At 39.9% G+C, this 58372-nt stretch overlaps 2 protein-coding genes across 3 annotated transcripts in view; both read right to left on the bottom strand.

The window, feature by feature from the left end:
- fryb (furry homolog b (Drosophila)) overlaps window positions 1–2583 on the bottom strand; it is a 64849-nt gene extending 62266 nt beyond the window's left edge. For both annotated transcript variants that reach the window (XM_078286392.1, XM_078286393.1), the window contains exon 1: window positions 1591–2583. In XM_078286392.1, coding sequence (XP_078142518.1) covers window positions 1591–1837 — 247 coding nt within the window. In that variant the 5' untranslated portion in view covers window positions 1838–2583. The remainder of the gene's footprint in view (window positions 1–1590) is intronic.
- Window positions 2584–13813: 11230 nt separating this feature from the next.
- On the bottom strand, window positions 13814–54561 carry rxfp2a (relaxin family peptide receptor 2a). The gene is made up of 19 exons (XM_071911796.2): window positions 54420–54561; window positions 50502–50585; window positions 49903–50008; window positions 46089–46160; window positions 41065–41136; window positions 39527–39598; window positions 34986–35057; window positions 32364–32438; window positions 30085–30156; window positions 27869–27940; window positions 26471–26545; window positions 22971–23042; window positions 22258–22329; window positions 21833–22062; window positions 20365–20510; window positions 19670–19765; window positions 16891–17059; window positions 15218–15436; window positions 13814–14073 (listed from the first exon to the last, which is right to left on the bottom strand). The coding sequence occupies exons 1-19, from the start codon at window positions 54559–54561 to the stop codon at window positions 13814–13816; spliced, it is 2178 nt and encodes a 725-aa protein (XP_071767897.1).
- Between the last annotated feature and the right edge of the window lie 3811 nt (window positions 54562–58372).

Raw genomic sequence — 58372 nt, 5'->3', positions numbered from 1 at the left:
AATGTGAAAATGTACTGTAAATGTAACAGGTCCCTTTGATTTTGACATGGTATTGTCAGTGTGGTGGCTTTCCAAGAATAGATCATTGCAAAACAGATGACTGGACCTGTGTGTCTGCAGAGAGATCAACTGATATACTATTGTAATCAAACCAAAAGGTCACAAGTTCTTGCTAGGATATGTTATGACTAGGGATGACAGTAGTCTAATGTTATTTCCAGTCAGTTACGCAATAGGGGTAGGAGAAAAAATCGATACAGTATAATATTGCAATACTTTGCCTCACATAATAGTACTTTGTCTCACAATACTTTTAATGAAAAGTGTGTTATAGCCTAAATAAAATGCTTTATTTTTAATAATACTGTATCAGCATACTAATGCCAAATATTGGTATTATTGTACTTTAAGACTACTGATGAAAGACCACACAATCGTGCTCTATGAAATGTTGTTTTTGAAAGTGCAGTGCAGTCTGAAAGGATGTCAATTTCATCTTTTTACATTACTTTTTACTGTATAACATATGAGTTCACAATAACTTACACTGCACAGGCGTTTTAAAGGTTTTCAGCTAAGCATCCAGTAATTTAGTCTCTCGACTTCAGGCTCATGAAAACATATTGTCAGGTGGGGATCCACCGTGAGTAAGCCTGCAACCCACTTTGTGTCCCAAAACACGGTTTTAGAAACCAGGCCTGAATTAAGTATTATTTCAGGTTTTTTACTGCAGTCAATTGAAATAAATAAGGTATTGCTGTTGGTTTCTGGATCACTTCATCGAGGACCCCTTTGATTCTGTTTTCAAATGCAAGGCACATTATCCTGTAGTATCACGATTTTAACAAATCAATTCAATATGTAACAATTCATGTAACTGAACATTATTTTAATGTGAAGATAATCAGTAATCAGCAAGGAATCTAAGCATACCCCCGGTTTTTTTATACCTTGACTGACTCCTTAAGGTCTTAGCATTATCCCACAGTTGGGAGTGTTTGAACATGAAATTCCCAGAGGTTAAGGTAAGCTGAGAAAGAGTATGCGGTTTAGGCAAAAAATAGACTGCTCACATCTGAGGCCAGACCCACATAAGAATGTCTTTATCCCATTTTGTAGAGTGAGGATACAGTCAAGTAGTCCTGCGCTGTTTTCTCGAGACACAGAATGTCTCACTTTTCAAAGGGTCTGACAAACCACAACAAAGGTGCTTGTCCTCATGTCTGAGCAAAGGATAGAACCGCATTCTGGCACACATGGACAGACTGAGGTAGTCCAAACAGGCAGCAAGAGATCTAAAAACTGGTTGCATATCCCAGAGTGGATTAAATCCAGGCTGCATTCCACAGTTAAAGATCACTATCTCAATTGGACGTTGAACCAGCCCATCTACCATCTCCAGCATGAGAAACCCCAAGGGAATTTACATTTTCTACTTACAGTCAAACAAAGTGGTATAATTACGAAACAAATTATTTGCATGTCAAAGACTACTGTAGGAGGCTTATTGCTTTCTGCTCAGGGTTTGGGTTTATTCTTATATTGCCTCTTAAAAGCAGGAATGAGGATCCTGAGCTCGTCTGCACCTACCTCTGAAGATCCTCGTCCTCTTCCTGGACTTGGACTGGATCTTAGTAAACCTCCCCTTGAAGTCACTGGGGTCAAACATGTCCACTGACAGAGACGCAATACGCTCCAGAACAATCCCATCCTGCGCTTGGCTCTGGTTCTCCGGATCCTGGTCCTGACCTTGGCTCAGAGAGTGGCCCTCGCAGTGGTCCGAGGCGCCGCTCTCGGCCCCGAGGCTGCCAGTGCTTCTTACATCCTCCAGAGACATGTCTCCACTATCGGCTCCGGGAGCTACAGGAGCTACAGGAGCTCAACCCACTCCTGGTGGTCTACTCTCAAACCCCAGTCCTTCTCACAGGCAGCAAGGAGACTCTACTACATCATGGTTCGTCTCAGGAAAAAAACAAAAAACACTGGCCCCAAAAAGCCTTGTAGTAGAACCAGTGCAACTCAATACCTTGTTTAAAAAAATGATTAGAAATTATTTCATTTCCAGTTATTTTGAAGATTAGTTTCTTTCTTGCTAACAAAGTATAAGCCACTTGCTAGCTATATTTTCCTCTTTAGATGTTGTAACTTCTTTCTCTTCTTGTTTCTTCCTTCAACTTATTGTTCAGGAAGTCCTACAATCCTTATTTTGGCTTTCCTCATCTCTTTTATCTTCACATTTTGCGCTCCCGTTTCTTCTTCTTGTGAGGATTTCCCTCTCCTTTTGGGTAGAGAGATGTGTTCGTCCAGTCCGGTTAAACAGTTCGTCCAGTGTAGTGAGACAGTGAGCTTGTTGCTTTGTTGTTGTTACAGACACACACAACTCTCCTGAGAGTTCAGGTTCTCCTCTCCCGAGTCTCTTTCTCACTCTCTCTCTCTCGCTCAAGCTGAACAAATATCTCAGTTTCTCAACTTGTTTGTGTGCCGTTTGTATTTTTCGTCAAAGTGCAGACAGTTTAACAACTGTCTTCTCCCTCTCTGTGTCTGGGATTCCTCCTGTTTTCGCTCTCACCTGTTCTTTCTTTCTCTCTGTCTCTCTCTTCTGAGTCTCAGAGGCACAGCTGCGCTCCTCTGTTCTCAGGTGGTGAACAAGGGAGGGATCCAATTCCAAGAACGAAGCTTGATTGGGTGGTTTGGGAAGTTTGGGTGGTTCTCCTTCTCCCTCTCCTTCTGACTGTCTTTCTTTTTCTCTCTCCAGGGTTTTTTTCAGCTACCCCCCTCCCCTCACTAAGGACTGTTTGGCAATGAGATAATTATTTCCTCCTCCAGCCCTTTCTCACACACCTCTTTCCTTCTTCGTGGGTCTCTGTCTCTCCGTTTTTGTCTCACATATTAGTCAAGCAAGACAGAATGGCTTGAATCTGCCTTATTCAGACAGCCAACACATGACATGTGGGTGTGAGTAAGTGTATGAGAGCCCATGTAGTCACTGGTCGAGGCTGTTTAGCCAGTTACAGTAACCTCAGTGTGTTAATGGTGTAGGATTACTGAGGGCAGACACACCCCTTTACAGAGGGGGAAAACCTAAGCCAAACACAAACAGGAAGAACCTCAAATGCTGAGAGAGACAGAAAGTGTGTGTAGGTGAAAGTGGGCTGTAAGAATTGATCTAAATTGCAGATATATTTCAAAGATACATTTTAGGCAGTGTTTATCTGCAGTGAACTACAGGAGACACTGTTTAGGTCTAGTCCTAATTACTTGAAGTCTTTCGATTGGGCAAATTCCAATTGAAATAAGACAATTTTCACACCAAATACTAAGATAAGAGAAGTACCCGAACCCCCTAACACTTGAAACCGATTTTGCGAAGCAGAAAATCCGAGCTGTTGGCATCAGCTGTTGCGCAGAATGTTGCACTGCATTCCATCTTCTCCCAGTGAAAAAGCACATCATATTCACTGCCATCTATCTGTTCAAGACCTCACTTAGTCAAACTATTTTTAATAGAAGCATTTAGTCTCTCGAAGAAAGCACAGGAAAAAAAATTGCAAAGAGCTTGCCCTTGTTTATATTATCTACCTATTCATTATCTATGTTCTGCATTGGGCCACAAACCCCCAATTGGAGCATGCCTACTATTCACTCAATCACTTGCACTTCTTTTTCTTTTTTTTTTGAGAATCCTTCTATATACTATTTATTTTATCCTGTATCCTACTCTCTCTCTCTCTCTCTCTCTCTCTCTCTCTCTCTCTCTCAGGAGATACCTACCCCGAGGTGACTTCCTGCTGTTTATGCCACGATTGTCATGACATCAGCTCCCTGAAGCACCCCAGTTGAGAGCTCATGTGTACAGGCAAGAATAAAATCAGATTTGATAGCCTCGTTGCAAGGACCAACACACAGGTGTAAGTAAACATGAATAACTTGATAATATGCGTCTATGCGCAGATCTGTGATTGTCTCTCACAGTAATCTCAAAATTAAGCACTCAATTGTCACTGTTGTATGTTTCTTTTTTTTTTGTATGTGATCCCAAAATGAAGCACATTAATTAGTCACTATTGTAAGTTTAGTACACTTCCTCTACTTCTACTGCACTGGAAAAATTGTTAACACAACATTAAATCTTGTATTCAAGTGTTAAAATCGTATTTTTCTTAAAACAAGTGAAAAAATCTGGCAAGAGGATGATGTATTTTCACTTGCTTATAGTTTTTCATGTTTGAAAACTAGGCAGAAAATATCACTTGAGGAAATCCTTGAAACAAGTGAAACTATTGAAAATATGAAATTACCTCACATCACTGGCAGATTTTTTTTTCTTGTTTTAAGAAACCTACAATTTTAAGACTGAATACAATATTAAGTGACTTGTTGAAATGGACATTTTCAGCAGTGAGCATTTGTTCCTCAAAATGCATTTCACAGCCAACCAGGCAGAAGTTGTTTAAGCAGCAACACTGATGCTTATCTAGATCTGGCAGGCAAATGGTTAAGGGTGGCAAAAAAGGGGAGGGAGGCATAGTGCCAAAGTCAGTTAGAGAGGCGTGCCATCCCCTAGGGTAATACAACAGCAAAATATTCACACACACACACACACACACACACAAACAGGAAGGTGTTTTTGTCCTCCCAGTTACTGACAATTTCAGACAACCAATAAAAGAAAAGACAATGTGGTTAACCAATCATCTTTAGGAATGTGTTGGCAAACAAAAGTAGGGTGGTGGGGTGGGCGAGGGAGCTGGGGTGCAGTGTATGGGGTAGGTTGCAGAGGATGAAAGACAGTGAGCAAATCTACACATCAATCTGTGTTATAATAGCATGGTAGGTTGTTGTCACGCTGTCATCCTTATGGCAGCCTAATTACCATCTGCGTCTAGATTTTAATCTATATTTATCTGAAATATGCTAATGGAAAAACTTTGTTTTTGAGAGACAAATTAAGATAAGTGGGTATACACAAATGTGTATTTCAATCTTCAATCAGCAGCACAACTACCTCACCTCAACGTGAACAATAGTCTACTCACATTATTTTGAACCCACCTAAAAACACTCAAAAGACTCATTTACAAGACAGTAAGACAGAAAACATACATCATGAGGTGTTGAGAGCTAAGGGAAGAAGTGATGGGATTATCCTGGGTGTCGAAAGGTTGAGATCTGCAGTGTTCAGACAAACCGAAGATAAACACATCTGACTAATCAGGTCAAGCAAACAAGAGAGCAACAAACCTGAGTAGCCTGACAGTGGAAACCCCGCGGATTCCATTCATTGTCTGTCAACCGCTGCCGAACCAGTCAAAATAGCTTGGACGTGACACAATTTCAGATACACGGCATGTGTGTTTTTTCGCCTACTTTCATTGGTAAGTAAAGGGACGTTGCACATGAATCAGCTTGAATATGAATTATGAGCTTAGCATCACCCTCCACCCACTACACACATGATCCAGCTGACTGGGACTGCAACCAAATACACAGATACACACACGGACATGTAAACCACATGGTCATGCCTTGTCTTTAGCCTGAAATGCTTGGTAAACAACAAGATTTGCCCCCTGCCTCAACGCCCTACCAAGTCATGCATGTCCTCTTGTCTTTCTTGAGTGTACTTTGCCCTCTCTATTTAGTTCATCGCACGAACCCTCGCTCCTCCACTCATCCCATCAGTCACTTTTCAATCATTTCTGTCTGTCTCCTTCTTTCTGTCTTTCTCCATGACAGGGTTCCACTTTCCCTCCAAAGCCCTGCAAGCTTCTTCCCCTATCAACACTAAAACACCACGTCTATAGTACAGTGAGTGTGGGTGTGTGTACTGTAATCAGTAGCCTTTCAAAGACAAAAACATGTCACAATAAACAGCAATGTCCCCCTGACATACTGACACAGCTATTGGAGGTATGGAGGTGAGGCGTGGATGAAGATGAACAAAAGCAAAGTGGCGCCATTTAATCTCAGCGTCACGTATACAGTCTGAAACATTTGACTATTTCCTTTACCACACAAATAGAGTCAGAGCCAAAAAAAAACCCACAAGGGAATGTGCCACCATCATTCTTTTGGCACTTGTTATTATCATTAACATTCTCCTTTGATTCTTCACGTTCTCAATGGATCTTTTATTCTTCTTCATCATCTATCTCTCTACTCTTTTCTTGACCCTTGAATGGGAAAAGAGAAAAAGTTAATGTTGCCACAGGGTGTGATAAATGCGCAAATTGAATTTTCAACAACCTTTTCGGTCTATTTCACATCAAGCAGGTAAAACGTGTCTCTGTGAGTTCCTGGCATGACACCATCCTCTCTGCACGTGCTCAGTCCATCCCAACAGTACGTACTGCAAGTCAGACTGTGCTGTGTATACTGAAGCAAGCGTTACTGATCAGCAGGTACCGCAAAGCTTTTTCATGCGTCATGCGGCTTGTTCTTTCTTTTATCTTCCTTTTAACCCCCTATAATCAAACCACCCACCCATTCCTTCGTTCATTATCACCCTTTCACTAATCATCTTACTTTGCCACCTCTGAGACTTGTTCTACACCATGATAACCTATTTATCCTGTCACTCAAACCTGTTGTCATCTTGACTGTTGCCCCGACCGCACCAGATGCACGGCAACCCGGTCTAACAGGAGAACTGAGGGCATAAACAAGTTTACTTTTGGCTTACGCACTTCAGCAAGATCCGAGTTCATGCGTTCACTGAGATTAAGTGTGAAATTAATTAGACCAGTGCCAAACAACAAGACTTAATCCCTTTGTAACAAACAATGCAGTTGTGTATCAGCAAAGTTTTTGTAGCCACTTGCAGCCCTAGATACAGATTCACAGTACATAAGCATAACAGCATAAGCCTACATTTTGAGAACTTGTTCATGCCAAGAGATTAAATATTATTTTTCTTAATACTGGTGATATGGGCCGTGCTCTTTTACTGTTGCTACTTCTTTACATTAATCTAAGCAAATAGCATCCTCTTATTTAAAATTCCTAATCAGATATTATTAATCATTTATGTCTCATCAAACAACATTGCTCTAGTATTTGGTTTTGGTCTTTGTGATCTTGCATTGGTGTATTCCTAAAACGTGTTTTAACAGTCACAGTAATTGTTAGGGAAATGTTAATTTTACTTTGTGTGTTTGTACTAGCATTACAGTGATTGGCAATGCAAACAGCCTTTACTTTCACTTTTCCTTCACTTCTTTTTGCAGTGCTTTCTTTTGTTTTTTGGAATTGCCCTGTTAAATGTTGTGGAGCCTAGAGTAGCTATCCAAAGCATTGTGCCCAAGCTGAGGAGACTTCCATCATAATCGGCAGGTATGATGCCAGACAACAGCAAAACAAGAGTCTACGCTGAAATTAACTGCAATTATCCTTAAATGAGCACCCATAATACTTCTATGGAACTATGTGTTTTACAAATTATGTTTTATGTCTTTTAGCACTTTAGCACCTCATGAGAAATGTATCACGTTTATTTAATCACCATACAACTACTAATACTACTACTAGTATGACCACTACTACTACTGACAATAGTAGTTGTAGTAATAAAATTACTAAGGAACAATAGAAAAAACACAGGGTCAGATGACTGAACCACTAATAAAGCCAATTCATTGTTTTGGAGGAAAAAGGGATCGAAGCCAGTCAACTGTCTTCCTCCACCTTTGTTTTTCTCCCTGCTGCTTCAAACCCACAGACTCACACAGACCGGCTCTACAATGGTGCCCCCTTGAGCCCATGAGAGAAAAGTTAATGCTCCTCATGCAGTCAGTCACATTTCTCACTCTTTTTCAGGAAGTCACTTTCCTGGACACTTCCACACATTCCAGACATATTTTTTTGATACTCTATTGATCCTTTGTAAGGAAATTATTGTGAATTTTGTAAGGGAGGGAGAATTAGAGCTTGTGAATGTGTTTGTTTACAATAAGCATTACCATGTTCACTAATTCAGACACAAATATTATCCATGGATGACCATATATACACACACATGCCCGTGGGCTAGTTACACTGTGGGCCTTTCCATACTCATTGAGAGCTGTGTTATGTAATAGACTACCTCTGGGGTTTCTAATGTGTCAGCTAATGCATCAGCAAACAGCCTCAGAGCTTCATCAAACCTAACAGGAAGCAGAAGTACACAAATAGACACACATACGAATCACAGAGGTCAAATGAGTTTATTCTACATTATAACTCTGTGTAATTATAACAGCACTGGGCTCAAACAGGCTTGTCAAACCGAAAGTGAAAGGGTCTGAAGTGAAAGGGTATTCTGCTATTCTCATAGTGATATTCCGGGGAAGAGCTTGCCCATAAAATAAACATCAATCTCTAATGCAACACCACCTGAGGCAAAGTTAGATAGGAGTGGGGCGGTATGATGTGAGTGTGTGTGTGTGTGTGTGTGTGTGTACCCATGTCTATATCTGGATGTGTGTGTGCGCGGATGTGTGTGTGTGTCTGACAGAAGCACCAGGTTATGTAAGCCAGTGGGAGTGAGTTCTGGACCGGAGATGCCTGGTGGTATCTATGGAAACGATGAGAGCAGAGAAGGATAGATGGTTCCACGGCTGGTTCACCGGTTGATGGAGGTTCACCAGGAGTGTGGGAGGTCAAAAAAAGTTCTTCACTATTCCCAGATGAGGGATAAACCCCAATAAAGCCTTCCACTATCAGAGTGGATTGTACACATCAGTGAGCAACAGAGCAACTGCTAAAATAGTGTGCTGTGTTGCTGGGAACAAATGTACCCTAATGCAAAAGAGAGAGAACTTGAATAGTGACAGTAAATAATTTTTCATTCACAGATTGTTCTGTGTTTCATGTGTTTCAGAGTGGCATGGAGGCATCTGTCCAACTTAGTGCTAGAGTTTACGGTAGCTGCCATGTACAAATTTGCGTTCATTGTGAGAAGAAAAGAAAAGCAGGTTCCATGTGAGCTGCTGTTAGTGTGTCTGTCAACATTCAAGTTCCCTGCCTCTCGCATTTGGCAACATTGATTCCTAGTCATGTGACGCATTATTTTAGCAGCTCTGAAAAGTCCATATATTGTCTGTGGACCTACAATGAGAGCATGTTTGCCTACAACTCAAGCAGACATGATAGACATTGTGTAGCAGCTGTATGTAAGGCTGGGCGATACGGATAAAGTTAATATCACCACAATCATAAGAAATTATTTCAATATCCATCTGCTAACATATGAAAAATCACATGTTAAATAATCAAATTGATGATCATCACATTGACCTGCATGGTATGATAAATAGAATTTGTTTCAGATCTCAGATTCTAATTTGTATTTGCTTTTTACCATTAAATTAAACAACAGAATTGGCCATCACAATAACTGGATATCACTATTTCATCCCGACATGATTGTATTGAAAGACAATAACATTTTTGTATGGTATAAATATTGCACTACTTGGTATAAAAACATTTTATACAGTGTATTACAGGCCAGGCTCGTCACCAGGCCTAATACACCTCCCCACGCTAACCAACATACATTTGCTTGGCATGGCTTACTACGTCTATGTCCAGTAGAGAATCCTATTTCTTCTCATTTTCAAACCCCTATATTGCATTAAAATAGGGCTTTCATACCCCTATACAGTATATTTATTGGGGTATGAAAAGGGAGACACAGACAGAAGTGTATAGAAGGCAAAAGGTGTGGGAGGTACGTCAAAGACACACAGCATTGTCACACACGGCATTTTATGTGTGTGTGTCTGTGTGTGTTACTTGTAGCGTAAAAGTCCAGACACAGAACAATGGAGTTAACTGGGTCGCCGTTGTCGACTGGCTGTGCCAAACAGCTGGAGAGATGGAGAGGGAGCTTGACTGAGTCATGGGGGAGGAGAGGAAGAGGGGGGAGGAGGAGGAATAAGGAGGAGTGGGCTTAAAATAGGAGTATGAGTATAGCACAACCAAGTTGAGGTGGAGAACAGGGATGAGGGAGAGGGACGATTGTCCTATAGCATAATTCATAGTGGATTTCTACAGCAAACTCTGGTCATCATAGCGGTCTAATAATCAAAGGTAATGCCCATATAGAAAACCACTCTAGCTAGTAAAATTAACAAATAATGTCAAAATCATTACAAAAACCTAGATGTCAAATCCTTGTTTCTTAGAGGTAAAGAAATGAAGGAGCCTAAGTCTGTTGCCTGGTATCTGGCTGTACTTGAATATGAGTGATTCGGTTGTAAATAATACATGGTCAAATACTGGTTCACTCACAAAATATTCAACCTGAATCCTTAAGCATCTCAGCTGCTAGAATAACCAAGTGCACAGCTACTCAGGCGGGACGATGCGCGCCATTGGACCAGACTGAATTTGAAGTACCACAACTGGAAGGTCTATAGGTTTTAATGCTGCTAAACATAACTATTTATGCATCTAGACAAGAAGAAAGAAAATTTCGCAAGGGCATGTCGGGAAAAAAAGTAGTCAAAAAGCTCAAAATACAGTATCAGACAGACGCGTGAATGGCGAGACATTCATTTGTTATACAGTATGAACAATATTGTTAGTTACGGTCACAAACTGTATCGGTAGCAATTAGCTATGGTAACTTAACTGATGTATGATTCTTGTAAGCTAGCCGGTAGCTAGCGTGCAGTTTAGTTAGCACGTTATCATCCATCGCCATCACGAGTCTATTAAGTATAACGTTATTTACCATCAACGTCGTTGTTAACATAAGCTGTTGCTCAGCTAATGTGCTGCGTGGTTACAAAGCACCGCGGCATTGTTCATTGTATGAATGGTACCAAGGAGGCTCATAGCGTATAAGGTTACCGTTTGTCTAATAATGGGTATCGACCACTATAACCAGCTATGCCAGCAGCTAACTCAGTAGCCAACGAGCTAGTACAAGCCGCTGTGGTAGTTATATCGAGAAAAATACGATACATTACTGGTTTGCCTTTGTAGTCAACCCAGCACCAAGAAACATCACCGGACATCGCAGCAGTGTAACATTTAAATGCACAGTACCTTTTCCGCGTCGACCTTGGCGGTTACAAGATCATTTCCAGGCACGGATGCTTTGTTTATGTGGCTTTAGTGTCTTGTTTTCATCAACCCGTCTCGTCTCTCCTCCAGCAGTCGTGCCTCCCCGGCTGACAGCACTAGAGCTCGGGATGACATGGACCCGCCCTTAGCAACCAATCAGGTGTCGGTCTTCTGGAAACTGAGGCAAAGGACACGGCCGATTGGCTGGCGGTTCTGTCGATCAACCTGTCGCTAAGGGCGCACCTTGGTCCAAGGGTAGGACACCTGCCATGGAAGGATGCTGAGCGCCGCAGGTGTGAAGCCAAAGAAGTGATGAAAGAGCTGTAGGAAAACTGAAAAGACATTTGGTAACATGAGAGTAGGTAAGTTTACCACTGACGGCTGTAGAAACAAATGAGACAATGAAAGAAGTCAGCTACCCTTGGATAGACAAAGCTTTAATGTAAATGATTTATGTTTATGTTATGTTTAATGGCAGTTAATTAATATTAGTAATACATATATTCAAATCTGCACATTTTTGCACACACTGTAATGCAGTAATGCTGTAATTTCACATATTGCTTTTCTCCATACTCTCATTTTTCTTCTCATTTGTTACATATTGGAGATATGGATGTTTTATAACTTATTTAATATACACATATTTCATATCTTTGGTATATTCTCGTATCATACATGTTTTTTTCATCTCAATTAGTTCTACCACTACCACTGCTGCTATTTTGTACACCCTCTTAATGTGTTAATACATAGCTTTTCATACTTTCATTCATACATTTCTACTTAAAATGTTCTAGTGTTGACATTCTCATTTACTTATATTTATATACCGTATGTCCCTCTTTTGCTATGTTCCTGTATATATTATATTTTTCTTTGCTATATCCTGTTACTATTTGCTGCTGCAATGGCCCAGTTTCCCAACAAGGACCATTAAAGTTCCATTTTTAATCTAATTTTAAAAGCTGACCAAAAATTGGAACTAATTGTTAATTTAACTTAATCCCATTACTTCTAGGGTTACTTCATAATTTATTAACATATTTTTTCTAGCAAACCAGGCTCATTACAAATTTGAAATTGAAATGAAATATTGAAATAAGCTAGTTTTGTATTTTGCAGAATTCCGTTCCTGCTACATTTGTTCCAGGTGATGGATATTACAGCTTTTACTTCACACAACAGTGCAAAAAGTTTAAAAGGACTTCAAGCTTGGTTTTGTCTTTTTTTTATTGCACCATTCAAATAGGTCAGTCTTCAACAGAAGGGCAGTACCAAAACCAAGAAGCATAAAATTCATTGACATAATAGACTCCCAATGAACACAGTGATATACACAAAGGTGGTGCAAACAGATGGATCTCTAACATAAATCACAAACATATACAGAACGATGGCCCCAGTAACCTGTACCAAGTAGAATACAACAAAAATAAACCTCACAATTTACATTTGTACAGCATCATGGGAAATGATAGTCCTTATTTAATCAGTGGGGGTTCCACTGCTAGAATATGATATAGTTTACAGAAATTCATATGATCATCAAATCTTAAATGATCTTGTCCAATTCTCCACCCCTTCTCATCATCATTTTGTGACTGTTGTTGACTTGAAGCAACTATTAAAAGGCAGCAAAATTACAAAAAAAAACAAAGGCATATGTCACCCCATCAGATTATTACAGAGCAGTATAAAAAAGTATAAATAGAAACATAAAGTACCAACATTTGAACAATCCAGGTGCCATCCGACAAACACTGTAACATCAACAATGAATTAAATAAATCGTTCATGTGTTGATTGGTGAAGTCACATATAAATAAGGAGCTTTGAACAAAACGGTATGATTCAACAGTATTAAGATGTATACTGCAGCATATCGGTTCAGGTTCATAATTAGTCAGAGCACATACATGCACAAGAGACATGTTTCAGTGCTACAATCTATAAGACTCAGAGATACAGAAGACCAATTCCTTGTTTTGTTGCTCATATCCGGCTGAAGTTAGAGACTAAAAGGCGGGACCATTTCTTATCCTCTCACCCACTTCTTGGGTCTCAAGTGGCTCAATGTCAGATGAAATTTTCAAGTGTACGACAAGTTAGTTTCATCCTTCAGCCTCTCCTTAGAACAGCGAGACGAGAGAGAAATTTGGTTGCCGGGGTCATTACAGTTGTCACGTGTGGGAGATTATGGTGTGGAAAGCACTGTGAGTACTGGTCTTGCTTGACTTCCTCTTCCTCTTCAATCTCCTCCTCATCTCGTTCAAAAACCCAGTTGGTTTAGTTTATTTGGCAGTTTTCAAAATACATGGTATAAATGCATTTTAAAGTGCAGTGAGATGTTTAAGAACTGTGCTAGTATTTTTCCTTTCATCCATCACATCCTCTCCCACTCTTTGTCATTCCTATTTTCACCTCACCATCACTTGGAACGGTATCAAAATGTAAGCAAAAGTAAGCAGCACACAGGTAAGCTAAAGGGACGGCACTTTGTGTTCATCGCCCTCTTTGCGCCTGTCTTTTCTGTTTCGTTGTTGTTGTAGTTTTTTACAAAGGTGGCGTTTGGTGGGAGCGTGTTGGGAGGATGATGGGATAGCTCAGAGGTTGTTAAGCCTGTTCCACTCTGAACCCAGTCCATTAAAACACACTAGTGCGACTGTCGCGTGGGAACCCAAAAGAAATAGGCGTATAACCAGCTTTGGGCCCCCGACCCGTAGTTTAAGAAACAGCGGGAAAGCTCGCGCCTCCCTCAGCCGTAGCGAGGGTCCATGCCGGTCACTCGCGGGAGGTAGGCTGGCGGCTGGTAGCAAGGAGCCCGCGACGTCTCCATGAAGATCGTGGAGGAGGTGAGGCTTTTGCGGTCTTTTTTCAGCGTGTGTCTCCTCTGCCAGCGGCAGAGTAAGAGCTCCACCTGCTCTCTGAAGAAGCTGGTGGTCAGGGTGTAGAGGATGGGGTTCAGGGCGCTGTTGATGGGGAGGATGAAGATGACGACCCAGCTGGTGATGGTGCCTGAGGGAGAGCAGGAGGACGGAGATGTCAGTGACCGTGGAAAGGCCCAAAATGTAATAATTGACCATAACGTAATAACTGCCCATAATGAAATAAAGCCCATAACATAATAAAACATAATAAAATCTTGAACTTGTAACATAATACCTTTTTTGCCCATAATGTAATCACTTCTTACCTTATTGCTAGTTCATTACATTACAGGCCTGATAACAATATTTTTGCAAAAACCAGTAACATAATAATAGTCGAAAACATATTTTAATTTATTGTATTGTTCTTTTTGGTGTGTTTTGTGTTTGTTTCATGCATAATTTCCAGAATACCTTGTGATACTTTGAGAGGCTTTGTTGAATGCTTTGATTCTCTGTGCTACTCTCTGGGGCTAAGGAACACTTTATGATTCTTGTAACATGCTTTGTGGCTTTGTGATCATCTAAATCGTAAATGGTAAATGGACTGCATTTATATAGCGCTTTTCTAGTCTACCAACCACTCAAAGCGCTTTACAACAATGCCTACATTCACTCATTCACACACACATTCATACACCGATGGCGGCAAGCTACCACGCAGGGTGCTGGCACAACCATCGGGAGCAATTTGGGGTTCAGCATCTTGCCCAAGGACACTTTGACATGCGGACTGGAGGATCCGGGGATCGAACCACTGACCTTTTGATTAGTGGACGACCCGCTCTACCTCCTGAGCCACAGCCGCAATCTATCATCTATGGTAATGTAATAAATGGTCAATAAAGTTATTACATTATGGGCAAAAAAGCTACTACGTTACAGGTTCAATATTTTATCACGTTATTGGATTTTCATTGCATTATGGGCTTTATTAAATGTGATTTTTATTACATTATGGGCAGTTATTACGTTATAGTCAATTGTTATGTTTTGGGCCTTTACAGACCCTTTTCATGCAGTAGATGTGTGTGGATTTAAGATGCTATTTATGATGCTATTCTGTGTGTATTCAGTACAGAGACTGTTATGTAATTAGAATTTCACAAGCTCACTTTACGTTGCTCTGGAAAAGGGCGCTATTAAATATGTAAAATGTAAATGCACATGTATACAGTATATCTGCACACTACAGTAGGCCTAAAACCGTAGGGTGTTGTTTTGTTTCTCACCAGGTATCTCAACCTCCAACAGCGAGAGGACTTTGACCAAAAATATGGGAATCCAGCAGAGGGCGTCAGAGAACACGATGAAGAAAAACCTGTTGGCCACAGCCACGTCTCTGTGCAGTCTGCTCCTCAGGTCCGTGGCATTGATGCCGGTTTTGTAGATGGAGTAGAACATGCTGGAGTAGGAGAGGACGATCACCAGGAACGCCACCAGGTTCAGACCTAAAGAGACACACGTACTGTACATACATATAAATGCACATAAAATAGACACATGCAAGCAGGTAAATGCAGCTGCGCACCCTCAGACACACGCCCTCGGGCACGTGTATGCACTCTTTTTTTTTGCGCATTTATGCTCCAGTGACAATGTTAATTGCTTGAGACTTGACTTGATGCATGAAGAGAATATTTGAGACTTGACTTGGGTTCTGGTGACTTGGGACTTGATTTTGACTTGTACTTTGAAAAGGTTTCTAAAGTCTTGACAAAAGACCTTGTGTTGTGTGATGAGATTTGTTCCACCAGACGACTGAATTTAAATTCTGTTTTCTGAATTTGTATGGAATGACTGAATTTATTGAAGTTGAAACTGTTTATAGAAATCAAACTCATGATGCTCTTACCAAGTTTTTATCCTATTAAAACAATATTGCATTGAAAAGACCTAGATATTTAGTTTTCTTGAATATATTGGACTCTTGATTTGTTCTAACTTGTGTGGTGTTCTCCATTTAGACTTGAGACTTGACATTAATGACATGGACTTGACTTGGTGTTCTACATTTAGACTAGGGACTCTGACTTGGTCACACCTCTGGCATGTACACACACACACACACACACACACACACACACACACACACACACACACAAACTGTAGAAATTGAGTCAAATTGAGTCAAATTAAGTCATTAAAATGCAAAAACAAAGGCACCTCATGAATTGATTCCACATAATTCACATCATAAACTCCTAGTGATGTAAGTACTGGCAACCTTTGAGGAAGAATATTAAACTCATTCACAACAGTAATTTATTCATCGCTGCCGCCAGTCTGCCAATCTCCTGTTCCTCGGTGAGGACATGAAGTAATAAGCACCCGGACCTATCATGCATTGTTGATGGAACCCTGGTGTGTGCTAAGTAATTTTCTAATGTGCCATGCTACTGGCTGGCACACAATGGTGTTGTGTAACACTGCTACTAAAATTGGGATCAGATTACTCCTGGAGCTTTGGAAACTGAAACTATATGTGCTGCATCATATTCTGCGGTACACTCCTGAGTTTTGCATACATGTCATACAAGATTATTTTGATCCTTATGTAGTATAATATAGAAAGATCTGACCATAGACTTCATCCTCTCCCTCATGATTATAGAAGACCTGAAGCAGGTAAAGCTGAGCATTTCATCTCAGTGTGCAATGTTTGATCATGCTACAGTGTTTTCCATCTTCAAATCATGACTATTTCATCATATCATCACTACAAGAGGATTTCCCCTTCTCAGAACAGTCTCTCTATTTATATATATTTATAAATATAGACATGGCTGTACACTGATCCGTGGAGCTCATCCTGAATTTTGCATTCTGAGTGCGAACCAACTTCTAGGAACATTACTGAAATTACAGTGTCAATAATAAAGCAATACATTTCTTTTCAATTTACCCAAGAAAATTCCCGTGGAATATGCTTTGGCGGTGGGTTTCTCTTGCCTGTCGGAGTGCAGGGGAAAGCAGACCCCGTTGTGCCCGTAGTAGTTCCCAAACACGTCCTCGTTCATAAGGGGCACAGCAGCAATAATGAACCCCAGCAGCCAGATAGAGGCCAGCACCACCTTGGAGTGGGACAGCAAACACAAGCCTATGTTAGGGCTTCTAACAGCAGGCTCTTCAAACCCCACAAAGAAATATGATAATTTAAAGCAAAATGATGACAAAACACATCAGCTTGGACTAACTCTAGCTCATTCTGAACTGATAAAGCAAACAGTAGGTGGCAGAGCTTTCTCACAGATTGCTCTGTTTTGGAGCAGTCTGCCTGTCCCTTTCAGGAGCTGAATGTGCTGCTTATCCTACTATGAATGAGGAAAACTCTGTCCGTCTGTCTGCATCCATTTTGCTCCTCAATGGGTTGGCCAATCAATCTGAAACTGCACATGGCCATTGAGCATTGGCATAGGCAAGGACTGACGGAGCTGATTTTTCCATTTTCACAAATTTATGCTGTTTATGCACCTTTTTGGCAAGTCTGCACGTAGTTGTGGCGCGCGCATCCCCGGGTAGGGACTAGTATGACTGTCTAAAACACACTTTTTTGCTTTTATTCCAATATTCTTTTTTCTTGTCTTCTGTGTTTTTTTGCTTTCATTCACCTCATTGTATATAAATGTGCATGCATTTTTTAGCATGAATGGCTCCACTAGGAATCATTATCAAACCTCTAGCTGTCAGTTTTCGTGGCATTTTCTGTCCATTGAGCTACACAGGATCACACTATTTGCTTGTATTGTAGATAAGCAACCAAGACAAACAATATACTACAACACTTAAGATTGTGAGGTGAACCAAGGAGAGCTCTGATAGAAACTTTATTCCCTGAGGTGTAAAAGTTTCACTTCACACTCATTTGGCAATCTGATTTGATTATAAACTTGATTAATCTGTTAATCTTTTAATCTTGATTAAGACTTCCTTATTACAGGTCTTACTCACAGAGAGTGGGGAAATGTGTCAAACAACATTATGTTTCTGTGGCTGACTTTATCATGAAATTATCCAACTGTAATTTATTATGCAGAAGATATGACGAAGGGTGCAGTTATCTAAATAATAATGCATGAAACTGGAATTATGAACCCTCCCTGACCCAAAGCACAGAAGATAAGTTATACGTTCCTAAATTTAGCTACAGCAGAGCAAGTTCACACAGTATTTGATACATCTGAGTGCATCAGCCGATGGCATTAATTTCAAAGGATAAGACAACTACGCCAGAGCAAATTAACATCCCGCCAGCCAATCAGAATCGAGTGTTCAGAGCCATGGTTTAACAGCACCACAGACGGTCTGTGTACTGTGTTCCCTCTTGGTACTTTCAGATATAGCGATGGAAGGAGGATAATTAATTTTTCTTTAAAACCCTGGGAGCTGGAATCAAATACTCCACACTGTGCTCCCGACATCTGAAGGAGAGTTTGCCCTACATCTTTAAATCACATTAAGAAGTATTAATGTGACATGGCATAGGAATAACCTGTGTGTTGACAACTTTATTCTGATGGTAAGGGCAAAAGCAGATTTGTATTGTTCACGGCGGCCCAAATCAGGCCTGATTGTTAACTAAATTATTGAAACAGCTGGCCCTAATTGACCCTTTAATAAGGTTACACATCCAGTTACTTTGATTACTTTACACACCAAACAATTGAGAGAAACACCTGCCCTATATAAACTGCTACAACCCACCACAAATCTGACTAATTCAATGTGAAAAATGTGAAAACATGCATTAAATCTAACAGGGGGTGAATACTTTCACTGTATGTAGCTATATCAGGTAGAGGTACCACAGCAGGCTGTCTACAGTACAGTATTTCAAAGGAAAACTCAATCCTAAAACACAGCTATTGGTGATGTACCTTCCATTTCTGGGCCCATTTTGTTGCTTGGTGGTGTATTTTTCTTATTCTGGATAACTAGCCAAACGTAGATAACGGGATGTTATTTTCAGCACAGCTACTATGGAGTTTGATTGCAGAAAAATATCAGGTTTCGGTGTCTGAGTGCTTGGTGGTGTATTTTTCTTATTCAGGATAACTAGCCAAACGCAGATAACGGGATGTTATTTTCAGCACAGCTACTATGGAGTTTGATTGCAGAAAAATATCGGGTTTCGGTGTCAGCCTCTCAGAATCAAAGAGCGAGGGCTTCGGCTTCTTTCTAAACTTATCATTTTGTCAAAAGGCACTGAGAAATGTAGGAAATCACTAACTGAAGTGGAAGTAGACGAGGCAGATGGCAGAGGGAAAGTGGTTATCCCCAAAAAAGTAAATTACAAACACTTCATCACAAAACAACTCCGGGAACACACTGAACACCACAGACTCATGATACATAACAGTGTTAGAGTAGCTCCTGTATGACTGAGCGCCCTGGTGGAAATCTGGTACCAGTCACCGAAGGTCCATTCATTTTCTGTGACCAGAGAAACACTGGCCCCCTCATTACCTCCTTTGTTGGGGCAGAAAAGTTGGCTGCTCACTGAACTTTTGGGTGACATCATCCGTCAGCAGCCAATAATATACTAGCAGTGCTATATGTCCCACCAGCTAGCTTAAATTACCCACTGGACAGCAGCGTGGCAAAGTGGTTGCTAGTGATCTAAATACATTGTAGCCATCAGTGATAGAGGTTATTGTTAGTGGGTACTAAGTAGCATGGCTCACCACAGTCTGGAGTTTGCCTGGCCGCAGGTTGCTGAAGGGAAAGACAATGACCAGGAACTTCTCCAGAGTCAGGTAGGTCAGCAGGAGAACAGACACCTGAGGGACATCACCCACCATCAATCTTTATCAGGGTTCAGCTTGTTCAGCAGGATACTTGTTGCATCATTCTGATAAGGGATTCCACTGGTGTTTTTGTTTTGGTGTGTATAGGCATCCTCCAAAATCAACAGAAAATATATCAACTGCATTTTACAGACTAGATTAGTGTGTGAGCTGAACAATTAATTTGAACAAAAATCAAAATGGCAATATGAACTTCTGCAATTTCCAAATCGCAGAGGCTGCAATAAATTTCTTAAGGGAGAGGAGCGTCCACAATGGATTTAAATAAGGTGGTCATGAATCAAAAACTTTCATCATACTCAAACTTAGTAAATCCCGCACACTGGCATCTACTTTTTTTTTTTAACAAAATCATATTCCTTTTTTAAACAATTTTAAAGCTCTAAAAAACGTATGACAAGAAAAAGTTGTGATCATATGAGTTGCAGTTGCAATTGCAATATTCTGTCAAATAATCACAATTAGATTTTGTGTCAATAGCGTTAACATGCCTGCATGCCTATTTGTGTGTGTTTGTCTGTGTCTGTGTGTGTGTGTGTGTGTGTGTAGTACATAAATGTATATTGCATTACCTCTGAGGAGAGCATGGCAAGGAACCCGATAGTCCGACACTCCACGCTCTCCATCCAGAGCAGAGCGTTACGGTTGTACTGCCCGCGGAATTTCACATCAAACATTCCGACGAAGAAAAGATACACACCCATGAGGCAGTCTGCACCTGAGAGCCGTGAGATAGAGACACACATGAGTTACGGTCCATCTACAGAGAGGAACGGTCTGTGTGGGAATGCCGTAGGGGGGGCATTCCTCAGCTGGCGGCACTTGCTGTGGCAGCACCCGCAGTTTCTCACTTGAACACCCAGCACAGGCCTTTATTCCCACTTTCAGTGTCTAGCAGGAAAGAGCAATCACTTGTGTGGGGACACACACACACACACACACACACACACACACACACACACACACACATACACACCTATGCCAGGAAACAGACAATACCTCTAATCTGTTAGCAACACCACTTATTAAGATGACAAGTGGGTTTGGAGTAGATAGAGTTACCTGACATTTGTTTACAGTCTTGGATAACACCGTGACTACTGAGTGATGAGACGGACAGGTTTGGCACAGAGAACAGCAATATGATGTCATTTATTTTAATGCAATTGAAATGTAATTACTATTATAAATAGTCTTAATAAAAAAAATGTGTGGATATGTGATTCTGTGAGTAGCTATGTGGGTCAATCTTCATTATAAATAAAGCATTTTAATTAAGTGATTGTACATATTAAGACTTGATGAAGTACAAGCTTGTGTATTTAGTGAGTGAGTGATCTCTCATTTTGTCAATTTATTTTCATTATCTTGAGCGCACAATCTCATAATTCATGCCAACAAATTAATTAGTTACTTCATACTTAATTAGTTGAATTTACTTGATTGCATCAATTTATTTAGTTTATATCTGATATTTTGTTGAATAAATATATTTATTCAGGCTTTTGATATTGCAGATTCTTTAATCAAGTTTTACTTCAGGTAAAAAACTCAGATCAGTTATGAAGGCATTGCCTTGTAATAATGGTGCAATACAAGGCATTATTGTAGGTACGAAACAACTGAAAAGGATATTGCTATGTCAATATGCAGACTTGAGGGATGTTATGCTTTATAAAGAATTTGTATCGCTCAACACTTAGACCTCTGCAACACCACGTCTCTATTACCTTATTATTATGTTTTCGATTTTGCACGATTTGCACGCTCTTTATGTAAGTTAATGCTTCGTTACCACAAAACACATTTTTTTCCATACAGAACGGTTACTCCAACAGTCCACAGCTGGTCTATAAATGTCACTACAGGCTTTTCAGAATTGCACAGTATTTTTACTTTGAGGACCAGTGCCTTAGATGGTACAAGCGGTATTCTAGCAGTTCTATATTTGTACTTAATGTTACCTTTATTTTCTGAGAGTATATGGTGTGTAGAGGAGTATATGGTGTGTAGAGGAGTATATGGTGTGTACCAACTCACAGCAGAGGACTTTGATGCAGGCGGCATGCAGGTTGTTCTCAGCTCGTATCAGTGACCTCATGCCGATGACGAAGAGGTTTCCAAAGCAGGTAATGAAGGCCATGACCCAGACAGACACTCGCAGCACTATGTTCGCCAGCAGGTCCTCAAAGGAAGAGATCCCATCTGTGTTGGGCTTACAGGACCGGACATGGGGGGCGTAGGAGCAATACTGGAACTTCTTAAAGTAGCTGGAGGGGAGGAGGGAGCGAGGAGAAGGTAGAGGAGGAGAAGGTGGCAGCAGGAGAAACACGTGAGAGAGAGACAGAGTAGGAAAAAGATGAGGGAGTGGGGGAGATAAAAGGTAAAGAGAATCTTGTTTGCTTATTTAACGATGACAGATGCTTGTGAGGATTGCGATGACACTTGTGTAGATCTATACGTACATGTGGGAGAGGTTCTCCATAGGCAGAAACATCTTAGTCTGAATATCTGGGATCTCAATCCCCTCCAGCGCTCTGCAGAGAACACAGTTCATCAACAAAGAGGCTGCAGCAGGCAGACACACACACACATACACATACACACACACACACACACATTGGTACCCAGGCGAACAGATGATAGAGGTACAATCTGCACAATTTACATACAGACAATATGATGTTACAACACTGTATCCATGATTAATTTGTTTGTTTTAGGAAATGTGACACTTAGAGGGATGTCTGGTCGTTGCTAAAGAAACCGCAACACAGAAAGACAAATTACACTGCAGCTGAGCCTTTACAGCATCATGAAGAGGTCAAAGCCATCAGCTGTACAGTTCAGAAAATAGAAAAGAAGGAGAAGCGAGAAAACAGAGCAGATCTATGTCATCATGAACATTTTTATTCTGTTATACAGTGTTTCTGCCTTATAAAATCAAGATAAGTGGGAAGCTAGACTAGAGATTGCTGGCTAGCAAGTAGGACAATGTTGCAAGCCCGCCTGCCACCCAGCAGAAATTTATCTTAAAAACTTTAACCACGCATAGAATTTTTTCATCTTGTTTTTATTTCAAGATAAGTTCAGCCAAGTTTTCATATTTTCACAGTGATTTTGTGCTGTGGCGGGGTGGTGTGTGTGATACGTGTGTGTGATATGTGTGTGTACTCACAGAGACTGTAGATGGGTCAGGTGGCTAAAGTGGCCGGGGTGAATGTGAAGAAGGGGGTTGTGGGAAATATTTCTGCAACAAACAGGAAACAGATGATGGAAAATTGATGAAGCCCGGGTGAAATGTGGCAGAAGCAGTTTACTGTATGTGGATGCTCTTTGGCTCTTATTCAGACTTGAGATGAGCGCATGTGCAGTGGGGATTTATCCGCAACATTGTGCGGTTCGGCATTCACACTTCAGCCTCGTCCATCCACCGGAACTCTTTTTGAGCGTCCCCCAAAAAGAGGCGTTCCCCAACATCTCTGGGATCCTGACTTGCAATGTATTTTCTTTTCTACTATGCAATGTCTGCTCTGGAGAGAAGGTGGCGAAAGTACAGCAGCCACTGTGTGTTTTTGATTAGGCCTGCCTTCAATATCCAATACCATTCAATTCGGTGTTTCACTTGTTCAAACTGAAAGGTTTAATAAACATAAAGAAAGCAATTCACTTGACCACACATGAGCGACAGTACTAGTTTTTTATGCATTGTCAGAATCTGCTTTGTTTGCATTCGTTTATGTGCTAAAAGTGTGATTTTCAGACCAGTTTTTCCATCCAATGGCAGTGAATGGAAAGAGGTAAAAAACGCAATTCTCCAATCCCCTCTTCCGGAGCCCCGGAGCCCCGGAGCAAAAGATACCAGAGAATCAACGATTTTGGGGTTATATCACGGCCAGGAAGCTACACAACCCAAGGTACGACCAAAGTTCACCATCAGTTTAAAGGGAATCAGCTGCTCAGAGTGGCGATCCGGAAAAACAAGTATCTTGTCTCACACAGTTTTTGTCTTGGTTGAAGGACGCAGGTGCATGATTTATGTTCACACCAACTCTGAACCGAGGCCTTTGTCCTTAACAGGAAACAGCCTGTGATTAAGTTATTCGATCAACAAACAGGGGGTCCATGAAAGTTCAGTGACAAATCATTTCATAAAAAAATGAGTGAAAGGGTTGGCTGAGTTTTGAGCACTCCAGAGTTGGTCTCAATTTAGTACTTATATCCTCTATGGAAAAAAAATCTATATGTTTACTATCTACATAATCCTTCTGTATTATATTAGTTTATGATTGCAACAAGACATTGCAGGATCTATCTCTGTGCAATTTATGGCCTATTAAGACATTTTGGAAAAGTTTCATGTTTTTTTCCTCTATTTTTTAGATTCGTTTCTACATTAATTTACATCTGACTGGTTTAAATCCTGTACTATTGGTTGATAAGAAAGCATGTCAGGCAGCAGATATCCCCAAGGCTTTTATGCATGGATTTGTCCCACTAATTGGTTTGACTGTTTGATGACTTTGCATGTTTGGTTTAATGAAACTATTTGTTTTTCACTTTGGCCACAGATAAAAGATGCAGAAGGACATAACCCCCATTTGACAAATTAGATTATAGCAAACAGCACTTTACTAGGCAATATGAGAAGGCTGTTTGTTTTTGATGTTACTTTCGGGCACAAGGGACCTTCAAACCACACACTGCTTAAGTGCTTAACTGCTGATGCAGGCATCAAGTACACAGACTAAACAGCTTGATGTAAACAGTATATATGGAATTTATAACAGATCTACAGCAACGCCCTGCAAAATTGGCAAATCCTCACCTAATTTTGATCAACAGATATAGGACAAACAACATGAAGCATAGGCAAATAGACACTTATTCAATCGAACATTCTAATGATTGTATTCTACATTTTAACAACGATGTGTATGTTGACAACCTTACATTTCCAGTTTCCAGTCTACTTTCCCCTTTCTAGTAGCTACTAAGCATTGTTTAAAGCATGTTGGAGGTGTTGAAAGTTAAATAATATGGCAAGTGACAGCCCAAATAAAAATAGGTTGCAATAGGCCAGTCACTGGAAGATTGTTGGTTCGAATCCCTGGACCAGCATTCAACATGAACAGCTGTCCAGGACAAATGGAAAAAACAGTGGCATATATTTGTCACTTGCCCGAATGGACAAGTAAAAAAACTGACGTGACGGGTCACGAGCTTTGACAAGCCGCTCATCTGTGACAGAGAGTGAGAGGGAGGGAGAGAAAAAGGCTGAAAAAAATCAATGTCCTGCCCTAAACTATATGGTGTAAAGCCACTGGGATATGAGCAGACAGAGATGAAATGCCACCAGTGAAGAAATGCCACACAATCGCTTGGGGTAGATGCCACAACAGGTTTTGTTTACATGATACAAATAGTCTCTCCAGGAAATACTGAAGATGTATTAAATTGAAGATGCTGTAAAATAAATATTAACATTGTCTCATGATAGCTTGCAAGCTCATTGTCCTAATTTACTCTCGTTAAATTTTATGGTAGACTGAAACAGACTGCAGTGCAGTTGTTAATTATGGGCACCGTCTAACCACAAACATCCCACAAATCATTAGGCTGAATAGAAAAACACACACATAAAACAAGGCACCAGTAAACATGTTGTCCCCCACAATTGATGAAGTAACTGTAGCACTCTGTTGTAATTTTGAAAGCTGGACTGCAGCAGTGAGATGCATCACTTCCCCAAGTTTTGTCAGAATCAGATTAGTGGTGTCTGAAATATTGACAACTCAAGTGTGTCGTCATTTTTCTGCCCAAATATAGAATTCCGGATCATAGCCAAAATTCCCCATTCAAAAAACTCAGAGGGTTTTAAAAGATCGTCCCTATTGGACTCAGTGATTGACACATGCTTTTTCCCTTTGGACGTGTGTTTCTCAGTACAAATCCCTGTGTTGAGGACAGAGAAATCGGTTAGTTTAGCATTTCAGGAGGAACTTAAAATCATGTGCTATATACCAAATGCAATCTTTTTCCACATGCAAGGAATACTCCTTTCCCAGTTCTGATCACTGGGAAAAGAATTCTCCATTCAATTGTTCCATAGACAAACTTGTTTTATGATCCGGAAATTTGAATTTTTTTTTTTTTTTTATGACGAAAGCACTTGAGTGGTCTACTGCGTGTGACACATGGGTGAGCAAACTACTTATGTAGTGATCAGTGTAATTTTGAAAATGTGAGAATGCAGTGGTGAGAAACATCATTCGCTAATCCCCATTCCCTGAACAGAGCAATGACACATCATTCCTTTAAGTTTTGTGAAAATCGACGCAACAGATGGACAGATGGATGGACCGGGGGAGAAAAAGACAAAGACTGTGTGAAAAACAAACTCTTTATCTAATGTGTTCAGAAAATTATTCTCTGTGTGATAGCGATTTGGGAAGGGATTCAATTTTCCCAGTTTATTCGCTGCGGGAGACATTAACCTCCTCAGCTAAAGTCGTGTTCTCTGAATCCCACCTTAAACCTTGAGATCTCTGGGGTGTTATTATCCTGAACGTTCTCCATCTCACACCTCAAATGCCCTAATCCCGTCTCAGGTATCATAATCCTCACATAATGAAGTACCTACCTCCTCTCTCTGGGGCCGGACCTTCAGGTACTCACAGTTTGAGGAGGGACTTGGAGAGGCTCTGGAAGGTGTTTTTAGGCAGCTCCCTGATCCTGTTGCTGGATATGTCCCTAAGTGACAGGGAGAGAGAGAGAGAGAGAGAGAGAGAGAGAGAGAGAGAGAGAGAGAGAGATAATGTTGATTCTACAGACAAAAAGGAAGGCAACAAACCCGCAGGTTCACTTCCCTTCACAGTTCACTCATTCATCAAAAAGCATGGATAACTACAAAGTGTGTAAACCAAAGAAGCATAAAGATTTCTTTATCTCCTTACATACAATTAAAAAACACAGATTTCTTCATCTCCACACTTTCCATTAATAACTAGCTGTCGATAAAACTGTTGGCCATTAATGACAGGTGATGGGTTGTTGTTGCTAGAAAATATAATTTTAGAATTTTGTTAAAACTTCTGGTTTCTTTTGCAGGGCTTTAGCAATCACAAATGTCATGCATCTTGGTCTTCACTGTTTACATTAACAAATAAATTTTTTCAGGAACAATAATATTTTTTTATAACACCACATCCATTAAACCTCTATCTATTACCTTGACTCCACTATACAATGTACATGTCCAATTAAGGGACGTCTCTTGACTGGAGGCTGCAGGATACACAAAGAACAAGCTGCATCCCAAACTCATGCTAACTTGCGTGTTGGCAGAAATGTTTTCTCTGAAAAGAAAAACTGTTTCTTCATTGAACACAGCACCAGATTATCATTAACTGGCTACTGGGGGAACTGTCCGAGGATGAATGCAGTCGAACATCAACCTCAGCCAGCAACTAAACTCTATAAATGATCAAATTTGAAAATTAAGATAAAATTGTGAGTGTCATACAACATTCATTCATTCCTACAGCTAGGATTACAGAAAGATCATTTACATAATCCACCAATCCAGAGGTAATCTGATCATATTAACACAGAGCTCTAACTAACATTTTGTAGTGTACAGTAACTTTTATTAGATTTTACTAAGACTAAGAACTAAGTGACACAACAGTGATAAAGCAGTTTTGCTTATCATATTTTAAGTGAATTAGATGAAAACAAGCGTTTTTTCATGATTATCCCTTTAAATTGACATTATTGCTGACTCAGTACCACAGCAAGTTTATAGTGCAACTAATTTGAATTTGGTTGTGAAAAATGCTCAGTATCAGCGATGGGAAATGCAGGTCCCACCGCAAAAGACCATTTATTGTAAAAACAGACATTTCAATTTCCACTGCAATTCATTAAAGCAACTAAACAAACTGCCTCCAAAGGCTCTTATTAATGACTTTGCTTTCTGAGATTTAACTGGACAATTAAAACTTTTCCTAACTTAACTGAATTGATTATGTAAATAGAATGGGAGCGATACAATAAAAGTGGGTTGCGACTCACAGCTCAGCCAGTTTCCACAGAGACTGGAAGGTGTTTTCAGGGACACTTCTGATCCTGTTGTCCATCAGTAAACTAGACGGGACAGAGTTGGTGTCAGAAATGATGCACAGTGGCAGTTCAAACCCCTGTGTGTAGATACAGTTGGATTTAATCTCATTTGTCCCCCAACTTCAGTGTTTTACCCACCATTTGCAATGTCTCAATACAGTATACAGCTACCAATTCCCACAGTTCTCCTTCTGGTCACATTGACTCACACAGTATTTATCCTGGAACACCATGTCAGCTGATTAAAGTTATTATTAAAAAAATGAAAGTTATTAAAAAAATACAAGTTTCTATAAATGCGACTGCCACCGCTCAGTTTGCTTTGATGGATCGAGACGGCAGAATGACAAGGTTATCTGTAAATTGGATACCTGAGCAGAGCAAAGCAAAGCTGCTTTATTAAATATATGATGACACACTGCACAAATTTAACACCCGTCATGGTTCTGCAGCAGTAAAATGACAGAAATGAGCAGAAGGCTTAATAACACTGTCACTTCCCTCTGACTATCTATGTAACCAACTGATTGATCTGTGATTATATGATGACAAATGCCTGTAAAGAGGGAGATGAGACGGAGAAATGTCTGCCACAAAGAGACGTGACACATTTGTTTTGTTTGTAAATGAAACACATGCAGTTAAACAAAGACAAAGTCGCAGTGTGACAGGCAGCCAGGTCGACTGGCCATGTTCAGGTCAGTTAGTGTGTGTGTGACTCAGCCTCCTCCCTGCTCATACAGAGGGGGTAACAGAATACAGAATTAAATCGAAGTGACAAACCTTTGAAGGTTAATCTTACTCCTACTTTAAAGTAGGAAGTATAGAGATAAGGAGAGAATTTAAACTAGGCTGAAATGAAATTAAATAGCTCTGTGTGTGTTTGTCTATGTCAGAGAGAGAGAGAGAGTGAGAGAGAGAGAGAGAGAGAGAGAGAGGAGGTTAGATGAGGAATAAAAGTGAGAAAAATCTTACTATAAGGGATCCGCTTTAACCATTTTTTTTCAGCTAAAAAATTTCAGTTTTCTAACATATAATATCATTTAAATATACTTTTTGAAATTAAATGTAGTTTATTGTAATGCAAGAACCTTATTTACAGTATCCAGCAGCATGATGAAGGGAAGTGGATGAAAAGTGGGCCTGATTTCCACAGTTTCTTGTTTATTTTCGACTGGCCATGCGTTACTAAATTTGGTCCAGAAGAGAATAGGAACATCAAAACCACACAGATTGTTTGTGTATAGAATAAATCCTACAGAATGGGGTGTTTTGTCCGTGTCATCTTTTAGATAAGACCTGAAGGTTATTTAGATTGTTAATGATTTTGACTTCTTTTTCAATGTTCTTTCAACATGTATATTATATATTCAAAACTTTATTTATTTATTATTTCTAATAAACATGCACAAAGGAGTCTTTAAAGCAATATTCCACTTAGTTTTAACATGAGGGTTATTCAGCACTTGAAAACCAGAATATAAACTACTCACCAAGATCAGATGCAGCTGGACGAGTTTGTAGCGTTCGGATTTTTAATTCCCATTCATTTTAATGAGGCCACGAAAATAGCCTGGTCAAGTGGCGGTCAAGTGCCAATAACCCCCATGTTAAAACTAAGTGGAATATTGCTTTAAGAATCTGAAGGCACGCCAAAGATATGCTGAGCAAGCGATCCAGGACTTGTACACAACATAATTAAGCAAATTTTATTCACATGCTGTCTGAAATTCAATATTTGAATTGGTGTGGCTCCAAAAGCTAGCTTATAGGCCTCCAAGTGCCTAAATCTGTCATAGCTGCAATACTGAAGCTGGCACTACCAAGTTCTCCATGTAATTCTCAGTTTTGAAGAGTTATTACCATGTTTATCAGAGGCCAAAATCCAGGGAGTGTCCTTTAAGAAGTGTATAGCTGAGTGTTACAGCTGTGTTTCCATATATCTATACAAATTATGATGTATCAAATTATTACGGCTGAATGGAAATGGAAAATTTTGATAAAGATTTCTTCAATATCAGGTGGACCTTGAGGTGGAAAGGTTTTTTGTTGGTAAAGAAATTCTGAGATAAATAGTGACGGAAACACATTTGTTGAATACATGATGATTTAGTGTACAGATTCAATCACTGTTGTTTTTTTATGAGGTGTTTAAGCATCATACTCACAGAACTTCGAGCTTACTGCAGGTCTTCAAGATGGAGTAGTTGAGAGTTTGAATCTGGTTTCCCTCGAGATCTCTGAGAGAGAAAAGGGGGGGGGGGGGGGGGGGCAGTTAGCATGTACCACAAATCATAGTAACATGTGGTGTTTACAGGTGTGTGTGTGTGTGTGTGTGTGTATGTGTGTGTGCATGTGCATTTGTTTCAGTGAATGATCAGTGAAGTCTATCAAGTGTGTTTCAAACGCACTTAAAAACTGGGAATGAAAAGGAACAAACATACTTTACTGGTGTGTGTGAGAGAGAGAGAGAGAGAAAGAGAGAGAGAGACAGAATGAGAGGGGGAGAGAGAGAGAGAGAGAGAGAGAGAGAGAGAGAGAGAGAGAGAGAGAGGGAGAGAGGCTTTGACTGCTTTGGCATTACAGATAAGTGGAAGTGGAAATTAGCACTGATCAGGTGCATGCTAACGCAGAGCCATAAAAAGCAGCAGATGGCACTGGGGTTGTTGTCAGTCTGGAAGTCGTTCTCCAGTTTGGACTCGCCAGTGCTTAATTTGTAAATGTTGAGTTCCCGGAACACCAAGGGGTCGGTGTGTTCCCACGAGTCGGTCTGGAGGGAAAAGGTTCCGGAACATATCAAGACAACAAGCACATTGGAGGCACGATGGTGCTCAGTGCAGCCATACAGCTTACTGTAGACCTAACAGCCTAAACATTACTAAATGACCGACTGTATGACCTTAGAGCTCCGACTACTGCTGACCTATAACAATATTTGATTATTGCATAGGCTACATAATGCTCATTTTGTCCAAAACGATGGATTTTTACAAACCTGCCCTTCAAGTAGTGGACTAAAGTGGACTATAACTGCGCTGTGCACAACATAAAATGCCCACATACTTGGCTGTGAGATATCCTAATCATACATAAACACATCAAGGAAACTGCAATGGCTTCAACCATTTACCAGACAAATTCTGGTTCAAGTAGTAATAATATTCAATACAAATACTTTCATAGGATATCTATTTTGAACGTAGGAAACAATGTCAGTGAATAATGAAATGACAGAAATAAAATGCAGCTAGAAGTCGACCTAAATGTGCACACTCAGCTGGACCGCGCTGGTTTTGAAATGCCCACATTGATGTGAGGCTTACAGCCCTTCACTCAACCAATTATATTACCAATTATTTCTGGACACTCAACATAACATGTGCAATGTCCCACATATTTAACTGTGGGACTTACAGGTCCGCACTCCAAATAAGTTCTGTTTTCATCTATGCAAATATGAATTTAGATGTTATTGTCCCAGCAGAGAACAGTTTACAAACAAAAAAAACACGCTTACCTTGTCTAATTTTCCAAAAATAGTCCACACAGCGGACATATGGACAGCAAATTCAACTGTCTTTTAGCCATGACGATGTCTGAAGTTTACCATAACACACTCTGCAGAGCAGCTCACTCATGTGACGTGATTACTATGCGCTTGTTACTAATCACCTGTCTTCATATGGAAATGAGCCAATTCGGTTTTTGGAAGGCAGGGAAAAGGAAGAGTCAACTATTGGGATTATTACATGGCAGACAAAAAAAAAAAAAAAAAATGTCATGCCACCAGAGGTGCCGGGTCCATGCAAATAAATACCGGAATGCAAGTAGTCCAAAACTGCGAGGTGCCGGATCCTGTTCCGGCAGCATCTGGCACAAATTAAGCACTGGGACTCGCTGAACAGAAATAGCTGGTCAGGCTGACCGATCACTGTGACACCGGCTGAGGACACTTCACTCCTCATCTGCCCAGGAGGACCACTCATCTGATCCTCACATATTCAGCTCTGCAGCCATCTGCCACCTCCATCTATCAGCCTCACTCTTATTCTCTACTACACCACCAGCCAAAAGTATTTCACATTTTAGAATAATAGTAAAGACATCAAAACTATGAAATAACACAAATGGAATGGAATGACCAAAAAAGTGTTAAACAAATCAAAACTATCTTATATTTTAGATTCTTTAAAGTAGCCGCCCTTTGCCTTGATGGAGAGGCAAAGGCTTTGGAAAGAAATTCATACACAGGCATCAACTTCACTATTTATATTTGTCTAAGAAACAAATTTCAAGCAGTTAAGCATAAGCCTTTAGATCACAATGGCTTTAAGATAATAGTACATTCAATCAGGTGTGTCCAAACTTTTGACTGGTAGTGTATGTACACACACACACACACACACACACACACACACACACACACACTCTGTCAGAGTAGACTCACAGCCAGTCCAAAGCAGGCATGTGTTGACAGAAGCTGGGATGAGAAAGGTGCTGCAGCGAGGTGTCCACCATGGATCTGAGGAGAGAGAAAAGACTTATGAGGACAGACAGACAGACACACACACACACACACACACACACACACGTAAACAAGGAGAGAATGAGTGTGGGACGACAAGACAGCAAGACACAGACAGAGAGAGATAGAGTGAGAAATGTGCAGAGACTCCACTAGGTGACACATTGTGGTAAACACACTGCAAATCTGGAAGGCAAAAGAACTGACACTTGGGGAGGAACTTTACTTTACTGGGGAGGAACAAAGCTGACAAACGTCATCAGTTTATTAAGAAGGATAAACTGTATAGGTCAGCAGAGCAGTGACTAAACTACTAGACCAAATACTCATTCATGTGCAAATGGCTGATCTCTCTCCCTGAACGTCTTATGTTGGCGTTCCATTTAACTTCAAAAAGTACGACAGAAAATATAAATGTGAAAGACGAACAAACGAAAATGGTGCAGAGGGATCCCATATCCGAGGGCAGCCCCTTCCGTTTAAAAACTAAACTTTCTTTCCAGGCTTAACTAAATCGAGCTAAATCTCTCTAGGAGCAGAGAAGCCAGTTATAGTCTCAAACCTCCCGCTGTTTTCAGATAAAAGAACCGGAGGTAAACTTCATTATATCGGGTGGTAAAATAGATTTCAGGCAGATGTGAGGAGAGGGGAATGCACCAGAGACGAGGGATTCTCCCCCGATGCCGCAGATGAATGGAGAAACCCATTTGCGGCAAAGTGAGTGACACACGATCATTATCTAACGATTATTCCTGGAAGAGAGAAGCACACTTTTGAAGGAGCAGACAGAGAACGACGGTCCATTCACAAGGTATTTCTTTCCTTCTAAAGCACAAGCATGAGAAGGAAATATATTAGAAATGGATGCAGAAAGAAAGGCTTATTGTTATGGACAGAGTAAAAAAAACAAAATACAGAGAGGTTGAGTCGAGCAGAGAAAGAAAAACAGAGAAGAGCAGAGGGCAGGTAGGTGCGAATGAGACAGTGTCAAGGGACGTAAACAGAGATGTAAACAGAGACAAAGACTGGGAGAACAAAAGAGTGTAATCTTGTTATTGTATATATTTGAAGGTTGATCCCAAAGAAGGGCACTGAAGGAGAGATTGGAGAGAGGGAAGGAAAGTGAGAAAAGCAGCGATAGAGAGAGACAAAGACAGATGAAGACAGAGAGAGGATGGGGGCGGTGATACCAAGTGTGCATGTGAATCTTTTGAAGGGAAAAAAGGAAAGGAGTAAAAAGATGAAAGTTAAATGCATTATTCATGAGGTAAAGGAAGAACTTTGACTGGCGCCGATCCATTCTAATGTAAATAAGAAGACACGGTCCACTGCTTTAGGAGTTATTGGCCTGTGAAATGAAATGAAATTACATGGAATGAATGCACAAGATGACACTGACAGGCGGTCTAAACTCTCGACCCCAAATGATTCACTCCACTGACCTCCTCATCACCTGCTCATTACAACAGAAATGGTTGAGCATGAAACGAGGTACGAAGATTACAAATATTGATTATCCAGGGAGTAAAACGGGAAGAGATCAAGACATTTCATTCCTGTAAAATGTCTGAGTATGTGGAGGAAAATCTATGAGAGAAATTGGTGTGAAAAGTTCCAGTGTGCCTCACAGCTTGAAAGTCTTCAAACTTACTCGACACAAACACTGGCAAACCGATTTTTTGCTGCATTAAGCATAATGATACATAAAAGCAGATTAGAGGATTTTTTTTCATAATACTACTACTTGTGAAAGGGATTTCTACATATACGATATATGTTTAGTAAGTAAGTAAAGTTTATTTGTGTAGCACCTTTCACAGATACAGAATCACAAAGTGCTTTACAATATTAAAAAGTAGCAATAACAACAGACAGCACAGTGCCTACAAATTAAAATAACAGCAACAACAGACAAAAACAGGAACAAAGACACACATACAAGTACAGTATAAAGGACAAAAGTTCCAAATACAGACGAGGAAATAAAACCAATAAGAGCAAATAAAATCAAATGGAACTTAGAGAATAATTGGTTTATCATGTTTGTGAGTTTTAAGGTGGACAGCAACAAAACATTTTATGCCACGGAATTCATGTTTGAACTTTGTTTGAGGTCCTCATGTGTGTACAAATAAAAAAACAGGAACAAAAAGGGAGAGCTTAATTCCAAAATGCTATATCCATTTTTTCGACTTGAATTCCACCTCAGAAACCGAAAAATATTGATGATTCCATGTTTGCACTTTGTCTTCAGATCTCTTCAAGTAGATCAACTAAAATGTTTGCTTTTCTATAATGAGTTTTCCTTTGAAGTCAGCAATCATTTTGTAGGAGCATGTGTCACTTTCTTTCAAAGGGTGGATTGTTTTTTTTTTAATCAAAACTCTTCAAAGTTGAAAATGACAATCGGTGGCGCACTGCTGCAATCTCATAACTTCATTGAAATCGGCGAGGACAGATACTGTTGCACTCGCTTTGGCATAAGAAATCAGTGACAGCCAGCACTCTGTATAGTGGATTATGAAGGAAATAGTTTCTACTCACAGGTACATGAGGGACTGGAGCCCGATGAAGGTGTCATGAGACAAGCTCCTCAGCGGGTTATGATCCAACACCCTGCAAAAAAAGACTCTGTCTCACATTACAAACATCACATTGAACTTCACATCACATCATCTCGTTTGGGCCCAGTTGTCAAGGTGTTCGATGATTTTTTTTTCAGGTGATCAGCGTTTTTTAACGATTTTTTTAATGGATTGTTTCCTTAGAAATTAGAACCACATTCTCTGGTATCAGAACAATAATCTCAAATTGGTCTTCTTTCATACACACTACAGCTAAAGGTCAGTTTACATGATTGCATTTTTTTGCAGGGGGGCACTAATGTGGGAGAACTTGTACTTGGATAATTCAAACAAATAATAAAATCAAAGACTAGTAGTTGACTTGGAACATCTTTAATCCTTGACAGCCTTGTGAAGAAAATTTTACTTTAAATGCCTTGAATCACATATAATTTATTAGTTGTAAATCAGTGTCCCAATGTCTATTTGGTGTGCATACTCTAAGCAAGGTTAAGATTGATGATTGACTAAAATAGGTTATGAGAGATTGTAATTGACTCCTGGTAGAATTGTTACTCTGTTCTGTTCTTATTAAGGAGAGAAGCTGTTATTTCACTTATTTCACTAATATCTATCTACACTTAGATAGTGGGCGTTATTCCTTGACTGTCTTGATTTAGGCAGATAGCAGTTTTGCTTATTGAAACATCTTCTCAGGGCAGAATCTGTTATGATTGGTCCGATCAGGCGACCAATCATAACAGTTTCTGCCCTGAGAAGACGTTTCAATAAGCAAAACTGCTTGATTTAGTCTGGTTTGGATTTATCCCAAAAAACCTACAACATACATTAGTGGCAATATTGCATGACCTGGAATAAAACTAAACTTACATTTCTTCTCATTTAACTCTAATTTTAGATTGGAGATGGAGTTGAAACCTTGTTGTAGGTTTGTTTTGTGGCCAAGCCAGTGTTGTTAATATCATCTGGAAATTGCAGAGGAACTACAGTGTCACTGTGTCAGGCACTCTTGTATACTGAGAAAAAATGTCTGGAGCCTTTCCACCAATACACTTTGTGTCTTATCTTATGAAGCAGCTTAAAACACAGTAATAAAGTCCAATGACGGATAGTCCTTGAAGCAAAATAGCACAATCAAGTGCATCGAGGGCCTTTCACAGGTTTCTAAATAAGGCAGGGCAATGTTGTTGCTTTTTTGTTTTTGTTTTGTCAAGTGAATAATTTCTCTTTTACGATGCAGCGGAGACGATGCTATGACTAAACCAAAACCCAAAAGACCAAGAGTAATCTGGATAAAAAGGTCAGAGGATGTGAATTATTCAGGGATTTCAAGACTTTAGCTTAACTCTTGAACTGGGATGAACGTTATGGAGGCCGTTGGGTATTGCTCCCTTGTAAAGAGGAAGTGCATTGGCTGACTTCCATATCATCGGGGTTATTCTGGAGATACTGGTCAAACTGAAGATGAGTCAGTGGCTCAGCTTTCTGATGAGCAGATGGATTCAGAAGGGACAAAACAAACGTATCAGCAGATATCGACTGTTGTCCCCCACAGTGAAATTGGGGGGGACAATGGATCGGTTTCTGTTTCTCTGCTCATTTGTCAGGTAGTTTGTCCATTTATCCATCACACACATCATCTCAGTTTACGGCTGACTGGGTTTTCACCAAGCATGGGGGAATGATGCATCTGGCCACTGTGTTCTCGCATTTACAAAATTACACTGATTAGCTTACTGAGCTTTTTTAAATAATGGTCGTACATTTAGTTCTGAGCTGTCTGTAATGGAACAAATCAGGAGCTAAGACTTTAAATCTAGCCTTAGACTTTGCTGTGTGTGATTCTGAGTTCAAAGTTATACCAGGGGTTGTTTGTGTCCTTCACTGTCAGTAGTTTAAAAAGGAGCATGCTTATTCAGTACAGGTAAATAGAAATCTCTTGGGGATATACAATAGGAAACACCACCTGGTTTCATCTACAAAACAAGCTGAAAGGTATACGTATCACATTTCTTATGATTGCTTTTAAAAATGAAGCGAACCTGAGGTTTTGCCTTGGGTAATATAATATCTCTCAACACAAACAGTAATACTGTAAAGGAATATTATCAAGTGTGCAAAGTCTTTTCTATTAGGATGAGTTGGTCAGATTTAATACATTGAAAACTAATTTTAATTTACCAGATATTCGAGGCAATCAGATCACGTAATCAAGATCAAGTAATTTGAATGAGGAATAAAGGACAAAACTAATGTGATTCATAACACGAGTCACAGTTTGTTACCTAACATTTTAGTAGTCATGCTTATCCTGCAGCACGCACCTACTTCATTAGTTTATATCAACAGAGCAGACTAGAATGGGTAACTTTTTTCAAACAGAGGTGTTCAGGATTACCATGACCTACATGCCCAGTGAACAAGTCTAAAGTACAAGTAAAAAGTTAAAGTAAAAACCTGACCTTCGATACTCTAACATATCATCTCATATCATACTCTATATCATCAATCTGTGATGTTCAATACATCCCAGGTGTTATTTTGAGATTAAGTGTTGCAATTTTCCAACTTTCCCTCAACCTGCGTCGTCTACCTCTACTTCAATTAGTGGTTTCCTATGTTTCCCATAATGCCTTTCAGCAACCCACAGAGAACAGGTGTGAACTTGTTGCATTTAGTTGTGGGTTGTACATGACGACATTAAAGTTAACTTGATATTGAGTGTTGACTATTCTGTGGATATATTTTTTCAAATATTGAAACCAGTGGTTGTAAATTGTTCTTCTTCTTCCAGTAGTCACAAATATATCCTTCCATGTGCTTTTACTTGTTTGCTTTACAAGTTATTGAAGGTGGAAAAATAAATATCCACCGAATATCCAATATCAAGCTACCTTTTCTCTGTTTTTTTACGTGTGGGTGGAGAGAGCAACAGTGACAGCCATAACTGTTGTTGCCAGTTGCAAAAAAGTGAGCGTCGCTCCCCTTACACAAAATGCAACAAAATGCTTCTCCTACAATGGATTTCTCCCTGGTTGAACGTCGGTGCACAATGGTGAGTTTAGAAAGAAGCCTTTGCTCTTTGACTGAAATTTTTCTCCTATTAAACTCCATTGTAGCTGCTCTGGAAATATCTTGTTGTGACGTTATTTCATTTATCTTTGCCAATTATCCACGAGAAAAAGAAAAATACACCACCAAACCACAAAATGGACCCAGAAATCCAAGGAATTCATTCAGTAGAATTGAGAGCTTGATGTCACCAGCCCCCTGCTCGCTTCAGGGTATCCCAACTAACTCTGACAACAAGTGTCTTCTTCTGTCTTCTTTTGAACATAGAACAGCTATAGGCGTTCTATGTTCAGAAGAAGACAGGTTGTTGTCAGAGTTAGTTGGGATACCGAGTTAGTACCGAGTTAGTTGGGATACTGAGTTAGTTGGGATACCGAGTTAGTACCGAGTTAGTTGGGATACTGAGTTAGTTGGGATACCGAGTTAGTACCGAGTTAGTTGGGATACTAACTCTAACAACAAGCTGTCTTCTTCTGAACATAGAACAGCTATAGGTGTTCTATGTTCAGAAGAAGACACTTGTTGTCAGAGTTAGTTGGGATACCCTGAAGCGGGCAGGGGCTGGTGACATCAAGCTCTCAATTCTACTGAATGAATTCCTTACATTGGAGAGACATGCTGAGCTCTTAGCTTCCATAAAACTGTCAATAAAAGTGACGTCAACAGCACTGCAGAAGGCCTTTAGTTTGCTACTGGGTTAATGTAAAAATCTGGACCTATCATAAAATCCACTTCCCCAAGCTTGCTTTTGCTCCAATTAGATCATCCGTTTTTGGTTTTATGGTACTCCTGAGTCAAATGTGATTTCAGCTCACATGGAAACTAAGAGTCACCCCAGGAAGCTGACTCTAATTTATGATTCATTATGGTTAAATTTAAATACAGCTCCCCTCCCCTGCTCCCAACCTATTAGATTTTAAGTCTACCTAGGGGTTTATTTTCGGGAGTGAGCACGCTCCCTTTTGAAGAGGAAATCCACAAGGAATTTCAACAAGCCTACAAGGAATTTCTAAAATAGGCATGTACGTATATCTTGTAGACAGCAAAATAAAAAAACTATATTAAAAGAAAACAGACCGACTGCCCCATACAGATACATCATGACTACCAGAAACATTTATCAGCCTCTATTCTGTGAACAGTGGGCTCAAAACACACAGAATTAGGATTACAAATGTGTGTAGAGAGAGAGAGAGAGGGGGGGGGGGGGGAGAGAGAGAGAGAGAGAGAGAGAGAGGGTGCATGTCTATTTACACAGTCAAGCAGTGTTTCTCCATGTATGTTCCTATATGACCAATGTAATTATATTGTTACCACAATCATTTGTGATTTGCACACATACTCTCGTATATTGGCACGATATAAGAGTGTATTGATGTATGTATGTGTGTGTGTGTGTGTGTGTGTGTGTGTGTGTGTGCTACTCACAACCACTGTAATTGATGGAGATCCCTGAACACACCAGGACTAAGGCAGGATATCAAGTTCTTACTGAGAAACCTGGGAGGATGAGCGACAGGGAGAGAAAGGGGGGAAGGTTGAAGATGCATCTAATTTCTAATCTAGTTTCTCTAACTCTCAAAGACCCAACTGAGAGCTGGATGAGAAACTGACACAACTAATCCTTTTGCAGTCAGTTCTAGCCTTCCCTTCGCTAACAGTAAAACAAAAAACGTAGCATTTTGTTCTCTTTGCTAAATCTCTTAATGCAAACATTCATAGTGCGCAATGTGGTTATCTCAACTTCATAAGGAACATGCTCATTTATAGATATACAGAACACAAGTACACTACATGTCAGTACTTGATCTCCTGTTTGACAGCAGCAAACTGGCTAAAGCACCAACAGACAATCATATGAACCAGAGGGATAGCTGTGGTTTTTTGTTTTGTTTTTGTCAACTGCTTAGTGAAGAAATTAATGAAGAGTGGAGTGATGCGTGTATGCTTTTATAAGATAATTAAGCTGAGTATTGTTCAATAGAGCAGTACCATAATCCACAGTACAGTATATACAGTGCAAGGTTTTAAAGTACTGTACAAAGAGACAGTTATAGACAGCCAAATCTAGAATCATCTCACTCTGTGGCAAAGTCCTGTACAACTTAGTGATTATATTTACAGTATTATATCTATAAGTCTTATATCTTATATTTCATATAGTCTTGGGTCGACACTTGTAAACAACATAACTTGGTTAGAGAAACCCAGATAAGATCAACCGCGGTTAAGATGTCTCACTTACTCTGATATTAGATGGGTTACTGTGGCATGTAAACATCTTACTATTTTCACTTTTGGTTTTCACTATCTGTGCAATCTGACTCGCACGCCGTTATGGGGATATTTTATATATATGTAATGTCAACAAAAAACATGTCAGTAAGCAGTACTTACTATTACTATTATGATCATAATTTCTTTCTCCTGTATCAAAACTAACCAACTATTGCTCAGTCAAAGAGGGAGAGGGAAGCTGCCGGCTGCACCTTTTCTTACTTTTTTGCTACTGTTTTTTTTTGTTCCAGCTGTGGGCGCCAGCGGGACGTCACAGGTGGAATATTCTGCTAATTGGTTTATTCATAGTAACAAGGTATCAAAAATTCCATGTATATAGCTTAAGACTCACATATAGTCAATGACTGTGGCATTATCACTGCCAGCGTTAAGGGTTTCATTCCTGCTGGGGATTTTATATCTTGCTATCAGTCTCAGTAGTGTTATGACGGCTGTCAGATCCTCGTTTTAAATCTCTCTGTCTTTTGTATAGGACGTGCTTTATAAATTAATAAATAGGATTGATTGATTGCTCTCTGTCCATTCTCCATTCCAGGCAGCCAGAGAGAGAAAGCGTGTCAGACATCGATGTGAAAGTAAGAATAAAGTGAACTGAAGGAAAAATATGCATATAGCTTTTAAAACAGGGACCACTACCACTTCATTGCTGAGGTAAGCAGGGTACTCACAACCTGTTTAGCTTGTACAGGCCACTGAAGGCATGTCTGGATATGGTCTGGAGGCTGTTGTTCTGCAGGAACCTGAGAACAGCAAAAAAACAACAAATACAAAACAGGAATTTATAATAAGGAATATGATAAATTGCTCTTTCATTTGCAACTCTACCCCTCTATCCTTTGACACTCTCTCTCTCTCTCTCTCTCTCTCTCTAATAATAGGCTGTCATTTCATCATCCACTACCTGGCCTTTTCTTTCTCTTTTTCCACTCCACTAAGAAAGACAAGATAATACTCATCAGCATATTCTCCCCATCTAGACACAAATAAGACTCCTCCTGCAGGGTACAACCAATTGTTAAGATGCAAATTATGACAGTTAAAAACACATTATTAACAAATGACCATTGACCCGTTGTGCTGGTGCGGATAGTTGTGTGAACTTTAAAACTTTCCATCAACTTTAGGACTGCGAGGCTGTGTTTGTGAATATGTATGTGTCCCCTATTATCGTTTCCACAGTGAAAGCCATTTTATAAAAATGACTTGTCATTGTCCATGTTTTTGTTTTGTCCCAGCACCTGTTGCACGCCCAGCCGTCACAGTGGAGGATTCCTCACTGAACTGGAACACCCAAGGTTTCTGCCATTTTTTTTTTTCCTAATTAGTTTTCTTAGGAGTTTTTCCTTGTCTTCACTGAGGGTCTAAGGCTGGTGGTGCCGGGTATTCTAGGCTAGATCGGCCTGTTGATTTTGTGTCTTGTGCTTTGTTTTGTTTCCTTGTGTTTTATTTTGTATGCATACTGTGTTGCATCATTGTTTTGTGATTGATTGTTAATTAGTTAAATCTATGTAGACTCGTTCTCTGTAAAGTCCTTTGAGACATGCTTTGTGAAAATATGAGTATCACTTGTAACTCAGTAGACGTTTTAGTGGCACATTATAGTCACTTGATAGGAAGTTGAGTATTAACATTGGACTAACCCAAAGTCTCATGAGACTCCACAAAGAACCACTTGACACACAGCAGAGGGTGATCACCTCGAATTGATTTTGTTTCTAAAGGGAGCCGCATCCCGCAGCTAAAACCAACCGCTTGTCTCTCCCCGCCCTGCGGCAACCTGCATCACTCCAGCTGGCCTCAAATCCCCCTATTCTACTGTTGCACTCATTGTAAGTCACTCTGGATAAGAGCATCACCTAAAGTGCAATGTGTGTGTGTGTGTGCCAGAATGTGTAGATTGGGTAGCCAGAAAATGTACGGCTATCCAATGTTTTGTTGCCAGGAGAGCGGAGAGCAGTTAAGCTATGAAATCACCATAATTTGACACCTCTGTAGCCTGAACAATTCACCCTCTATACGTTTTATGGTGTATTTCCCATATGGCTGCAAGACCTTATTAACATAAACTGATGATCCATTTGAAGTAGTTAATTAGTTAATCACACTGCAGGTTGTGTATATTCCTAAACAAACTCAGGTTTCATATACAATGCCATTTTTACCAGGCTTTGCAGACAACATGCCACATTGAGTCAATTTTTTCAGAAGCAAGTCTCATAAATCATCAAATCAAACAAAAGTACAAATCACACTCCTCAGCTCAGCATACAAAAGAAAAGAAAACAAAACAAAACATGACCTGCATTTTCAATACAATTTCTTTCTTCCTCTGATGTAGCATCTTCCCTGTTTCTAGAGCTAATAGTAATTAAATTCTACTAGTCTAAGCTCCCAAAGGCAAGTTTGTTCCAAAGCCTGGAAACCTGTCATGTAACATCAATCGGTGATGTTCAATGCATCCCAGGAGTTATTTCATGATGAAGTGTTTATCATGTAGTGTTTTGGGGCACCCACTTCCCCTCAACTTGCCTCATTTTCTTCTACTTCAGTTAGTGATTTCCCAAAATGCCTATTGACAAACCCAGGAGAAGGGGCATGAGCTTCTTGCATCCAGCTGTTGGATTTATGCTTGGTATGGAGATTTGAGAAAGTTGGATCCATATCTTAGGTTTAATCCGTCAAGCAAATGGACCAAGTTTTCATTGATAAAAAACTACAAACACTGCCTATAGATTTGGTGAAGCTTTTAGGTGAAGTGGATTCAAGGCTATAGATGCCATGGTAATAACAGAATGACCAAGGATAGTCTGGAGATCTTGTAATCGCTGTGTCACAGGTGACACATGCATTTTACTTATGATGCTTTTAACACCTCAAGCGGAAATACAGGAGAGATGGACAACAAGCGCACCAGCAGGCTGACATCACTGTTATCAAGTTATAAGAGTTTGCCAAACTGCTGGAGTCCCACAAAACTAAAAATATATTTATTTTGTTCGGCAAAAGGCTGAAATTTTTTTCGTAGCTTTCATAATCATGCAATTTTGGGTGGTCAAAATTAGTTACGCTTTTTTGGATCTGCAACCAAACCATCTGAGAGCAGATCTCCCCTACCAAACCCAGTACAAGCAAAGATTTATTATTTATTCTGAAACCCATGAAGTCAAGTCATAGATGCTGAAATACGCATGCTATAAACAAAATAATAGATGCCTAATGTAAGCACAATATGAATAAATTTGGCACCAAAAGATTCCTTTGATGTGGGAGTGCTACATTGTTTGCTTTGCATACAGTGTGAAGGAAAAGGGAAAATGCCTCCTTAACAACAAGCTTTGTCATTTTGTCCTTTTTATCAAGCAAAAAGAACAAAAAGTCAGCCAAGATAGCTTTGTGTGGGAAAGTAACCGCCTGTGATTCAGAAACCTGTGGATCCCCACTGACAGCAATTGGTTTTGAATTCAGCCTGGCATCACATCTTCATCAGTGATGGTTGAGGGCCTCCTGCCTCATCAACATGTGCATTTGTTGTCTAATATGTTGTATTGATGTCCAACCAAACAACTCTACTTTTGTGTTATCTGCCCAGAGGTCAATGTTCCAGAGGTGTCATGCCTGACTCTGCTGTTGTTTTTCAAAACTAAGCCATGTGGCAATACACTTTTGGGGGAAACTGTATTTTCTCTTGGCCACACAGCAAATTTTCTAGGGTTAAGAACTGTTGATTTTAGAGCGACAGTTAATAGGAGTTGACAAGTGTTGATTGGAGAGTTGTTTGTTAACTCATAGAGCTGATATAACTCTTCACAGCTGATAAAGCTGTTCAAAGCTATAATAAAAGCTATAATAAAACATAAACATAAACACATCACGCATCATAAATGAGTTGAATTGACTGATGATACTGCTGTGGACCCTTCCAAGAAACCCATCTTTCCAACATTTTATTGTTGTTGTCGCAGAAAAAAACCTAACTGCAATTTTTATGTTTCTCTTTTACATAATTAAACACTTGCATAGTCATTTGTGTCTTGACTGACTTTCACGACCCTTGGTGCCTGCATTATTTAACAGCATCCAACAGATTTAGAAGTAGTAGTTTGTGGGGACTTAAATCCAAATGCACGCACTCTCATTCATATGTAGCCTACACAAATCTACAATGTTTGTTATTTATAACCAGAAACAAGTGTACTGGCGGTGCATGCAACAGCTTTTAAATCAAGGAAAAAACGTCACCATAAGCATTTGTTGATCTCTCTGTATACACAGCTTTGTATGCAGTATTGTAGCATGGTGTTCCCACTGATCAACAATCAACCATAGAACAGAATGATATCGGACAGACATCAGGAAGAGCAAGCCACACAAAAACAGATTAAACAGACATAACAGCCTTCTTTTATATAATGGTTACCAATGCATGTGTACTGTCTGAAAATTATCCTTCAAGGTAGCGCACATACATAAGAATAAAAACTGGAGATGCCAGAATGTTTGGTCATTTGCTCCCTGGTTACATCATTTAACATCATTAAAGTTTTGATAAGACTTATCAGCATGGTTAGAACGTGTCTTTGACCAATCAGATGCTTTGCTTAAACTACAGTGTCCGTTACATAAACATCTCCTGATACACAAGAAAAACAGACACACACACACTCATAAAAAATGTTTCCAAGCGCACAAGCTTCTGTCCGACGGAGAGAGTTACCACATCAAAGTGAAATCATGTCTCCTTCGAAGACAGAAGAAGAGAAACATTCATCCTGGCAGCAGCACAGTCCTCAGTCAGCAGTTATTATTATCTTCAGTGAGTTATGAGACAGAATTACAGGAATTGCGATCCCAGCGATAAAAAAAAAGAGGTACAGGCGAAATAGGAAATCCTTCCACTCCTTTACTGGACATTTCAAAAACAATCAAGAATGAAAGCTAGGATATGGTGATGTGGAAGCACATACTGTAATACATTTTAAGCCTGAATCTTATTTTGCATTTGATTTCAGTGACTGGAAAACAAATCATTTTTTTTTTTTAAATTCCTGGATGAATCTATCTATCTTCCTGGATAACTAGACTGGATATAAGAACAACTTTTAATAGCAATACATTTGAATTTGAGTGTGAATTTAAAGTGAGCATCCAGTAATTCATCTATATTCATTAATTTCATCTATCTAGCTGGCTGTCTTTCTAGCCATTTTGCGTACTTGCTTATTTGTTTATTTACGCATTCATTAATTCATTCATCATGTTTGTTTGTTTACTGTTGTATTACTGTTGTCTCCTTAGGTCACCGTACATGAAATCCCCCTCTAGCTCTAACGGAGTGACCCTGTCAGACAAACTGGGAGTCACGGCCTTTCAATGTACAGGAAGAAGGCATCGATTTAATTCCCACCGATCAGTACGAGTTCGGGAAACACCCCTGTAAACAGCCTCCAGAGGCCAGTTTGAAATGCAAGTCTGCTCCAGTTTCCTTAATAAGCTCCACTAAATTCTAATCATGTGGACAAGTGGTGCCGTAAATGTCAAGTCTTGAGTACTGCTGAGCCTCACACAGTTCCTTGGACACTCCATTTTTCAGAGCATTTACTGAATGATGACAATGGGTTGGCTAGACCGATGCAACCGAATGTGTACTGTATGCTGTAAGTGTGCGGAAAGCAGCTCCACAGATATTACTCACAGTCTCTCTAGGGCAGAGTATTCTGAGAAGACACTGTCGGACAAGACTCGGATCTCATTGCTCCTCAGGGACCTGCAACAGAAACCATGGAATGAAAAAAACACGCCACACATTTCTGCTAAACCGACAGAGCGCACATACACTCAGAGGTACAGACAGACAGATGCAGAGAGAGAGAGAGAGAGAGAGAAGTCTGATGCATTATGCTCAAAAACAGACTTGTAAAACAGTTCACATTTCACGACCGCTTCCTGGTGTCACTGCACTAGATACTATTACGGCACCATCTGTCAGGGAAGGGATCAGAACAGACTTGAACTCCCCAAAGGTCCTTCTGTCCCAGGCTCTGGAAAGGTTACAGCACAGGAAGATAATAAAGGCGTAGCATAAACTTATAACCACACACACACACACACACACACAGACACACACACAGACACAGACCCAAAGGGATCAGTCAAAGCAAAATGTAAAATTTTCCTCAGATCCAAAGATCAATTTGCAGGCATCACAGCACACGCATGCATAAACACTGGCAAAAGACTTTAGGTCTTGTCTAAAACAGATTTTACGAGAAGAAAACATAGGGTGGGAGCAGAGAAAGAGGCAGACGAGACGAGAAATAAAACAACGCACACAAACCTGCACAGATGAGGTAACAGGGAGGTAATGAGCAATAAAACAAAAGTGATGATAAAACTTAAAGCACATTCCATCAGGCAAGTACAAATAAAGACAGCAGTAAATCTCCAGCAAACAGACACCAACTGTCACCAACTGTCATTGAAAGTTAAACATAAAAATACAACAGTTCTTTAACAAGATTGTAAAAACTAACCCTTCCATCTGCAAATGGCATTCGGATACAGACAACTACATGGAATAATAAATTCCATTTAAATACGGATTTACAAGGGATAAAACCACACAAGGAGAGAAGAAAAAACAACAATGCCTAAAGGCCCTGACACACCAAACCGACGTCAACGACGATCAACTGTCGCAGATATCTAGATCTCCTCAAGAGCTCTTACTTGATATCTAATTTCTGCCCAAAATGCCAGTTATGCCCCTCTGGCTCCAAGCCCTTGATATGATTTCTACTGCTGTAAAACTTTTCAGTAAAAAATAACATGAGCACAGCACCATTTATTTAGGACAGAGCATTTACGACACTGATTATGGTCTGGGATTATGGGATCAAACTGGAGATATATTTTTTCTCTTGAATTCTTAATGTTGTCCTGTAGCATCAAGTCCTTCATATTGCTCTTGTAGAGTGAAAACCTTGTATCTACAAAATGTTAACTTTTCAGGAACTAAGTAAATCAGCCTTGTTTTCAGCTTGAAGCCCATTCATTTCTTCAGTTTATCCAATTGGTTTCATAAACCCAAGAGGCTGTAGAACTTTCCAAACCCATGCAGGGCCATGAAATTGCTCAATTAAAGTTTTTATATGAAAAACACCAAAATTGGAGTCACAAGGTTTTCAGCCCACAGTGACAATATGCTTTTAGGGATCATGTGAGGTGCTAGACTTTCCATTGCATTCAGTTGTTTCTGCAATCGCTCTTCATGTTGTTGATCGTTTATTCAGGATTTAACTCCTGTTTTTGTTTTCTCTTCACTTTAACAGGCACCATAATGTCCAAGGTGTCCATGCAAACCATGCATCACTTGACTTATAAAATAATTAGCCTACATGTGAATCTGAATGATTGTCTATATTAAAGGAGAAAAAAAAAATATTTGCAGTATTTGTAATAGCCGTAACTCCACTGGTGGTTTTCATGTTTTAACTTCACACCCCATTGGATAAACTCATAAATACATGGTGGTCAAGCTAAAAACAAGGCTGTTTCTCTTAGTTCCTGAAAAGTTTACAGCTTGGCGATACAAGGTTTTCACCTGATGCCGACAGTGACGATATGCAAATGTCAGAAACGCCCAAATCTTAATGCCACCCAGGAACAATATGTAATATTATATAAAGGTCAAATGTGTGTCTATGATTATGTGTAGGACCTTTGGCGGACTGCACAAGATTAAATGCCTCACTGAAGTCCAGGGATTCTTGTGCTAGGCAGCAGATGTGATTATTCAAGTCACCATGAATTTGAACAACTTGAACAACTTTGCCGTATTTAACCACAGACTAAGAGAGGAGGCTGGACATTTCAATAATGTCCTCTTTGGGTGCAGGGTGATTAATCAATACAAAGAGAATAGGAAGCTGCTTACTGAAAGTTAAGATAAAACATTCAAAGGATGAGAGCTCTCTAACACATACAGCGCTACACCTACAGGTGATTTTATAGATAACCACTCCTCCACTACAGTCATTTAGTCATTTAGGCTTCATTAAGTGAGGCATAATCATTAGGGTACTGTATAAGCAATTTTCAGTCAACTTGAGGAAATCAATGGACCAAGAGATCATTACAGATAAATGACTTGTTGCAACAGAGCAATCAATAGTTTGAACTTCCCTACTGAGATAGGCCAAAATGGAAGGGAATGGATACTAGCTTGTTCATATTCATGCTATAAGGCAGTGATTCTCAACCCTTTTCATATCAAGGACCTAATTTAGTCCAAATTAGAGCCACAGACCCCCATTTAAAATTAAATGCATTAAATTAAATAATTGATTATTATAGATTATTATAGATAATTGAGTTGATGAGATTTGTCTCTCGGACCCAAATCTGAGAATATTTTTATTAGATATGATATGATATAGATATGATTTTGTCCAAAATTCCAAGACTATCTGTATTGTAGGTATAGAGATAACAGTGAAACTAGGATCAAAAGTCTTTTCTAATTGTGTTAACTTCTTGTAAATTAAATAATGCTGAAGTTTAACAATTCATCAGTTTGCTGCGGACCCCCTGGAACCCCCTCAAAGACCCCTGGTGGTCCCTGGACCCCACGCTGAGAACCACTGCTATAAGGCGTCAAACTAGACGCACAGAGGTGGAGGAGCTAATGGGTCTGAATGGTAAAAATGGGAAAGGGAAACACACAAAGGGGGGACAGTGGGACACGATGAATCAGGAGAAGAGGTACAACACTAGTCACGAGTCCTGGGGAGGGAGAGTCAACGGCACAAGGCTGAACAGTGTAGGTGAGTTGGGCCTTGTAATAAGTGGGAGATAAGTCAGCAGCTGAAACACCACAACCCATGTTCCAGTCTGAGGGAGAGAGTGCCACTGTAGCCGGGGTAAAAAACATCTCTGTTCAGGAGATGGCAGACGACCAGCTGTATTGCAAAAAAAAAATTCCTTCTATTTCTCTCTTTTAGTTGAATTATTTTGCTATGTTTTGAAAATGTTTGATAAATCCAAGGGTCGTAGAATTTTCTCAACCCATTGAGCAACCATGAAATCCTTACACATAAAACAAAACTCACGCAACAATATCCCACATACAGTATGACATTTCTTATTTGTTTTTCCTTGGCTGTTATTTCTAGAATTGTCTGAGAATTTTCCTGAGAAACTCATCTGGAAGGTGATCACATATGTTAGGGTACGGCTTGATTAGAAGATCTGGAAGACAGATTTATGTTAGGCAAAATCTAGGTTTCGTTTTGGTTTTTGTTTCAACTGATGCATATTAGGGATAGAAATTTCAACAAATTTTGCTGTTGATGAAATGATGTCACCTGCTAACCCACTAGCTGGCTACTCTGTACCTTTGGAGAACACACTGGCATGCATCAATACACACAAACATACACACACACACACACACACACACCCACACACACACACACACACACACACACTCAAAAGACGGTGGCACTTACAGCCAGGTAACATTGGGAGAGAGTTGAGGAACGTCCTGCAGGTTGACCGCCACACACTCCACCTCTGTCTGTATACAGCCACAACTCTCTGGATACTCCTGCAATACTACACATGTGCACATGGGTTAGGGTTATACACATACACACAAATTAATATATAACCTTCAAATGGCATTTATGGATTTTTACAATAGAGGCTTATCACAAAATGTTTAGAGTAGTTCCCAGTCGTTATGTGGGACACTCCACCATCCCACCAAAAGCAGAAATCGGAACGTTATCACCTCTTCCTCCATGACAAAACAAAGAAAATGCCTTATATCACAGCGGCAGCGGCTTATTATACTGTACAGTAAGTTATTAAAACAGGGGAAAAAATCAGAGCGGAAGAGGTGATGATGTTACAATCTTTCCTTTTATCGTCACTCGTCCAGCATGGAGGTGTGTCCCTCATCAGTGGGAAACACTCACAAAATATTCTGTAACAAGCCTGTACTGATAAAGCTGTGGACACACAGACACACACACACACACACACACAGGACAAAACTGCCTACTGACACACATACAAACATATAGACACACACATGCACACTTACAACACACATTCAGGAAGGGCAGGTCCACAGGATTGGCTTTCTGAAATGTTCGACCAAATAAGTCCGCCCATCCGATGTTGTCCCCTGCAAAACCAAACAAGGGAGAATTATCTGCACATCCTGCTAGATAAAATGCATTTGGAAGAACACCCAGTTACAGTAGATGCTGTTGATTCTACTTATCAGCTTTAAACAGGGAAATGTGTAATACAAGACAATCTTGATAAACTGTATTTGAAATCTCTAAACTATTATCCCCAGCATTGGGGCATTTCGGGGGTACATTGTTCCAAAATACAGTGCTCTCTCTCATTAATCATTGCACACAAAAGCATTGTTGGAAGCAATGTCTTTGCAACTTGATATACTTGTATAATTTATACCCTCAGCCAGATTTTGGACTGGCCCCCTCAGAGGTCAAATTTTAATTAAAAAAGAAACATGGCTCACAGGAGACTACAGAAGAGAAGCTGAAAACACAATTTCTCTGATTAGCTGAGCTGCTGCTGGACCAAGCCGGACCGAAGCAGCCCCACTATACATGGTGCAATAGTCTCCCATCTGTCTTTTCACTGCTAAGATGACAAAAGTGTTTGCTCTCAACAACATAACCAAACATCGAATTGAATTAAATTAAATTAAAGGACTTATTGCTAGTGCCACATTGTGCTACATTGCTTGACTTTGCTTTTTAAACAAATTTATTCATTCAAAAATGAATGAATAAATGGACTTGAATTAATGAAAGCAGCCTGTGTGTTAAATAAAAGGTACACGCTGAGCGCCATTACATTAAACTGTTGCTTTTCTAAACATAACACAAAATGAATGGGTATTTCTTGAGAATAATAAGCTAAATTAACTTCTGAAACATTAACTTTTGTCAGTGTCAGACATTTTCCTCAGACAGTTAGAGCTACTCACACTCAATGTGAGCACTGCTGTTGCTGCCTGTTAACAGCATGATCAATGCGTGGTGATATCTTTGACAAGGCAAACGCTGTGTCATCCTCAATTCCCACTCTTGCTATGATTTAGTTTTCAGGGCTGTCGCGGCTGAGACGGCAGCTTCACATAAATATGAAGTGCTGAATGGTGTGACGCTATTTTTACTCAGATCAGAATGTTTCCAGTGTGGAATCAAACAGTCTATGAGCTCTTCCAAGAGTTTGGATGAGTTAGTGGCTGGAAGCTGTCTTGGAAGCTTAAATGTCCTCAGAAGAACTTGCTAATCCACTGATAAGAAGCCTGCTCCTGTGAGACTGGAGGAGAGTGACTGTTCAACCTCTGCAGCATCTTTGACAGGTGCACAGTTAACATGTCAGCGACTCCAGATGAGCCACGTGTTTTCTGCAGTTTGTTTTCTTTTGAACGCCTCGATCCGTTCACGCTGGGTAATGCTGTTTGTGTTTCCACCCTGCATTGTTCCGCTGACCTTGTTTGTTTCACTGAATATGTCTGCAGAGCTAAGTTGAGCGAGCCACTTCAAAAAGTCTGCAAGATCAGGTGTCTTTTCTGACAGAAAGCTACTGTTCACAGCGATTATCCAAAACTTCATCTAGGCTTCGTTCCATGTCCTTTGCAGCAAGTTCACCTCCGTGCAGAAAGAAGTCCATAAAAGTCGCACGCAGAGCGACCTTTTTCATCCTTTGAACTACCCCAGAGTGTCTGCCCTTCATGGTCGCGGCTCCGTCTGAATGCAGTTAGTCCAGTTCATTCTATTGGATTTCATAAAATCATCCAGTGCTTCAAACAGATCTTTTGCAGGTGCTGTTTCCTTTCCTTAGTTCTTTTCAAAACAAAAAAGATCCTCCTCCTTCATTTCCTTTTCCCATTCATTGTGAATGTATCCCAGTAAATGTGACACTTTTGACAAGTCGTTGAATTGATTGATTTGGATGGCTGCCACAAAGCCGCTCAGTCAGCACTTCTGTCCTCAGACTCATCTGAGACGTGGCAACTCACAGTGTCGTCTGATCTCGGACTTTTTGATAATTGCTTGGATGTCTCTTCTCCAAACAATTCTCCCACTGTCTCAGTTGCCCATGGCATAATCAACTCTTCCCCAATAGTATGAGTCTTTTTGTGCACAGCTGTTTTCTGGGCCAAAGTATTGGATATTTTAAGAAGTTTTTATTCACTGCAGTAGATGCCTTTATCTCAGATTTTGTGCTACTCAGTTCTCTTATGTTTTGTTCAAAAAATTACCTGGGTTTGTCTTTTTACATGCCATGTTTTGTCTGTAAATGTCTGATCTACTTGGAGGGTGTCATAAGGCCTCAGCAATTGAGAGCAGATGACACTTTGTGGCTGAGCTGAGCCTCTGCTCCCGGGAAACCATAACAATCATCATATTTTCAACATTTTGTCTCTCCAGCTGAGCATTTCTGCCTTTTGTTGCTGACTGTGGCCTCAGCACTGTGCGTTGGCCCAGGGACTGCTGCATTCTCATTCTTTGTTAAAGCGCTAACTGAAGATGTTGTTGGCTGATCTCTGTGTGTTTCTGGATTAGCAGACACTTGTTTGGATGGTCGAGTTAAAAACTTGTCCACTCTGTGTATCGTGGAGGAGCAACATTGCCAAATGTAGCCAGCTTTGCGCATGAGACGTGGAAATTAGGCTGTTGATGAATTAAAATACTGGTGGGATTAATGGTCACTGCATTAGACTAATTCATATCATTATATGTACATTTGGGCTGATGTGTGCTAATTATCTGGTCTCATTTTTTCTGACTTGATGTTTGATGTTACAACTGTTTTTGGGGGCGTTGATAGCAGCCGATGACAAGACCCACCAGCTGTACAGCAAGTGGCAAGAAATGTGTTGGGCATTTTTTGGGGAAAAAATAAAAACTAATGAATGTTCATCATCTATTTTACCACATTATATGTAGATTTGGACTGCTGTGTGTTCATTATTGGGTAAAAAATAATTTCTGATTTGATGTTTTGAGAATGGGGATTTATTATTGCTGTCTTTTCGATATTTTTCCATCACCTACGGCCCCCCGTTGAGAAACACTGCTCTAGCTAATGTCATTGACTTAAACACAAGAGATGAGCACATTTGATGGTGGTGGAGGCCAAAAAACATTGTAGCATGTGTGTGTGTGTGTGTATGAGCCAACTCTACTCTGAAACCCACAGATGAACTCAAATCATACATGGCATAATAACACTATAACAATACTGTAATAAACAGACAAACAACTACCTTTGCGACAATATGCATAAATTTAGTTCTAAAAGATCAGGGAGATCTGGGAGTTTCATATCGTCTGTATTACAGCTGTCACCTGTCACCTTTTTTTTCAGTGGATATCCCATTTGGGAATGAAATTCATCACTCTTTCTTTAAAGCAGGAGTTGGTAAGTTTTCAAGAAATCACTGTTTGTTTGGACATCTTTCCCACATTGTTGCAGGCTACTGATCCTACCAGTATTTGCAGTAAACTATTTGCAGCTCAAAGATATGTAAAAGTGAATATCTGTATTCCATGTTAAACAGTTTACAGTGGCACAATGGTGCATGCATTCTTAACCAAGCTACAAATAAGCTGTGTGATAATGATTAGTCCCAATGGCCCAAAAAGTTAAAAGCTTCAAGCTGCATTTTTTGTGTCTGCAGGTGGGCATGTGGCCTGAATGATCTCTCTCAATAAATTATGATGTTTTAGAGAATCTTAAAATATTACAAACTGCAGCTTAGATTAAATTATTATAATTTAGAACAAAATGACAGCCTTACCCTTTATTATTCCAATCAGCAGTACAAATGAGTTTCAATTGCAAAACAACCTCAAACAAATTCACATTCACTATGCATCACCATACATTTGCACTTGCACAGACACACACACACACACACACACACACACACACACACACACACACACACACACACACACACACTTACCACAGTGCTGCTCATCAGCTTCGTTGGGACAGTCTTTGTGTCCATTACACTGCAGAGCCTGAGGGAGGCACACACTGATGTTCCCACAGGGGAACTGTCCCAGGGGGCAATCAGCCTCTACCTCCGCCCTGCTGGCCACCATCGCTGCTGCTACAGGGAGAGAGGGAAGAGAAATGGAAGGAGAGAGGAAAGAGAGAAGAAAGGTAAGAGAGTGGGAGCTAATTAGATTGTGAAGAGATAGAGAAAGAAGCACCATCTCCTTAGAGTTCAATAGCACTGAATTTCAGTACTCAAACGTTTCTTCCAGTCAGAAATATGTGGAAAGAAGGTGATGTGACACCAAATCATACAAATATACAGTTCAACCAAGACATACAAAAGGTGAATATAAACTATCAACTTAGAGGCATTTTCAGGGGATGTGGGTACATTTCTTCCATCCAAATCAGTTATGACTGCTTTAAAATGAGGCTCATTTGTGTGCAAAACACAGTCAGACACAAAGCTCTTCAGCTGGCCCAAAGAGCTATTTTGTGCTGTGTAGTCATTTCAGCCTGCTGTCTCTCTGGACCTCGACTGGCTTGCAACACAAACCAAAATCCCTATTCACATCTGCAAAGGGGGGTGGGGGGGGGGGGCATGCTGCCTTCTCTTCTCTTTATTGCCTTCTTTCTACTGACAGGCCATATAGACTTCGAGAAGCTCTTTCTCGTATACTTGGTAATTTTCTTGTCGAGCTAATTAACGCTGTGTCTTCCATGACATTTTGAAGTCAAAACTGTTGTGAGGCACAAAAGCACTGAGAGTAAGAACATGGAAGATATAGGGAAGTGTGAGTGGGGAAGAGTATATGTATAGGTTTTGCTTTGTGAGCGCCTGTGTACGTGTGTGCGTGCATGTACAGGTATATGTGACTGACATGACAACAGAGCCCAAGAGCCTAGTGCGTTTACATGCAAACAGTATCCCAGATAATAACTAACATCTCCAATATCATATCCAGCATATTGATATTTATATACGTCTTCATAGACTGATCGAGAAGATTCCTCTATAGTTTAATAGTTCTTTCTTTAATAGATTAGAGTTCTTTCATTGACTCGATCTTGAGGCCCTGGGAAGACAAAGGACCTCAAAGCAATCCACACTCAACTGGATATAATAAGCTTAGAGAAATCTCACTACTGAAGGACTCATGTACAATGTGAAGAACAGTTGCAAGAATTGAAAATTGTTGCTACCTTTTCCCAATAATTTGCCATTTTTCTTTTCTTAAAGTTATTCTCTTACATTACCTTCTAACAAAACCCTCAACTTAATCATCTTAACTGGTCTGACCTTAAATGAGGATACCACTGAATACTGGCTTTGAAAAAATAATAATAATAATAAAAAAGTTTTGTCCAAGACTAACAGAGAAAAAAAAGAGAAGAATTTGTCAAATTCCTCCTATTCGTTGTCAGTGAGAAGCTCTAGTGTGGTGCTTGGCTCTCTGGTTTCCAGGAGAGAGTTGTTGACTATAAGAATGGCATGTACTGGTCTTGAAATGGCTTAAACTGGGTAATAATCCCCTTTGAACTGAACTGTTTCCTTTATATTAATTTAGCTGCAGTGGCTGCTCACAACTGGAAAACTGTTAGAAAAATGTAAATACAAAGACAATTCAGAAAATAAATATATATAAACAATTACAATTTCAACCACTATTGTCTTTATATCAAGAAAGAGATATCCAAATAAGTGCCATTCTTTAACTGCAATATCTATTGAAACTGATCATGAAACGGATCTAAGAGTGAACCTGGGTCTCAGAACAGAAAATACCCCCGTCACCCACATCTACAAAAAACTACAGGAACACTGATCTAACCTCAGCTAACAAGTCGTTTTGACTTACCTATACGCTTAAAGACATTTTGCATAATTTTCATATGAATATATATTTCTGTCAAATTTTGATTGGGTAACGTACCTATTATAAGCAAATGAGAGCATTAGTAGAAACAAATACAGAATCTGTACAGTCCCATGTGTATATAGACCGACTTAATTAGCACTTTATGTGAATATGATCTCATCTCTCTGGGTCCCTAGTTGATCAGCTGCCTTCATCTCTTCTGTTAGGAATACAGTAACCTTAGGCTACTTGACTTCCTAGTTAATGTTAGCATTGTACATACATATATAAAAGTACTGCTGATACAATAAAGTACTGCTTATACAACAATGTGCTTATTAAGTGAAATGCCAGAGGATGCTATATCTATATCGCCATACATCAGTGTATCACAGCAATTCATGAAGGACCCAGAAGTATCTTTTCCCAAAGTGTGACATCATTTAAATTAATTCGCATACAAGAAGAGGATTATGGGATTTGTGTGAAAAATTGATGCTAAAATGCTAAAATGTATAGTTAAAAGTTACATTTTCACACTAATAAAACATCCTTTTATTAATTTGGTACTGCTAAAAGAAGAACAGTCTTGATTCATAGGAAATTATTTTTTACCAAACTGTGACAAAGTTTGATAATGCCCAATGAAATGTCAAACCCTGATTGGCCTCAGTTTGGATCTTAAAGAGCCACAGTGCTGCAGTGCCAAGGTAAATAGTAACATCTTTGTAATTCAGAATGAAATGTCTTCAATTTGTTAATACCACACAAGAAGTGCCATCATAAAAATCCAAGAGAAGAACACAACTTTGTACATGTATAAGAGGGAAGGTTTTTCAACATAGATTATGTCATGCATCCCCTTGTTCTTCACCAAGATAAAACCATTCTTTACTCATGTAAAGACCCACGTTGTTAAATTTGAACAAATCAGCCATTATGTACAAGGGCAGTAGCAGCTCACTGACTGGCTCCAAGTGGCTAAGCAAATGTTAATGATGGTAGCAGATAACAGAACTGGTACAGCACAAACAACATGCATCTTACTGCTTGATTTCGGTAAAGAAACAGAAATCTTGGGCATAATTGTGTGGCAAAAAGGGAAAGTAATAGAAACAGTGAGCTAGTGTTCCTTCTGTTGAATAGGTAATCATCATATATTTCAACAGGTTTGCTAAGGTTAAAATTCACTGGGACTGAAGATGCGCAATACTTCCATTCATCTGGGATGGGGGACAAAATAAACACTTAGATTCTCGGAAGGAATTATTTGTAGGTGGAAAATAAGCCTTTGGCATCTTTTTCACACACACACACACATTTTTTTGTGACTCCAATCAGAGGAACATGGTGATCCTGCCACTGCTGCCCATCATTTGCCAGAGGGGACAGGGAGGGAAGAGAGAGAAATGGAAGAGGAAAGAAAAAGAAAAGAAGCAAAAAAGCAAAGAAAAAGGAAAAAAAGAGGTAGATAAGAACACTAAAATAGTCCATTATGTGGGTTGCAGGAAAACTGAAAATCCTGATGGGCACGAGAACTGCCCATGACTCACTCATTAATAGATTTTTTTTTTTTTTTTTTTTGTAGGAAGGCTTGACATTGATATATAACACTTATGCGCACACTTCCGCATTTATGCAGTCACGACATCAACTCACACTCCCACATGTGCAAGTGTGTTTGCCCACGCACGCACACACACACACACACACACACAATGTTAATGGCGTATTAAACTTGGCGGGAGAGTACTGTATTTGATAAGTCTCTGCTTGGCAGCTGTGGCACTGCTGAGTCACAGAATCAATGCCCTTCTTAAATTCACTGCATTGTCTCCTTCAGCAGCCCTTTGATGGACTGGTGATCTGTCCAAGACATTTCCCTGCCTTCCACCCAATGTATTCTGGGACAGGATCCAGCCCCGCCCCCCCATGAATAGGAAAAGGCAGGTAAAGCATCTGAATAAATTAATGCCTTCATCTCCTTCAGCAGCCTTGAAATTTTGACCCAACTAGGATGGACTATGGTACCATTTAATGTTTCAAAAAGTCAAAC

Source organism: Centroberyx gerrardi, chromosome 11 (assembly GCF_048128805.1).
Source record: "Centroberyx gerrardi isolate f3 chromosome 11, fCenGer3.hap1.cur.20231027, whole genome shotgun sequence".
Lineage (NCBI taxonomy): Eukaryota > Metazoa > Chordata > Actinopteri > Beryciformes > Berycidae > Centroberyx > Centroberyx gerrardi.
Note: the sequence above shows the minus strand (reverse complement) of the source record. Positions and strands in the feature narration are given on the sequence as shown.

Bases quoted from the DNA above. Each gene is read 5' to 3' on its own strand.
- rxfp2a (XM_071911796.2), bottom strand. From the start codon at position 54,561: ATGGTGGCCAGCAGGGCGGAGGTAGAGGCTGATTGCCCCCTGGGACAG. The intron at 41,137-46,088 runs GTGAGTAATATC...TGCTGTTCTCAG, and splicing joins TACTCTGCCCTAGAGAGACT to GTTCCTGCAGAACAACAGCC. The intron at 26,546-27,868 runs GTGAGTCGCAAC...CCTGTCACTTAG, and splicing joins CTGTGGAAACTGGCTGAGCT to GGACATATCCAGCAACAGGA.